The sequence below is a fragment of the Mya arenaria genome, chromosome 12 (assembly GCF_026914265.1).
Source record: "Mya arenaria isolate MELC-2E11 chromosome 12, ASM2691426v1".
Classification (NCBI taxonomy): Eukaryota; Metazoa; Mollusca; class Bivalvia; order Myida; family Myidae; genus Mya; species Mya arenaria.
In genome coordinates, this window is record NC_069133.1 from 49,479,937 (window position 1) to 49,552,025 (window position 72,089).

At 35.2% G+C, this 72,089-nt stretch overlaps 5 protein-coding genes across 7 annotated transcripts; 3 read left to right on the forward strand and 2 right to left on the reverse strand.

Annotated features, from left to right (window-relative positions):
* Positions 1-20,504: 20,504 nt before the first annotated feature.
* On the forward strand, positions 20,505-25,792 carry LOC128210263 (PWWP domain-containing protein 2A-like). Its single transcript, XM_052914488.1, has 2 exons — positions 20,505-20,653; positions 22,637-25,792. The coding sequence occupies exons 1-2, from the start codon at positions 20,505-20,507 to the stop codon at positions 24,306-24,308; spliced, it is 1,821 nt and encodes a 606-aa protein (XP_052770448.1). The 3' UTR covers positions 24,309-25,792.
* Positions 25,793-28,055: 2,263 nt separating this feature from the next.
* LOC128210254 (tetratricopeptide repeat protein 1-like) lies at positions 28,056-35,893 on the reverse strand. Its single transcript, XM_052914473.1, has 7 exons — positions 35,731-35,893; positions 33,588-34,033; positions 33,006-33,133; positions 31,619-31,792; positions 30,466-30,651; positions 29,919-29,973; positions 28,056-29,306 (listed from the first exon to the last, which is right to left on the reverse strand). Exons 2-7 carry the CDS (start codon positions 34,024-34,026, stop codon positions 29,173-29,175), a joined length of 1,116 nt encoding a protein of 371 aa, XP_052770433.1. The 5' UTR covers positions 34,027-34,033; positions 35,731-35,893; the 3' UTR covers positions 28,056-29,172.
* An 848-nt stretch (positions 35,894-36,741) lies between these two features.
* On the reverse strand, positions 36,742-48,694 carry LOC128212039 (ubiquitin thioesterase zranb1-like). Its single transcript, XM_052917271.1, has 9 exons — positions 48,454-48,694; positions 46,147-47,694; positions 45,652-45,723; positions 45,259-45,454; positions 43,023-43,141; positions 42,491-42,616; positions 41,420-41,542; positions 40,574-40,680; positions 36,742-39,776 (listed from the first exon to the last, which is right to left on the reverse strand). Exons 2-9 carry the CDS (start codon positions 47,669-47,671, stop codon positions 39,555-39,557), a joined length of 2,490 nt encoding a protein of 829 aa, XP_052773231.1. The 5' UTR covers positions 47,672-47,694; positions 48,454-48,694; the 3' UTR covers positions 36,742-39,554.
* Positions 48,695-48,744: 50 nt separating this feature from the next.
* On the forward strand, positions 48,745-56,361 carry LOC128212411 (UPF0687 protein C20orf27 homolog). Of its 3 annotated transcripts, none has more exons than XM_052917866.1 (4): positions 48,745-48,860; positions 51,459-51,701; positions 52,191-52,319; positions 53,321-56,361. In XM_052917866.1, exons 2-4 carry the CDS (start codon positions 51,461-51,463, stop codon positions 53,419-53,421), a joined length of 471 nt encoding a protein of 156 aa, XP_052773826.1. In that variant the 5' UTR covers positions 48,745-48,860; positions 51,459-51,460; the 3' UTR covers positions 53,422-56,361. The 3 variants fall into 3 exon arrangements, with proteins under 3 accessions (XP_052773826.1, XP_052773827.1, XP_052773825.1); XM_052917867.1 differs by having other exon boundaries at positions 48,746-48,807; XM_052917865.1 differs by having other exon boundaries at positions 48,746-48,762.
* Positions 56,362-63,529: 7,168 nt separating this feature from the next.
* On the forward strand, positions 63,530-66,202 carry LOC128211822 (melanocortin receptor 3-like). Its single transcript, XM_052916898.1, has one exon. It carries the CDS (start codon positions 64,008-64,010, stop codon positions 65,226-65,228), a length of 1,221 nt encoding a protein of 406 aa, XP_052772858.1. The 5' UTR covers positions 63,530-64,007; the 3' UTR covers positions 65,229-66,202.
* Positions 66,203-72,089: the final 5,887 nt, after the last annotated feature.

A 72,089-nucleotide genomic window follows, 5' to 3' on the forward strand; every position in this document is an offset into this window, starting at 1 on the left:
CCAGCGGCTTAAATAAGGAGGTCGTATACGCCACTTAAACTTGACTCAATAAATTAAAGAAATATTGTATTCGACATTGAATTGTTTTGTTAACATCTAAAATTAATTGATTTGAAAAGATGTCGAATTTGGTTGGCAGTAGGCCAATTTAACCGTTTAAAAATGTACGTAAACGTAACTATTAAATACTTTTCATGGTTTTAATTGATAAACACCTAGATTTATATTTGATGTATGAAGTCTGTTGTTTGTGAATATTTGTGTTGTTGTTCCATGTTTTTGGTTTGTATGGAGTTTTGTGTTGTTGTTGTTGTGTTCCATGTCATTGGCGTTGACACTGTGCCGAGGTTTATGTTTAAACCTTCGACTACTGTACTTGTTTCTGTAGTTTATCATATACATATAGACAAAAATTATATATATAAACACGATTGATCCCTGACTAACCAATTTCATTTAAAAATGCTTGACTATAATGTGCAACATTGTGTTATCTATTTTCGTGACAAATTGCATTAAACGTTAAACTAGTGTTTGACGCGAACACAATAATTGTATGCGATTATTATTTTGGAAAAGGTTGAACAACACTAATTTTTTTATGTTTTTGCCATTCCTGGAAATGAAAAGAAAATACCTCATTCGTATGCAAGATTTGCATATATGCCACCTTTGATTGTTTGTGGTGCTGTTCCACACTGCGGTCTTTATTTGACATCATGCAAAATTATTTGCTTTGAGCATTGAGGTTGGCCAACCCTACATCAAATGTAGAAAATTGTATGAGTAAGGATTGAAATGTCTTTTGTTTCTTTTTTTCTACAAAAGTATGTGAAAAGGGTAAGAAAATATTGATTCCAACACAAACTAGTTTATTTAAATTTGAAACAGACCAAGTGTTTGCGATCACGAATGTGGAAATAGTTGAGTAGTGAGAACCTTTGGTATAACCTTTGTATATTTTTTGCTCAATGGCATACAAACTTGGAATAAATATCAACACTGTATCACTAGGCTGCGAAATAGTCGTGACCATTACCATTGCAATGTGTTGCTGGTAATTCGACATAAAAACGTGAAGAAAAACGTATGGGAAATGACAGCTTTGAACTAGATAAAAAAGGTTAACAATGCTGATTCGAGATAGAATGTTATTACTGTTCTGTTTCCTGAAAGCTGTTGTTGTGTAATTTGTAAAACTGACATTACCCGTTAGAAATCTTGGAAACGCGCAAAAACAATTCTATGCGATCATCAATTTGAAAAAGGTTATTTCAAAAATGACATGAATCGAAATGGTTTAGGAAAGGAGCGAAACGTATATAGTGTTCACCACGTTGCTCCAGCCATCTATGATTTTGAAAAACTGACAAATCAGTTGCATGCAAGTATAAATTTGAAAACAAATGTTTAACTGTACCAAGCAACGTTTTTGTTGCTTTTGCCCTTGATATTCAAACGCAAAATTAGAACACTGTATCACCGGACTGCGGAATCACGTGGACCAAATTTGGCACAATTTAACTTACCCCAACACATGTTTGGTGTTGGTAGTTCGACTTTGAAATGTGTTTAAATCCGCATGCAGAAATATTTGCGTTAAACAATGTCTACTTCGGTTGGCCAACCCTGCATATAAAGTAGAAATATGTACTGGAAAGGATTTTAATGTGTTTTATTGGTTTCGGGTAGACTTAAAAATGTTAAAACGATAAAGCATGTTGATTTGAGATGTACTATTGTGTTTTTGTTGTTGTTTTTTCGAGGACAGATTGAAAAGGGGTGACAATATGGTAAGTGCAAACTAGCAAAACAAAGCTTAACGGAGAACTTTTGTGTGCATATGCACATGAAGTCATTTGCCGATTCTTTTTCGTTAATTGGTATTGAATCGGAATATGTCAACATGTACTGAATTAGCAAGCAGCAAAATCACAGTGGTATCATTCGCCAACATTCAACTTCACTAAGGAAATGGAATGTGTTGATGATTCAAATATTTTGTCAACAATATGCAAACATATTTGCATTGAAAATGTGTCGATTTGGTTTGATTTGTTCTAAATGAAATACAGGAAAACCTTAGCAAATTAATTAAAATGCTTTTAATTGCTGGAATAAAAGATTAACTACCACAAAACAGTGCGTTATTTTATTGATTAAAGAACAAACACTTGCGTTGTATGTGTATGCGTTTTTTTACATTGTTTGGTCTTATTCGGCGTGATGTTACTCAGCGAAGACTGGACTGAAACGTTGAAAATACGTTTGAAACGAACTTAATGTTGTCATCATATTGGAAAAGGTAAAACAGCAGAACCCTTTGTTAAACTTCAGCCTTGTTAACTAGCATTCGGACACCGTAAACGCTGCGTCACCAGGTAGCAAAATCACAGATATCACATTTGCCATCTTTAAACATGACTCAATTTGTTTGTGGCATTTGTATTTTTGTGTGTGGTGTTTGTTTTTTGTGTAAGCATTTCGTGTTTGTATTTGTGCATGTGATGTGCGCCTAAAGTTCATTATCTTTTGCCCTTGCCTTATGCCCCTAACAGGAACTATTTTCGAATTTTCGACAACTGGACTTGTCCCTGTATTTATGTTTTATCGATAATTTGAAATGTATTGTTGGAGATTCGATGTTTTGTTTTCGTTTGGCAGTAGGCCGATTTCAATTGTTATAAACTGTTCGAAAATATATGGGAAGTGAAATGATGCCTTTCGAAGTTTCGATATAAAAAACCCTTTCATGGATTTGAAAGGGGGCATACGTTCGTCATTCGTACGCAAAATCAAGATTTCCATATATGCTACCTTTAACCTTTTGAGGGGCAGTTCCACCCTGTACATCGTACGAGAAAGGATTGAAATGACTTATTTTAACCTTTTAATCAAAAGCATGTGAAAAGGATAAACATAAATGATTCCAACAAAAACTTTTTTTTATGTTTTGAACAATACAACTATATGCGATCATTAATGTGGAAATAGTTGAAAACTGATAACCTTTGGTAGATTGTTTGCGCAAAATGGCATTCAAATTAAGAATGAATATCAACACTGTACCACTAGGCCGCAACATTACCGCGAATTATGTCCCAGCCAGCAAACCATATGGGTTACTATATGGGCCCCATCTGGGTCCCACATGGGTTTGCAACAGGGCTCAATGCGGGTCCCATATGGGCTTTTTGTCCAGATTCAGCCCATATGGGTATTCGCGACCATTACTAATGGAATGTGTTGCTGGTTATTCGACATAAAAATGTTGCTATCCGCATGTAGAATTATTTGCTTTAAAAAATGCTGATTTGGTTCGCACTAAGCCACATTTAGCCCTATATACCATGTAGGAAAAGGTAATGAAAGTGTTTAAAATAGGGATGCAAACGAATATTCGAATATTCGATCGAACGTTTAGTATTCGAATGTTAAAATTGGTATTCGAATATTCGATTATTTTTTTCAAAAAATAATGATATAAACCTTGAGTCTTTAGGGCAGTTGTTGTGTTTAAAATTATATTGTCTTGTTTTTACAACAATACGCATCTTGTGCCTGAGGCGTTAACGAGATGACAATCGAGTGTGCGTCATGTGTCAATTAGGGATCGATCGTAGGGTACTATAAACAGTGTCCATAATTGTAAAATAACTGGCTATTAGGAAGTGACATCAAACAAGTTTAATTGATTTTCAATTCTTTTAAATGACCATGCCAATTAAGAATTTAAGGAAGCGGCCTTCACACCCTCTTGTCAGTTTGCCTGCCAATTAAGCTGAGCAATATTGCTCAAATCGGTGATTGATATTATACGCTGAAAGTAGATACCACTTCATTCCTTCAGAATATATGTTCGCAAAACATAAGTTAAACTTATTATTATTATTATTATTATATATTACATTTGTATTTCTTAACAACGTAAAAGATGCCAGCCACATCTGAAGTATGGACTTATTTCACGCGCTCTGTTGACAAGAAATCTGTCACGTGCAAACTATGCAGTGTGAGGTTGTCGTACATGGGCACGACGACTAATCTCTGGAATCACGTGAAGGCTAAGCATCCGAGTTCTCAAAGTGAAAGCAGTAAACAGCAATCAATGAAAAAGTTAAGCGTTTCTGGTCTTAAACATGATTTGTGTTCTGGGTGCTTTGGGCAAACACTGCAGCTGGCCATCAAGCCGGCATTTGCTCTCCCGGATGTCAACAGGGTCGTCTCCAGATGTCGTAAGCTGGTCGGGCACATCAAACACTCGACTACATTGACGGCCGAAATGCGCAAGCGCCAAGCTACTCTAAAGGTGCCCAAACACGAGCTGGTGCAGGATGTTACAACCCGATGGAACATCACGCATGCTATACTGGCCCGGCTGAACGAGCAACGCCGCGTCCTGTCCGACCTCATGCTAGACACTCGGGTTACCCGGAAGGCCGACCAGCACCTGTCGTTGAAGGACGGCGAGTGGACCGTCGTCTCCGAGCTGAGTGACGTACTCAGTCATTTGACTGAGACGACTTCGTATATGTCAACGGAGAAGAACGTGTCATGCAGTGAAGTTTATCTCATCGTAACAAGTCTTTTGGACAACACACTCCGTGCATGCGAGGCTGATTCCCATGTCGTCAAGGAAGTGAAGGGTGTTATTGCTGCTGAGCTTCGTCGCCGCTTCCGACCTTCGAACGATGCCACCGCCACATCCACCCTAGTCCTTGCCGCTCTATTGGACCCCCGCTACAAAGACCTGGACTTCCTGTCAATGGAACAGCGGCGCTACACGGAAGACGCGCTCGAGAGTAGATTGGACGATGTTCCATTTCGGTTGCCAACCCCGACGAGAGTGCGTCAACACCCTCCAAACGACCCCGTCTCAGCTTCATGGTTCCAAAGACGGCTAACGACGAGCTGCGTCGGTACCGGCACGAACCTTCCGACGAGGAGGCCACTCCACTTGCATGATGGAAAAAGAACGAGGGACGCTTTCCTCGCGTTGCACATGTTGCTCGCCAACTGCTTGGGATACCTGCGACGTCTGTGCCATCAGAAAGAATTTTCTCCTGCGCCGGACTCATTGTTAACAAACTTAGAAACAGACTGTCATGTGATCTTGTTGATAAGATAATATTTCTGAATAAGAACAAGGCCATCATATGTGATGATTTTATTGATGAGTGATTTCATTGAATTGTATGTGCTTGTTATGTGCTTGTTATGTGCTAGATATGTATTTCATATGTCGATGTAATAATATTCGACACGCTGCTATGTATTGTATTGTATTACGATAACACTAGAAACATTCGACAGATAAAGAAAAGGGTATCGTGGTTTATAACTAAAATTAATAGATAACTATAACTTTTTAAAGATTCAATTTTTATCGAATATTCGAATATTCGATCGAAAGAATTACCGAATATTCGAATATCGATTTTGCCATTCGTTTGCATCCCTAGTTTAAAATGCTTTGTTTTGGGTTTCGACTACACTAAATTATATGCAATGGATCATATATGTTGATACAAAGTAATACGATTTTTGTTTGTGTTTTTACGGAAGTGGCGCGGCCCCCTAGGCAAGTAAATTGGATAAAAAATATGCCTCACACTCGACGATTATATCTAAACGTGCCAAAACGGTACGGTTTTTAGAACAACTTTGTCCCATTGAAAGCTCTCATACTTAGAGAGAAATGACTTGTAACGATATTAAAAGATGTTGGAAACATAACAATTGTATGCGATCATGAACAAGAGGGAGGTTTTGTTGTTCGTATTTTGTAAAAATCAAAATTGCCATCAACGGGATTGGATCCGGAAAATATTTCCTCACGGCATTACCGGGCCGCAAACTAACGGTGGCCCGTTGGCCATATTCGCCCCCAATCATTTACGGAATAGTTGGCATATTTTGTTGTTGGCAATTCGGCAATGGAGCAAACTTATTTGCTGTAAATATATCGATATTGTGTTGTTATTTCCCACAATGACATTAAGCGTTAGAAATGCCATTGGAATTATGCAATATAGTTGTAAGCGATCCTCAGTTTGGAAAAGGTTTAACTGAAACGGCATTTCTTTGTTTTGCCCTCACATTCAAACAGAACATAACATTGCATCTCCGGACTGTAAACCTATGGTGCACAAACTCGCCACCATTTAACTTGACTGAATAAATGCAACGTGATGTTGGTGATTAAATTGTTCAGTTGAAACAACATGCAAAATTATTTGCTTCGAAAATGTAACGATTTTATTTGATTATAAGCTCTAAATATTATATAGAAATATGTTGAACGTTGATTACATTGCTTTATATTGCTTTCGCAAAAACTAAATTATATGGCAAGGGTATATTGTGTTATTGTATATATTGATTTTGTAACTGTCACACACGCCCACCGTGTGGTCATTTTTAGTGCGGTCTTATTTTGTGAGGAATAACATGAACCACCAAAAGATTACGTTTGAAACGAACAAAATAGCGGACATAATTTTGGAAATAGGTGAAATAACACAACTTCTGTTAAACTTTTCCCCATTATTGGGTTCGATGCTGAGAGTTCGCATTGCACCATGTTGAAATATCACAGAGGTCCTAATGGCCACCGTTTAACTTGTTTTGGTAATTTGTGATCGACATTGTGTGGTCTTATTTACAGTGCCGTAGCTACACTGAGGCATATAACAATTTCTATAGCTCTAAAAATAACTCTTTTCGACTTACTTCATTTGCCTCAATGTACACACCATCAATCGACCAAAGATACTCCAGAATGCAGGAAATCGCTTCTTGCAAAAAAACATTTTGCGGGGGGGGGGGGCATCCACCGGACCCCCATAGACCGTTCTGCCTCGGTGTTTTTATAAGTCTGTCTACGGCACTGATTTAGTGTGTTCATATGAAGAGAAATTGTACGGAAAATTAAGGGTTTCAATTTTTATTGCTTTGAAAAAGACTGAAATATATGAAAAGGGTAAACACATTGATTAAGAGTAAACATTTCAAAATTATGTGTGAAACAAAAAAAGTCTTTAGAAATGGTTTTGGATACAAGCAAAACGTATATGAAGTTTTTCACGCGGTGCTCCACGAATCTGTCGTTTAACCCATTGTGAAAAAAAAAACGTATTTCCGTTGAAAATTTCTATTTTGGTTGGCCAACCCTGCGTAATAATAGAAATATGTACGGAAAGGGATACCAATGTGTTTTATTAATTTTGAACGGAATAACTCGAGTTTGTAAAAGCGTAAGGAATGATTTTTGAAGGCAAACAAGTGTTTGTGATTGTAGGTGTATATGATCATGAGTTTCAAGGAGGTTTATCAGTGTTTTATTGCTTTCAAAAGGATTCAAGTCTTTAATAAACGCTAAGAAAATGTTTGAAGCAAAGCAGCATGTATAAAAAATAGCTTTGCAAATTTGTCTTTTTGGTTTGCAATACTACATAACATGTAGGAAAACGTACGGAACGTTATTAAAAAGCATTGTGATTGGTTTCGAATAGACCAAAAATTTTGTGGTGTTTTGTTGTTGTTGTTGTTGTTGTTGTTTTTCTTTTCGAGGACGATATAAAAAGTGTAAGCAATATGGTTCGCACTCCGACGGTACGAACAAGCAAAAACAACGCATATTGGGGCGCTTTTGGGCGCGTGCGCAAATGAAGGTATTTCCTAAATGGTATTCCTTGATAAACACACCTAGTTTTTTATATAGTATATCTGCACTATGTTGTGCGTGGAATTTTGTGCTGCTGTTCCATGTTTCTTGTTCATGATTTTTTTGTATTTGTGTTCTATGTCTTTGGCGTTTACCCTGTGCCGGGGTTTATGTTTAAACTTTTTGCTACTGAGCTTGTTTCTGTAGTTTTTAGCTTGACTATTCGAAGAATAAGGAGAGCAATACTACTCACCAAATATATCATTTATTGCATTGAAACTTTGGATATGTATTCCCAACTATCTAACCTACCAAATTAATGAAGTTAGATACCACTTATTTGAATATAATGCAAATAATGGGCCTTTATTATTTGACTTAGAAATTCTGGTTAAGGTTTTCTACACATAGGTTATTCTTGCATACCGGACGTGTGTTTCCGGTCATGTGACCAGTGCTGGAAAAACCCATCTTACATACCCCATGTATAAAGATGAGTCACGCGCAACAACGCGCCACTTCTTATTTCATTTATTGTATGGTTTATTAACAATATATTATTCCATTTCATTAATGCGCAATCATATATATCTGTTGACAAGACTTATAATTAAAATTGAACATAAATAATCGTTAAAAAACGCTATTTTTAGTTATTCAAAATTACTGCGCTTTATGACGTCAGTAAACAACATCGCACGCGCTGTTTGGTGTAATTGTACAAAAGATCGTTTTCAACGTCATTTTTTCCACAAATTGATAAATCTAGATATGCAAGAAAAAATATCAATCATGTTATTCCGGTCCGGATCGAAAAATCCGATCCTCGGGCACGCTGCGTGGCAAGCCTCGTTACTGGCTTACGTGTCCTCGGGTCGGATTTTTCTATCCGTACCGGAAACACATGATAGATAGATATATCTCAGCAACAACATATTACTATGAATTGCATTGAGACTTTATACAATGGTAGTCAACCATCCAATCTACTTAAATAACCAAGTAAGATGATTCTAGTTTGCATTAAATTCAAATAATGGCATCTAATTTTAAAGTGATCCATGCATGTTTCGCCAAAACTTTCCAATCTTTACACTGAAAAGCGGCGGAATAGTTAAGCGCGCTGTCTCTGTGACAGCTCTTGTTCATAAAATATTGAATCGGACAATTTCACCACACACTGAATTACCAGCAGCAAAATAACGATGGCAATTAACATTCGCCGACATTAAACTAAGAAGAATAATTGGAAGGTGTTGATGATGATTCGAATATTTTGTCAACCATTTGTAAATTATTTGCATTGGAAACGTGTCGATTCTATTTGATTAGCTCGAAATAAAATATAGAAAAACCTTTGCAAAATGATTTAAATGTACATTTTTGTTAGCTCGAAAAAGACTCAATATTATACGAAAAAAATGTTGTTTTTAATATTGATTCCAGGACAGGCACTTGTTATTGTATGTATTTTGATATTTGTCCCCTAGTGTGGCCCTATCCAGAATCGTCATATTTAGAGAGGAATGGCTCGTAACGCAAACAAAATACGTTTGAAACGAACTTTAGTTGTACGTTGATGATATGGCAACAGGTTTAACAAAAATGCCCTTTCTTTTACTTTCCTCCCTAATAAACTGGCATTGAAACCGAAAACGTCAACGCTGCATGACCATGCAGGCGGCAAAATAACATAGATCATATTTGCCACTTTTAAACTTGACTCAATATATTTAGAATTCAATGGTAGGGGTTCGTCATTTAAATGTTTATTTATCGGTTGGCAGGAGGCCAAATTCAATCGTTTATAAAATAACGAAAACCTATGTAAAGTGTTAAAATGCTTTTCTTGGTTTCGATATAGACTTGATTTATATATCAACCAGGTTAAAAATGTTGTTTTTAATATTGATTCCAGAACAGGCACTTGTTATTGTATTTATTTTGTAATTTTACTAAACAATGCGTGGCTATAATTTGCTACGTTTCCTAGTCTATTTTCGTGACAAATGACACTAAGCGCTAAACTAGTACGTGCTTGGTATGAACAAAAAAGTGTATGCGATTATCTTTTTGGAAAAGGTTGAACAGCACTTACCTTTTTATGTTTTGGCCGTTCCGGGAAATGAAAGAAAAATACCTCATTCGTATGCAAGAGTTGCATATGGAAGAAGAAGAAAAAGAAGAAGAAGAAGAAGAAACAACACACTACATATTTGAAATAGACCAATATGAGCCTTGATCGAATCAATGTAATATATATGCCACCTTTGATTGTTGCGGTGCAGTTGCACACTCGAACTCTTTCCTTAATATTTGAAACAGTACCATTTTTTGCGATCACGACTGTTGAAAGTTTAACAGTGAGAACCTTTGGTATATTGTGTTGTGTTAAATGACATTCAACCTTGAAAAATTATGAACACTCTATCATTATTCTGCAACATATTTGCGACCATTGCCATTGGAATGTGTTGCCGGTAATTGGACATAAAAATGGTCCTAACCGCATGTAGAATTATTTCTTTGAAAAGATGACGATTTAGTTTGCAGTAAGGCCACATATTAAGCCCTTTATAATAAGTATTAGTTCTTTGATTTTTTGTTGTTTGCCGATATTTGACATAACCTGAAGAAAAACGTGGGGGAATGACAGTTTTTTAAGTATATAAAAAGGTTTAAAAATGCTGAATCGAGATAGAATGTTATTACTGTTCTGTTTTCTGAAAACTGTTGTTGTGTAATTTGTGAAAATGACATTACCCGTTAGAAATCTTGGAAACCAGCAAAACAGTTGGATGCGATCATTAATTTGGAAAAGTTTTTTTCAAAAATTACATGAATCGAAATGGTTTAGGAAACGAGCAAAACTTATATAAAGTGTTCACCGTGGTGCTCCACGAATCCATGATGGCGTTTAATCCATTTTGAAAAACTGACAAACCAGTTGTATGCAAGTATATATTTGAAAACAAATGTTTAACCGTACCAACGTGTGTTACGTTTGCCCTTGATACACAAACGCAAAACTAGAACACTGCATCACCGGACTGCGGAATCACGTGGACCAAATTTGGCACAATTCAACTTACCCCAACATATGTGATTTGATGTTGGTAGTTCGACTTTGGAATGTGTTTAAATCCGCATGCAGAAATGTTTGCGTTGAAAATGTATATTTGGGTTGGCCAACCCTGCATATAGAGTAGAAATATGTACGGAAAAGGATTATATTGTGGTATATTGCTTTCAAGTATGTGAAAAGGGTAAAGAATTATGTTTGAGGCAAATGTTTGTGATCATGAATTAGACCAAACCTTTTCTGGAGTTTTTATTTGCCCTAAATGACATTCAAACGGGGGGAACATATCAACACTGTATCACCAGGCTGCATAATTATGATGACCATATTCGCATCAATTTCACACGTAATTTGTATCTGGTGATTTCGTTTTAGTTTAAAACGCATCATGACATGAAACAAAACGTTATTAAATGGCCTTGAAACCGAAAACGTCAACGCTGCTTCACTAGGCGGTAAAGTCACATGGGTCATATTCACCACATTTAAACTTGACACAAAAAATGTTGTTTGAGATTCGACATTGAAATGTTTCGATAACATCTTAAATAAATTGCTTTGAAAAAAAGTCGATTTAGGTTGGCAGGAAGTCGAATTCAACCGTTTATAAAATGTACGAAAACGTATTGTAAGTGATAAATGCTTTTCGTGGTTTCGATTGATAAACACACCTTGTTTTATATTCAATATATGTAGTGTGTTGATTGTTGAATTTTGACTTCTTGTTCCATGGTTTGTGATTATGTATCTTGTGTTCTATGTCATTGGTGTTGACACTGCCACTGGACGGGGTTTATGTTTAAACCTTTGACTACTGGACTTATTTCTGTAGTTTTTCATATACATGTAATTATAGACCAAAATTCTATATAAATAAACTAGGTTGATCCCTGACTAACCAATTTTATTTAAAATGCTTGACTATAATGTGTAACTTTGTGTAGTCAATTGTCGTGACAAATGACATTAAACGCTAAACTAGTGTTTAATACGAACAAAATAATTGTATACGATTATTATTTTGGAATGGTTGAACCGCACTAACTTTTTTCCGTTATTGCCGTTCCTGGTGTTGAAAGGTGAAATGCGTCGATCGTCTGAAAAATCAAAATTCCGAACATGCACAATTGATTTTATTCAAAAAAAATTAGGAGTATTTCTTTAACCGTATGCAAAATTAAATGACGAATAATACATCAAATGTGGAAAACGCACGTGAAAGGATTAAAATATGAATGAGTGTGTGGTCAAAGTAGCTAACATTCCTTGACAAACCCCTAGCTTTTTATATAGTATAAATTTACTGTGTTGTTTGTAGCGTTTTGTGCTATTGTTTCATGGTTTGGGTCTGTGATTGCTTGTTGTTTTGTGTTCTATGTCTTTGGCGTTGACCCTGTGCCATTAAACGGGGCTTATGTTTACACTGACGACTACTTTGCAGTTTCTGTAGTTTTTTTTTATAAAAGTTATAAAAAAAATAGTACGGAAAAGGTTTTATTTTTTTATTGCTTTTAAAAAGACTGAAGTATGTGAAAAGGCTAAACACATTAATTCTAGAGTAAACATAAAAAATGATGTGTGAAACAAAAATATATCTAGAGATGGAGAGGAATAGGTATTAATTGTTTGATTGTTCGTTGTTTGCCGACATTTGGCATAACATGAATAAAAACGTATGGGAATATTATTACTGCTCCGTTTTTCTGAAAAAAGTTGATTAATTTGTAAAATATGACATTACTCATTTAAAAAAATAATGTCGAAATGTTGGAAACCAGCAAACAGTTGTATGCGATCATCAATTTGGAAAAGGTTATTTCAAAATGACATAAATCGTTAGGAATGGTTTAGGAAACGAGCAAAACTGATATAAATTGTTCAGCGTGGTGCTCCACGCATCCATGATGGCGTTAAACCCATTTTGAAAAAAAAACCTAACAAACAGTTGTATGCAAGTATAAATTTGAAAACAAATGTTTAACTGTACTAACCAACGTTTTTGTTGCTTTTGTCTTTGATATTCAAACGCAAAATTAGAACATTGTATCACCGAACTGTGGAATCACGTGGAGCAAATTTGGCACCATTCAACTTACCCCAACACATGTGATTTGATGTTGGTAGTTCGACTTTGGAGTGTGTTTATATCCGTATGCAAAAGTATGTCCGTTGAAAATGTCTATTTGGGTTAGCCAACCCTGCATATAAAGTAGAAATATGTACGGAAAAGGATTATAATGTGTTTTATTGCTTTCAAACTGACTTAAGTTTGTGAAAAGCGTAAAGAATGATGTTTGAGGCAAACAAATATGTGTGATCATAAATTAGAACAAACCATTGCTGGGTTTTTTATTTTCCCTAAATAACATTCAAACGGGGGGAACATATCAGCGCTGTATCGCCAGACTGAATAATTATGATGCCCATATTCGCACCAATTTCACACGTAAGTTGTACCTGGTGATTCGACATTAAAATATTTTACTTTTGGTTTGCAACGTTGAAGCAAAACGTATGAAAAGTTATTAAAAAGTATTATTGGTTTGGAAAAGACTAAAATATGTGCCGACGATAAAAATGTTGATCCAAAGTGTAGTTTTGTGTTTTGTTTTGTTTTCAAGAGGAATTGAAAAATGATGGCAATACACATCGTACTCCGATGGTACGAACAGGAAAAAACAACGCATAACGTAGCGCTATTGGGCGCAGGTGCACATTAAATCATTTGTCTATTTTTTCGCCTAATTGGTGTTGCATCTGAAAATAAACAAGTACTTAATTACCAGGAAGCAAAATCACGGCGGTAAAATCACGGTGTTCGTCGACATTAAATTAAACTGAATAAATGAAATGTGTTGTTGGTGATTCATATATTTCGTCAAACATATGCAAAATAATCTGCTGTGGAAATGTGTCGATGTTGTTTGATTAGCTCGGAATTAATTTAAATGCTTTTTATTGCTTAACAAAGACTAAATTATACGAAGAAGTGTATTCTTTTATTGATTCCAGATAAATTTCTTGTTATTCCTGTGTGTGTGTGTGTGTGTGTGCGTGCGTGCGTGCGTGCGTGCGTGCGTGTGTGTGATTGTGTTTTACGTGTCCCATTGCATGGTTTTTTCGGTGTGGTCTTATTTAGCGAGGAATAATATGAAACGCTAAAAATACGTTTGAAACAAACTAAATAATTTATGATGTCATGATTTTGGAAAAGGTTTAAATACACCAACTTTTTTACTTTAATTTTCCTCCTTATTAACTGGCATTGAAACCGAAACCGTCAACGCTGCATCACCAGGTGGCAATGTCACATAGGTCATATTCACCACATTTAAACTTGACACAATAAACTTATTATTTGAGATTCGACATTGAAATGTTTCGATAACATCTTATATAAATTACTTTGAACAAATGTCGATTTTGGTTGGCAGGAAGTCGAATTCAACCGTTTATAAAATGTACGAAAACGTATGGTAAGTGATAAATGCTTTTCGTGGTTTCGATTGATATACACCCCTAGTTTTATATTCAGTATATATATAGTGTTTTGTTTGTTGAATTTTGACTTGTTTTTCCATGTTTCTGGTTTGTGAATGTGTGTCTTGTGTTTGTCATTGGCGTTGACACTGTCAAAGAACGGGGTTTGTGTTGAATTGTTTTACTACTGGACTTGTTTCTGTAGTTTTTCATAAAATTACATACTAAATTTATATTTCAACCAGGTTATGACAAACCAATTTTATATAAAAATGTTTTACTTTATAAAATTTGCAACTTTGTGTAGTCAATTTTCCTGACAAATGACGTTAAACGCTTAACTAGTGTTTGATACGAACAAAATAATTTTATGCGATTATTATTTTGGAAATGGTTGAACACCAGTTACCATTGTCTGTAATTGCCGTTCCTAGGTCTGAAAAGTGAAATTCTACGAACGTCTGTAATATCAAGATACCAAACATGCAGATGAACTCTTTTTTATTAAAATCGCACCGTCCGTCCGTCCGTGTGTCCGGCTCAATAACTCGTGTCCGGGCTGTAACTTTCTCTTGTAAGGACAGATTTTAAAATAACTTGCCACATGTGTTTGACATACCAAGACGACGTGTCGCATGCAAGACCCGTGTCCCTACCTCTTAGGTCAAGGTCACACTTAGTGTTTATTCACAATGGAATGCTGCATATAAGGACATAGAGTATAGGGTGTCGTGTCCGGGCTGTAACTTTCCCTTGTATCGTTAAATTTTGAAACTTGCCACATGTGTTCGACATACCAAGACGACGTGTCGCGTGCAAGACCCGTGTCCCTACCTCTAAGGTCAAGGTCAAACTTAGGTGTCTATTCACAATGGAATGCTGCATATAAGGACATAGAGTATAGGTTGTTGTGTCCGGGCTGTAACTTTCTATTGTATGGACATATTTTGAAATAACTTGCCACATGTGTTTGACATACCAAGACGACGTGTCGCGTGCAAGACCCGTGTCCCTCTCTTTAAGGTCAAGGTCACCCTTAGGTGTTATTTACAATGGAATGCTGCATATAAGGACATAGAGTATAGGGTGTCTTCTCCGGGCTGTAACTTTCCCTTGTATCGTTATATTAAAAAAAAACTTGCCACATGTGTTCGACATACCAAGACGACGTGTCGCATGCAAGACCCGTGTCCCTCCCTCTAAGGTCAAGGTCAAACTTAGGTATCTATTCACAATGGAATGCTGCATATAAGGACATAGAGTATAAGTTGTTGTGTCCGGGCTGTAACTTTCTCTTGTATGGACATATTTTAAAATAACTTGCCACATGTGTTTGACATACTAAGACGACGTGTAGCGTGCAAGACCCGTGTCCCTCCCTTTAAGGTCAATGTCACACTTAGGTGTTTCTTCACAATGGAATGCTGCATATAAGGACATAGAGTATAGGTTGTTGTGTCCGGGCTGTAACTTTCTCTTGTATTGACATATTTTAAAATGACTTGCCACATGTGTTCGACATACCAAGACATCGTGTCGCATGCAAGACCCGTGTCCCTCCCTCTAAGGTCAAGGTCACACTTAGGCGTCTATTCACAATGGAAGGTGTCTATTCACAATGGAATGCTGCATATAAGGACATAGAGTATAGTTTGCCGTGTCCGGGCGGTAACCTCTCCTTGTATGGACCGATTTTAAAATAACTTGCCACATGTGTTTGACATACCAAGGCGACGTGTAACGTGCAAGACCCATGTCTCTACCTCAAAGTTGAAAGATACACTTAGGTGTTTATTCACAATGGCATACTGAATATGAGGACATAAGAGTGTAGGTTGTCAAGTATGGGTGGTATTTTTTTATGTTCAGAGGCAATTTAAAATAACTTGACATGTGTATTTGACACGTAAAGGCAAGATCAACTTTTCATGTACTGACCTTGTTCATAGGTTTATGTCACATTCGGGGGCATTCGTCACATACTGTGACAGCTCTTGTTTTTATTTATTATTATTATTTATTTTATTTTTTATTATTTATTTTATTTTATTTTATTTTTTTATTTTTTTTGTTTTTTTGGGGGGGGGGCGGGGAAGTTCCACACAGGAATCTTTCTTGAACCGCATGCAAATTCTTTAGATTTAAAAATGATGAATTGGGTTGGCCAACCCTACATTCAATTTGGAAAATGTACGGGAAAGGATTGATCGAAATGTGAATCATCGTGTGGTCATAGTACCTTACATTCCTTCATAAAACCCTAGTTTTTTATATAGTATAAATGTACTGTGTTGTTTGTGGAGCTTTGTGCTGTTGTTTCATTTTTTTTTTGGTTTGTGAGTGTTTGTTTTTTGTGTTCTATTGTCTTTGGCGTTGACCCTGTGTTATTTAGTTTGATCTAATTTAGCGAAGAAGAACATGAATCGCTGAAACATTACGTACCAACCTATGTTTAGGTTTTCCCCATAACTGGCATTGGAACTGAAAGTGTGAACATTGCACGATCACGTTGACCCTATTCGCAACCATTAAACTTAAATTAGTATATGGTTATTCGACATTGTGTGGTCTTATTAACGGTTTTTGAAAATACTTAATTGCGTTTAAACGCTAAAAATATATGGTTTAAAAATAACTTACGTGTGAGATCATGAATTTGGGGTAGGATTGGTGGTTGTGTGTGTCTGTGTGTGTGTGTGGGGGGGGGGGGGGGGGGGGCTGGGGTCTATTTTAAACTGTATTATCTAACAGGGTTACCATGATGCACAATATAACGGTAGTAGACCGGAGGCTTTATTCGCCACCTTTAATGGACAAAATATTTTTAAATGGTCATTCGGCATAATGTTTTATTTACCGCATGCAAAATTATTTGTTTTTTTTTATAAAAAAGAATTTCATTGTTTAGGCAAAAGTCAACTGCAACCCAACATGTATATATGAAGAAGAAGGTTTTGAAAGTGTGTAAATGTGAATGTGTGTTTTATTGGTTTCTCATATAGGCTTAGATATATAAAAAATAAACATATAATGACTCCAGAATTAGTATATTTTTCTAAAGTACAATTATTATACGTTTTCTTTAAAGCGGAAATATTTGACATTTGAGTGGTCTCACTTCGCGATAAACGAGATGAGACGCTGAAATTGCGATCGCGGTGTCGGGAAAAGGTTCAGCCGCTCAAGACGTTTTTTTTTTTTATTTCGCGCTTTACTGAGCAAAATATTGCAACTGGGGGGTTATTCCGGATACATTTGTTCAATCCCACCTGGCGACCGGTATTTTGAAGAAAGACCCACTTTCGAAATTGAAGAAAGCGATTGTTTTTCCCACGGTGAGTGACTTTAGTTGGGTGTCTATTTTTTGTGATGATAATGGCATTACATTTATTGACCCTTAAATTCCTTTCTAAATACTGCGCCATGTTAGGACTTTTCAAGTCATTTGGTTTTACATTAGTTTGCCTTGATAAGCATAACCTGTAGGAAAACGTATAGAATTTTATAACTATGACGTATTATTTTATTGGTCGGAATTCATGTCTGCATGAATATGGGTCACCTCTGGTCCAGAACTAGGTCACTGGGTCAATCTAAGAGAGATAAAAATCCCCTCATAAATTCAATAGTTTCTATTTACTTCTTCTGAAACTTGGTCAAAATACTTGTCTGCATGTTATCATAAACATAATAAATGTGGATCCCATCTGGTTAACAGAAAGGTCACGAGGTCAAATATAAGAAAATACCAAGCTCCCCGTCATAAATAGTTTTTTTTCAATTGTTATGAAGCTTGGAAAGAAAACTTCCGAGTTGTTATTGGTTTCAATTAAGATAAAAAAAACTTGGCTACGTTTGCTTGTTATAAGTTACTGCCCCTGACCATTTTATTTCTTGGTTAGTTTTATAGCCACATTTCTCTTGATTCAAACATGTCTATCATTTTCTTCTCGAGTGTCAAATAAGTACCTGAACATTTAACAGTTATCGCCCTAGGTATATAGAAGAGATCCAAGTCATCAACACGGAAATAGGTATCTGAGAACACAGTTACACTTTCCTTCTCGTTTGATAAGGGAGAACCCAAACCTTTATATAAATATTTACCTCTTGGCTCAAAACGAACAGTTACCTCTTGACTCAGAGGAGGTCTGCTCAAAACGAACAGTTACCTCTTGACTCAGAGGAGGTCTGCTCAAAACGAACAGTTACCTCTTGACTCAGAGGAGGTGTGTTCAAAACGAACAGTTACTTCTTGACTCAGAGGTGTGTTTAAAACGAACAGTTACCTCTTGACTCAGAGGAGGTGTGTTAAAAACGAACAGTTACCTCTTGACTCAGAGGAGGTGTGTTAAAAACGAACAGTTACCTCTTGACTCAGAGGAGGTCTGCTCAAAACGAACCGTTACCTCTTGACTCAGAGGAGGTGTGTTCAAAACGAACCGTTACCTCTTGACTCAGAGGAGGTCTGCTCAAAACGAACAGTTACCTCTTGACTCAGAGGAGGTCTGCTCAAAACGAACAGTTACCTCTTGACTCAGAGGAGGTCTGCTCAAAACGAACAGTTACCTCTTGACTCAGAGGAGGTCTGCTCAAAACGAACAGTTACCTCTTGACTCAGAGGAGGTCTGCTCAAAACGAACAGTTACCTCTTGACTCAGAGGTGTGTTTAAAACGAACAGTTACCTCTTGACTCAGGGGAGTTCTGTTCAAAACGAACAGTTACCTCTTGACTCAGAGGAGGTTTGTTTAAAACGAACAGTTACCTCTTGACTCAGAGGAGGTACGTTCAAAACGAACTGTAGGAGGTCTGCTCAAAACGAACAGTTACCTCTTGACTCAGAAGAGGTCTGTTTAAGACAAACAGTTACCTCTTGGCTCAGAGGAGGTGTGTTTGTATACGTGTCGCCTTCTCTTGGTGCATGTGAGATGTATGTTCTATAAGTTTCTGACCAAAAAAGCCAGTGTCGCCCCGTTTGAATGTCCGAGAGGCCCAGCACTCCTCGCAAGGCTTCATACAGTCTTACGGGTGCTGGCTTAAACTGGTGTGTAACACTTGAAAGAGGAAAATGTATCTGCGAACATGTTTACCATTCCTTAACGCTTTAAAAGTGGCACGCCTAAAGCTTTATCTCTTGGCTCAGAGGAGATCCGTTTAAAACAAACGGTTCGTTTGTCAGTAGCCTTTGTGCATATGAAATGTAAGTCTACTGAAAGGAAATTGGTACCTGCGAACATATTTGTCATTTCCTACCTATGTGCAATGTGGGTAACCTGACCAAAGCCAGTCACAAGTCTGGGTGAAAAACAGGGAGCGACCACTTACCCATGTCCGATACCCATTATTTGATCTCATTTCTTTAATGTATTACAAATTCTCCTTTCAATCGTGCTAAATTTGTTTTAAATTTTATTTCTGAATAGGCGTTAGGCTGACCCACCATCGATGAGAATGTTTCTTCCATATTAACGGGAGGAATATTTATTTTGCGTTGTCCGTCCGGTGCCATAACTATATAAGTGTCAGACATAAGCGTGTTACTAAATGCTGCACTCTCACAGATTAAACGTTTTGACACCTTTTTTTATTTTTGGTCTTGGGACGAGCCATTTTTTGCGAAAATCCATGGAAACCAGTGATAAAAGAATGCTAACAAAAAATTAGATCGCAGATTTTTATATTTAAGTTAAAACAAATCATGTTTTATGTCTTCTTAAACCGTTAGTAACGGTTTAAGCCATAAATCATTAATTTTTGAACGGAAATATGCAAATCTGCGCTCTGATCTTTTGTCAGCAATCTTTTATCATTGGTTTGCAGATTTTTACGTAAAAATTGCTCTTTCCAAGACAACAAATAAAAAAGTTGTAAAAATGTTAAATCTGTGAGAGTGCAGCTTTAATTAAAGGGACTCGTTCATGTTTTGTTTAATGCACTTTTCTACGAAAAAAGGTCAAGCAAAACATTAGCCTAGGGGTGTAAATACTAAGATACTGACAGCAGGAACCCTATTTTTGGTATGTCCCAGCTTGAATATTGAAAACCGTCGAAACTTGGAGTGCGGAGCCTTCCAATGACTGTTAAACTGGTATTTCCAGTTATCTTACTATATTGCTGCTAACGTACTGAAAATAATTAAGTGCATCGTTTGGTGATTCGATAAAGAAATAATAATGTCATTGAGGAAAGGCTGAGAATAATTAATTAATTGATACTGCTGAGAGCCGTTTTGACTAAATTTTAAAACGCATGCGCATTGTCAATAAAAAAGAAATATGGCTGACAACAAGAAAAAATCTGGTCATATTGAAAAGGGAATGCAATTAGCTATTATAATCGAAGAAGTCGTAAATGATATACTCGTGGTTATGTTGGAACATGATAAGCAAATATTCAGAGGCATTCTATTAGATGCAAACAAAAGGTACAATTGTGATTTTAACCAACAAAAGATCAGCTGTTCTATTTGTTAATCCCAGTAAAGGCCAGTTTGAGTTTCAGTTTAACTCATTTGTTCCATTTTGTCTAAAATACGATTGGACAATGTAAATGGTTTGCCTCTATCATTTATGAGGAGAAAAAGATTTTTTCCTGCTCCCTGTCCCAAGCATTTAATGCATATATATTTGGTAACATTTGCAACTCGAAAAAAAATGTAACGGTCCGCTTTAGGCGGCTGATTAGTGTTACGGTCCGCTGTAGGCGGGGGATGTGCGTTCATAACAACGTTTCGTTAAAAAAACCCCCGGAAGTGTGTTCATACCGGATGTAAACTTGGTTGGTAATATTCAAATTAGCAAAGCCCGGGATCTGTGAGAATAGAGAAGTTAGTGTATATAAAGACCAATGGACCCCTTCAGGGTCGAGCATGCTGTTCCCTGAAGGGATCTGTTGATGTTTGTTTCATTAGGTCAAAAAGCTCGGCTATCTGGTGTTTGTTTGTTTGTTTCACTGTCGCACGTTACAAATGGTGGCAGCGGTGGGATAATGACAACTGCCAGGCGGAGTTGCCTTACCCTTAAGATTCCCAGTCTAAGACTCAGGACAAGTCTTTTGGAGGGGAAAGTAATGTAACAGTCCGCTGTAGGTGGCTGATTAGTGTAACGGTCCGCTGTAGGCGGCGGATGTGCGTTCATAATAACGTTCCGTTTCACGGTCGCACGTTACAGAAACAACAAATGCTCCTTTCTTATTTAATACTTGTAATTAAAATCCTTTGATAAAGTACAGAAAATGTTTTTCAATTGGGAGCAGGACTTTTCAAACCCAAGACTTCAACCTCTTATAAAAACAAAGACTTTTTAACCCTTGGACTTTTCAACCCCTATTTTAAACACTTCAACCCCTACCTGTTTGGACGCCTATATCAAAGACTTTTCAACACCACATTTCTATTGATTCATACAGCTACAAATACAAACATATGGTCTAAAATCACACTCCTTCTTTGGATTACCCAACTCTACCAACAAAAACGTTCAGTAAACTCCTCATGGAACTACCACTTTCAGTATTCCTTGGCAGATTTTTGTCATCACGGACACAAAATCCAATTTATCGATAATATGCTTTCCTCTGCGTTTTCAGTTGATCACCCTCCATAGCTGATCAGTGGACATTACAATTGCCGTGTTACTCAGAGTGAAAACACTGCAAAACGCCAAGGAAACCAAAATGAATCTCCTTACTGTACATGTATCTAATTTTGTTTAATTTATTTGATTTATTTTCTTTTTTGTTTTATTTCAATATTTTTCAGACTCACATGCACACAAAATGACTTGTAATCCTTTATGGCACACAAATTCAATATAATTTTATGTTGATGTCCATTTTTAATCCAGTTCTAATGCATTATTATATCTAACTTATTTGACTTAGATACAGTTGGAGATTCTTATCTGTTTCCTCAGTGTTTCGCGGTGTTAACACCTCCGAGTAACTTGGGGATGGTAATTCTTTGGTCCACTGAATAGCCTTGGCTGGTGAAAGATTGAAAACGCAAGAAGTGTACTGTATAGTAAAATTTGTGCCTCAGTGACCATTCAAATCATATTTTTTTCTTATCACAGTGCAGTCTCATTTAACATATATATAATTATGCTTAGGCCTGTATTGAGCCTGCACAAGTATGAATCCACTATATATATCAATCCAATAAGGAACAAAGTGACCAGCAGTAGGATACAAAGTGAGTGACTGAAAGGTACAAAATGACAGAAAATCAAATGACTAGATTCTGTGAATAGTATTTTGTACAACAGAATAATTGAGACAATCTCAGTTTTCCCTTTCAAAAAACTGACATGCTAGAAACCATGTACAGTATAATAGTCGCTATTGAGTTACTTCATTGTAACATAATCATATTTTAAGTTTCTTAATTCTAACTGATTACTTTTTCCAGAAACATTCCCCCTGGTATTTGCAGTCCCTTTGGCCTGACAGGCCAGGCTTCAATGAAAGATGAGAGCACAGAAACGGATTGTGGAGAGATTGAAAGAGACATCAAACCCATTGATGTTCCAGCTTCAGTTTTTAGACACACATACTTCCAGCATAATTCACCAGTCAAAAATGAATTCTCATCATTACCAAATGGACCATTTCCGAGGATTGGTGGTAACAAGCCTACAAGAATAAGATTGCGTCCAAGGCAGACACTTTGTAGTAATTGTAAATCTGCATGCTTAGACTCAAAAAAGGGACCAATTCCTTTATCCGCTGCTGTTGCCTCGCACTCACAATCTCAAAATTTAAGGCATGGAACAGCTCTACCTCATAATATATCAAAAACATCTGCAGGAAAATCAGAATCTAAACATATCAGAAAACGACAGAAAGAAGCAGACAATATACCAAAACCTGCCAAACTTGTGAAAGTGATGAATGAACCACCTAAGTTGTCAAAAACTAGTCCCTTTATCAAAATTTCAATAGGTGAAACCAATGTGATGAATATACCACCAAGATTGCATAAGCCTGGGAAAGGCGAGTTGTCACCGGAGTTGGAAGACAATATAACACACATAAAGTCTCCTGTAGATGAGGACAGCGAAGAAGTTGATGAGGAAGTTATCTTCAACTTCAAGCCTAGTTTAATGAGGAAGAAGCAAGAAGCTATTGAAATGAAAAAGAAAAGGTTAAATGTTAATGCTGACAGGAAAAGCAAGAAAATCAGACATAAGAACAAAGCTGATAAAAATGACTTTGAAATTACTCAAAATATCATCATCACAGAAAATGTTGACAGTGAAGAAGAAAAGGGTGAAGATGATGGTAAATCTAAACGACCAAGGTTGGTGTATACAATACACCACAATAAAGCTATTTCAGGTTCTGATAGTTATTCAAACAGTGGTGACGAGAATCTTCCTTTGTCATCGAATGATCATTCTAGTCAAATTCAAAACTTGGACGGCACTTCTCTTCAAGAGCAAAATGGTTGTCATGTGACAGACAAATCTGGTGCTTGTAAAGAGTATCAGCTACGCCAAAGATCTAAGTCAGTTGAATCCAATACAGACAAAGAAATCAACAAGCATTTAACAAGTGTTCTGAGTGAAGAGACAAAGTCAGTGTCAGATAGAAGTGAAGCCGGATCAGCTGGTGCCGATTCAAGTTCTGATGCTGACAGTAGCGAATACGGTGATGGTCCCCCGGGGGATGACAACAACGATTCTCTTAAACCACTCATGATGAAAATTCACACAAACAGTGTTGAAAAGTGCTGTACTCCTGAAGGAAGAACTTTTCAAGTTGAAGACATTGTTTGGGGGAAAGTTAAGGGCTTTCCCTGGTGGCCAGGAAGAGTGATGTCAATCAATGTCAGTCAAAAAGATAATGGTGTTGTCATAAGACAGGTAGCTCAAGTGGCGTGGTTTGGCTCGTCAACTATGTCGCATATCCAGTGCTCAGACCTGTACCAGTTCTTGGAGGACTTTAAACTGAGGTTTGATAGGAAGAAGAAAAGTAGGCCATACAGAAGAGCTATTCAGCAAGCAACGATTGCAGCCCAAAGTTATGAGTCAAAAGAACTGGTTGAATTGAAAGATCTTGATTTTTCATGTATTACTTAGTTGTTCAATGCTATTTCTACGCAGTGTTTAAAATGATAATGATATTGAACCATTTCAAATTAAGTCCCATGATTCAAGTCTAAATGAAACTTATTAAGTAGTACCGGGGTACAATGTACTTTATTGCAGGACAGACCTCGGGGTTGTTGTTTTTTCAAGGATTTTTATTGTTGATGCAGTATTTGGTTACGTTCCCAATGCCAAAAAGAATAGGCTTGATTTTAAAAATATTGGATAATAAATCCAAATCAGATTCTTAAACAAAATAGTAATAATAATAAATTGAAGTTCTATTTGAAAAACTGAAGTTTATTTAAGGTTAAGTGATAAAATCCACCAGTTTATTTAAAGAGCCTTTGAATGTATTCACTGTCTACATTGTTATTTTCAAGTTTGATCAACTTTGTAAAAACGACTCCAACATAACCAATCCCAGGTGTCAAGGTTATTTTCCCAAACTGTTTTTTTTCACCATCTTATTCAATAACATAAAAATTGGATGGAAAGTATAATTTTAATTATTGTACTTATATACACATTATTAACTTAACATGTTTTGCTCTGAATCATTTGAACATGTAACAATTACACAGCGATATTAAAAAGGCAAATATTTCATGCTTTTGTAAGTTTAATGTGCAGCTTTTATTTATTAATAATTCTGTAACAACTATTTATGAGCATAATTGAATTTTGAATGTACGAAATGTGTTCAGCTGAAAGGTTTTTTGGAGGGGTGGGGGAGGGCCTGGGGTGGGGGTGCTTTTTTGTACTTGACTGTTATGTATATTATAGAAATATGTTTAATTAAAGTAGTTCTTAAGGTTTCAACTGCCAGATGTATTAATTTGTATGTATTAATACTGGTTTCAATCTAAACCAATGATATATTTTACAGTCTTAAGCATTTAATGCTATGTAAACAGATGGCACAAATGCAGGTCTCCACAAGGGCAGAAGGGTGCCATAAAAAAAGGATGCTGCTGTCGTTGCAGCATGCATCCATAACTCTTAGCTAAAACCCTTTTAATAGCTATTATATATAATACATTTGAAAGATACTAGGTAATGTAAACTAATATCAATGAATTATCGTCGCATTAAATTTAATTATTGAAATTTATTGCAATAGAAGATTTCACTATTACTGGAACATGCAATTTTGGAGGGAGTTGTTTAGTTTTTCAATTTTTTATCAAGAATTACGGAGAATACAATGTCATGTAGTGTTAAAACAATCAATTATAAATTTTTTATATATATTTATACATTGTAACGATTCTCTGGTGCCCAGTTACATAAAGATATATTTATTACATGTTCATTTATATACAAAGCATTTTTAAAAAATGTTTCTGATGTATTTTGTCGTTGTGGTTGTACATGTAAGTCTGGTAATGAACTTTGATGTATTTATTTAATTTTTAAAAAAAGCCCAGCTACAATACTGTATCATAAAAAGGAAATAAATAGAAATACCTTTACCTGTTGTTCATCCTGTATTCCATCTATTTATTAAGCAGTAAAGTGATACTGATTCATGTATTGTATAAAATGGTCATTTATAAACAACTGGTTGACTGCCAATCAGGTATCTTTGCTTCCAGATTAGTGTCCAATTACTAGTATTTCACGAAGTCGGATTACAAAATTTGGGCATACTACTTATAAGTGTACATTTAAATGTTTTTTTTATTAATCACTTATTACATATCTGACGCAACACGGGGACAGTTGCGGTACCAATACCAGACAATTAACGAAAAGATATGCCAAAACATGGCCAATATCAACCAAACTCGGCCAATATGAGTTTCCTCCGTTCTGATTGGCTACAAATCTTGCCAAATATAAGATTTGAGAAATGGACCATTTTCATTGGCTGTTGAAACTCTTAATATGAGAAAGATGCTGGAAATTACTTTAAAAGGTTGCCATTTTGTTTTGTGTTTTTCTGACTGATTTGAAAGTTTGTGTTTCTTTAACCTATTTGGAATTACTAGCCTAATAGATACTTGAACCACTTTGTACAGTTGATATTACAGTTGTATTTAACCCGTTGGTGGATTTTTGGACTATTATGTTTTTGTACACCGACAAAATGGTTGACAAGGATGAAAAATTGGACGTTTTGGCAAGCGTTTAACAAAATTAAGATGAAAAGACATACTTCCTTGCACTGCACAGTGCGCTATATATAAGTATGTGCAATGACACTAAAAGGATGTACGTCAAAATCAGCAAAGATATGTCTAGAAAAGTAGACACCATGAATGAATAAGAGATAAATACGGCTTCAATATAAACAAAGGCAAATACATCTGCCCTCAGACAAATAACTGGACCAATATGAAATCACCTAATTGATAACATTATAATATAAGATTTGACCTTAAACATAAGTGACCTTGACCTTTTAAATAAATGATGAAACAAGGTCTTGAGCTTGACACCATGTCTTATGAAGTAAAATTTGTGCAAGTCAAATGAAACAGAAAAATACAGTTCAGACCTATCATGGCACCAGTTAAATTAGTAAATAAATGTACATAATTTTTATTCATCTCTCCGAGATGCATCGTATACCCCTGATACACACTATGCTATGCTTCGTCGTCGGGCAATTTGGCTAAGAAAATTTGTAGTCTGGAATAATTAATGATGCAGTTTCGTTGGTTCCACAAAGTACTAGATGCTCTACAGTTGAAAAATATTCTGCCGATTTCTAGAGTTGAACCGTGTCTGCCTTCTCAGTATAATACTATTTTGTTGTAGTCACGACCACACAGCCATGGAGGCTACTGACATTGTAAAGTTATTGAATAATATTTAAGTGTAAATTCATTGGAAGAAGAGTAGTCTCTCCTGCCTCATGATTATTATTAAAATGAGATTTTGTTCGTCAACTGTCCCACGGTATGTAAGAAGTGTACCGTTGTTGCCGACGATGACCTAGATGCTGCAAGGAGACATTATAATATGCAGTTGTTGGTTCGTCAATCCATCTTCATCAATATTACTGCAGAGCTCTTTTTGATCTCCAATGTGGCCATAACGTTGAGTTACAGACTATGTTTTGCTTGCAATACCTCAATGAGATTCACATATATTTTTAAGATGGCAACTTTTAAATCAACACCAGAATAGTAACAATTTGGACACAAACTTAGTGTATCAATAGGTTGCCTTGAAGTGTGACTTTATCATTTTGACAAGACTAATTTAACAACAATGCATCAGTTGAACATGGTAAAAATACTTATTTAATTTATTTTTTAAACAATCTATTACTGGTAAATGCACAACCGACTTATTGGGCATGTTGAGGAATGTGTATCCCACCACTTCCATGCATTCACCTGGTACCTTGAAGTTAGTTAGAATCTTGGTTAAGTGAGGACATTCACGATGTTCCTTGACTTTTGAGTATAAACTTGGTTAAATGAGGACATTTGTCATTTCAATGTGTTCAACATTTGTGCCAACTTTCATAATTTGTTCCGACAGTATTTTTTTACCTTTAAATTTGAGCATGGAAATCGTGTCATGCATGTAGCAAGCCAGCACATTGTAGTGAATATTGGTAACTTATTTGTTTTAAATACTTACACTTAAAAGGATAAAACCTATTGGGCTGTTATATGACAATGTGATGCCAGCATCATAACCACTACCACAACATTGTACAAATAGATACCCCTGAACCAGCGTATAGTGTACAGAAGACGTAAATAAAAAAAAGTGTAATTATTAAAAAATCTTTATTTTTACATAATATATGATCACAAAAATGATTGCACATTGCATCACACATAGTACTTTATTCAACATTTAATACAAAGTTACATGTGCCTTCTATCTATAAGCACTCAAATCATTTTATAGAAACATGCACTTTGAAAATCTTTCACTAATATAAAACCTTTCACTAATATAATTTTTTAAAGAATCTCAAAAAATTAAAAGTCATATGCAGTGGTTGAAATAGGAAGAAGCCTGCAAGCCCTGTCCTGGTAAAATGCTTTCAAGGCTTGCTAAGATTTTTATATAGCAGAGCTTGTTAATTTTTTTTATCCCTAGCAATTGCGTACAATCTTAGTCCCGTTCATCCAAAGCCCTTAAGATAAAAAACTGCATATCATATGTCCCGTAATGAAGACATTTGTTTAAGTAAAACATTTTTATTGATTAATCACAGCGGTTTGATGATGTAAAGTAAGTTGCCATGCATCAATATTGGAAGAAAGAGAGCAGCAGATTAGTGTTTGTCAGTTTTCACATTTAAGCGATCGCAAATAATCATTATAAAATGCAATGATTATGGGACTAACACTTTTTCATAGCCAAGGTTTTTGCATGATTCCAATATCACCAAGGCTATGACAAAACAATACAAGAGACAAGCAAAAAGAACATTGAACGCTATTCAAAATCCTGAAGATTGACAGAGTAGACCCTTTGTGTATCTTATAATTGTGGGTAGTCTGAAATTTGTACCAAGTTTACAGAGAAGGTCCGTGGTGTATTGTACTGTATCACCGTGACTGGTTACTGGTTTATACAAGGTTAACTGAGTAGACCCCTTTTTCATAAAACTTCTTAAGTCATTTCTTAACTTAAGACTATTTGCTAAGATTTTTGAAGCCATTTTACAAGAAAACAAAATAAATGACATTAAAATATGTCAGATAGTATTAGGCTGTTAAATAGAATATGACAAGTGGGATATTTAAATTAAGAAATTGACTTAAGATAGGAAAAGGCATAATATGTTTTATGAACAAAGACCCAGGTTTACTTTAGTTTACTGTGGCTGGTCTGTATTTTATACAACGTTGACAGAGTAGACCCCTGGCATACTTTATCACTGTGGCTGGTCCGCATTTTGTACAAAGTTTACAGAGTATCCCCCTGTGTTTGGATCTTGGTTCAACTTGAAGTTGTTTGTTGACAGTCCAAATGGTTTCAGTACAAGGTTTCCCAGATCCTTCAGTTTGCCTGACAAGAAAACAAGGGCACAATAAAACCTATAAAGTCAGTCATTTCTTTTGTCATTTAACAACAAAAGATAATAAGCTTACATCATAAGAATTATATAAAAAGAAACCCTGCAATGCAACTGAACCAGGTTTTCAATGATTGACTGAAGAACTCCAGCCTTCGTTGTGAGATTCAGTTTGGACTGTTTTCTTATTTTAAGTAATCCATAAAATCTTGCTATATTCAAAGTTTGGTCACAATATGCCAACCATACTTACTAAATTTACTCAGTACCAACTGTTCTTCTTTTTATAGAAACAGTGACCTTGACCCTTGGGGCCCCCAATGCAATACAATGAAAGGTCTTCATAAACTCGTTCTAAATACCATGTTTGGTCACTGCATGTCAAACGTATCTATAATTATTAGATACCAAAAGTGAGTTTGAAAAGAGGTTAAAATAGGTGTCAAAGATTCTATAAAGGCCAGTTACTTCAGGTATGGATGAATTTAGAAGTTACATGTATAGTGGTTGATAAACTCTGCAAATAGCACAAAATTGAGTGAGATATGCCATGGTGGTATGTTACGAGTTTCAACCATCCTATAAATTAAACAAAAAAATCATACCCATCATTTCATCCTTCAACTTCTCATTACGCTCTTTTATCTGGTCCGGAAGTCGCTGTAGAATACATATCAGTTTAATGCACATAACAATGTAGCTACCAAGGACACCACAAATTTCTAAGTTGATAAAGAGGCTTTATATAACTTGAAAACTACTTTAGCCAAAGTTTGGGGACTTGCTATACATACTACCGGTACAAGTAATGGAAATTATATATTTTGTTGTTGTGAACATGTCCTGTACACTAACAATGAGTTACACTGTTCAACTGTTTTGTAGCCATGTCCACGGGCTAAATAAATTGAACAACACTGCCACTGACACAAATGCCTTGACAAGCTTATAGTACATTTTACACAATGATGACAACACCTGTAGCCCTAGAAAGGTCTGCAATTATCTTCAGTGATATATGGTAGTGTTTAACAATAAATCCCTTTCCATTCAACTCAGTCGGAATTAAGAAGTGTGAGCTTTCAAAGGGTCCTTTTTATGAAATAAAATCAAGCTTGATTAATCATTAAATCGGTAACATTCAAGACTTACAACACAAGCAGCCCTTGCAGAGTGCTGGGATGGATCGAGTTCCAGTATTTTCTGGTAGTCTGCCAGGGCCTCGTCCAGTTTTTCTGTCTTCTCATACATCTCAGCCCGCCTCATAAAGGCCTTCAGGTACTGGGGATGGAGGTCTACAGCCTTCGTACAGTCCCGGATACACTCGTCATACATCTCCTGGTTATGGAGAGTGGAAATGGTTTTTAATGGAACTAGCATTCAATTATTGGCATGCAATTCCCACTTAGCATCCTCCTCCTATAAGTATTTAGTCCATGCGAAATATACATGTATACATATATCTTAAATTGGCAAGAGTAATGTTCATGAAGCAGGCCTGTTTTGGGGTATTTTGGAAACAATTAAATATTTGCACCTCAACTTGACAAATTTATCTCTCAAGTTATTGAATTGGGACTGATAATTCTGGTAGAAAGATGTCAAAATGGCCATTCTACATTATTGTTAAAAAAAATTACCATTGTGAGCAGCATGGGACAGAATATCTGAAGTGGTGGATGCCTAGAAAATGGCCTGTGTAGTGAACTACAGCAAACTCCTGATGGGACTTATTCCTGAATACAGGGTCTATATTATTTGTTGTAGAACCAATGCATTTTTTGTATCCCTACAATCCCAAAGTTTTGATTTAGCACTTGATAAACATTTGGAATACAGTTCAGATTTGGTTTAGTTCATGGCAACAATAAATGTTCTTTATTGATAACATAAGATCTTCACCATCACTTTTCAATAATTGAAGCACAGAATTATTTAATCCAGTTTCCCCCAGCTTATTCTCTGGCAAAAAAACAAAATTGTACAGTTTTAATAGACATACAAATTTTCATATTAAAATAATAGAATCATTGATCTGTTCCAGGAATTTCAAGAGTCTTAATATAACTTTTTATTTGTACGAGCAAGGGAAAATCCATTTATGTGAATTCAGAGTTACAGCTATTGTACCGTAACAAGAATTTAACAATTTAACCTGCATGAGCCATGTAAATAAAATGAATTTCATGTATGTCCTATGCAGAGCAAGGCAAAGTATACAATATACATGTAAAAGATTTTCAACATACCTGTTACACTCAGTATATACTCAGTGTTTAATATTAGGTTTTTCTACAGTACCTACCAGTTTCATTTTACATGCTGCCCTGTTTGAATACAGTATTGCTCTGTCCTTTGCAAACTTGATCGGACAGACACGCAGTGCCCTGGAGTAGACACGCAGGGCAGACTTGTAGCTGCCGTCTCGGAACAACTGGTTACCATTATCCTTCAACACTTGAGACTCTTCTTTCCTCTCCTGCAAGATAAACAAAATACATGAGGGGACAAAATATTTATAAATATTATTAAGTATATCGCAAACAATTTCCAAAAAACTTTTTGCTGCAATGTATGTGTAACAGACTGCACCAATTGCTATGTGCACCTGTCGAGGTTCGAACACACGACCTCTTGCTCTGCAGGCGGTCACTCAATCGTGTTGCTATAAAAGCTAGCTCTATAGTGAGACAGTATAAGTGCTGCTATATACACATCGTATACCCAGTTACACATTCCCCCTCCATTTTGAAATTTGTCCTCAAATTTCAGAGACAAAGGTCAATTTGCAATGACCTTAAGGCATATCGTATAACACGGGTCACCAAATGTAACAGACTGCACAAATTGCTGTGTGCACCTGTTGCATATGCATAATGAGCCCTGATTTATCATGAACTGCTGTATTGCTGCTTTGGAGACTTGGTATCCCATAATCTGTAAGCTTATATTCCCCCTTGTTAGCAAACACTTACCGTATTCCCCCTTGTTAGCAAACACTTACCGTATTCCCCCTTGTTAGCAAACACTTACCGTATTCCCCCTTGTTAGCAAACACTTACCGGACTCCAACTTTAGACCCTTTATTTACAATTAAATTAACTGGAAAAGAACTACTGTATTATACATGTGAGGCTGTCTTCCACTTGTTATAAACCCTAACTATCCCCAGGCTGGTCACCTCCTTTCTGCTTACTCATTCTCCCATACATGTGACATTAAGTTTTGGACTGCCTTATTGGATAGACTCTAGTTTAGAAGTCCACATAAGTAACATATCAATGAAAAAACTACTTTTATGTAGGAATAAGCGAAACTGTGCTGGCAACGGCTCCCAATATTATTATATTTTATCCATTTTTTTCTAAAAAACTAACAACTCTCTATTTTGTTTGTTTGAATTTAGCTACCAAGACTATCAGTTACCGAAGCAACTCGTTAATTGTTGTTGAGGGGACTGCTAAACTGTAATTTCTACCCCAACAATCCAAACCCCTCTATGTATCATGTGCTTCTGTAACCCCTGTTCCTTGTTGTCTGTGAAGCCATCCTCCATCTTGCATCCCTGGGCTTCCCCTCTACCTTATCAGTGTACTTAATAATCCTATATTTAAGACCCTTTATTTTAACATTATATAAATACATTACATTTACCGCTAAACTCTTTGAATAATCATAAATTGCCATTTCACCTGTTTCTGTTCATCAGTGAGGTTGTCTTCCATCTGTCGAAGACTCTCTGTATCCCCCGGTTGGTCCTCTCCCTCTTCAGCAGACTCATACTCATCATCTGAACATGATTCATCACTGTCTCGGCTCTCTGTTGTAGAAATTAGCATTCATTTGATAATCTGGTTACATCACCAAGTATTTTTAATAGTAAAACATTTCATTTAAAAATCAGCAAGTTCATTGATATCAACTAATCAGTAAAGAAAATGTTAATTATTAATCATTAATTTGTTAGTTAAATTATAGTCCCTTGGAATTAAAACACTGAAATAATTTCCTAGTCTTTAATATGGATTTTGGTCATCTTGCATTACCTGCATATGCCTCAATGTGTTTATATATCTCTATGTCTTAACTCTCAATTAAATATCGAACACCATTTACACTACTGTCATGATTGAACATGTGCAAATATATAGTCTTACTATACAAAGAAAAAGTCAGATTGCTTGTAATCACTAATGTGATAATAATAATAATAATAATAATAATAATAATAATAAAATAATCTATCTTGAAACTAAAGACAATAATAAACCAACCTCCTGCCAGGGCTTGTTCCACAATGTCTTCATAAGCTTCCTTGAACCCTTCAGCACCTTCAGCAGAGTCTTCATTCACAATCCTGGAATTACTCTCACTTGAAGTTGTATGATTTATATGTTCAGTGCATGTGTTATTATCTACATTTTTACCTGGATCACTGCTAGAATCGGAGTTAAAAGAATGTTTGTATAGTACATTATCTGTATTACTAGCAGAAGGTTTTGAATCACTGTTGTTTTCTTGATCAGTTTCTTGCAAATCTATACTATTGTTGATGTTTGCGTCGTGTACTCTAATATCACAGCCTTTCTCACTTAAATGTTCTTCTCCTAAATTATCTTTACTCCCACTTTGAGCCTCTTCTCCCAAGGTGGAGTCCAAGTTTAACCTCTCATGGAGAGGCTGATATTGCCTGTGTTCGGACTTTTCTTCCATACTGATCCTGTAATTTATAAATCAATAATCATATACCGGTAGTAAGTCATTGTAATTGAGATTTTCAAAATTTAACAATAAGGCCTTACAAATATGATGTTGTGGTACAGTACACTCAACGAGTTAGACCCACTTTTCTCGCTAACTCCGAGGGATAAAGTCGATGATTGCGGACTTCCTCCGAGGGTATAACTGTTGCCCTCGCTAAAATCCCTCCGAGTTCGTCCGAGTGGCTGGTTTTCCGCCGAGTTTAACATGAACGATAGCGTTGAAAATCGTCCGATTTTATGACCCCTCGGCGGAACTCCGTGTCTAATCAGATAAGCAAGAAATCACTCTTGTTTAGAAGTTATTTTTTATGCTTATGTACATTATTAATCGTACAAGATTCTTACCAGCATTTAATTTGTTTTGTGTCCGAAAACGCCAATTGAATATAGTCTTGACTTGTTTATAGTAAACATTGAATCATTGATAAATTGCCACCAATTGCATTGCATCATAAAACAGCCAACATTTTACACGATTCTGAACCATGACCTCTGACGTCACGCGTGTGAACAATACATTATATAGAATATACTTTTTATTATTGGTGGTTAAAAATAGCTATGACGTATACGAAATTTTTCCACAGAAAACGAGGCAAGGCTTCAACGTGCGCTGTGAACTTTGAACTCGTGTTTGACCTCTTGATTTTCCGAAAATGTGTAATAAGTAACCTAGCCTTTTTCGGTGAAATGTGTTTATCAATGTATTCAGTCATTAGTAAAATATACGTTTATAAGATGCATGTGCAAATAGTGAAATACGACTGCATTCTTGTGGTAAGCTAACTTCATGTAAAACGGGCAGAGGAAAAAGAATAATAGAAATTTACTGAAGCCGTCATTATTGATGGAAATTTTTAATAAAAAAATAACTTTAGCGTAGATTCTTATCAAATGTCCGCAGAGTTTCGCGGAGGTTACCCCTCCGAGGAACGCCGCGTTCGTCATTCTTCGGCCGACGGATCACCCTCCGTGGGCCTTAAATTCCAACTCCGAGGAACGCGGACAGACGATAAATTCATTGCGTTGGCCGCGATAGCGAAAATCCGCGGAGGAAAACGGAAAGTGGGTCTAACTCGTTGAGTGTACTGTACCTGAGTAACATGCTAACAAAATCAGTTATGTTTAGGTAGGGAAATACCATTTCAAAATCAAAATCAAAATCAAATTCTATTTTCAGTTGGTATGACATAACAGAGAAAACATTAGCTATGAATAGCTATTGACCAACTACTGTACCATTAATTTGGTAATTTATTTTGTTGCGCTTTTATTACATTTTGTAATTTAGAAAAAGCAGTTTGTATATACAGATTAAACTAATTTAAAAAAAAATATGGTCAGTCTGTTAAGGGAACCACAATGTGATTATCATGAATGTTGATACGACTTAAAGAAAAGAAATTAATGGCAACTTTAATCTGGTCTTGCCATTCTCTAGTGTTTTCTTTATTAACTCTTTTAAATAATACTGATACTGAGTTATGGAAGCATAATATTCCGAGCTTCTAAGACTCCCATTTGTTTATAGTGATTCATTTAATCGAAGAACAACTGAATAAAGGAGAAAAAAGCGAGTCATGGAAGCCACGACTGCAGTAGTCTCTACTACATGTATCCGTTCATTGTAGGACGTATTTATAATAATCAATACCTTATTCCTTGTTGTCTTGGATAACTTGACGGTCGAAACAGCAGATCAACGATTCAAAGCCTTGTTTTTCTGTATAATCAATAAAGAAAGAGTTGAAATTTGCTTACTCATGTGTTAGGGACCTTAGTAAAACAGAAAATAGAATTTTGCAAATGACAATTTTACATATAAGGGAAGCAACTTTGTCTAAAATTTAGTTGGTCAAAACGTCTTTTATAAATTGGTTTTTAAGTTTTGTTAATAATATTATCAAATTTAACGTATGTATCAAGTTGATGGACTATTTAATTGAAGTCATAACCTTAACAACGAGTAAGATAAGATTGACATGAGTCTTAATTGGTTCCACAAAACAGTTCAAATAAACCACATACGCTTTGCACGATGTTAAAGGGAGTATTCATGTGCGGCTCCAGCAGTGGGGGTGGGGGCAGAAAGGCACCCCTCCCCCTATCGTCCAAGTATATATTTTTTTTATTTCAAATGAGAAATAATGTAATAAAATAGGCGCCCCAAAACGCATTTCGAACTAGAAGTTGTTAAAAAAATTCTTGGGGGAGTAACGTGGCCACAAACCAGCAAACCCTGAAACCACTCATATGCAGATTACCAGCACTGTTAAGCCACACAGAAATTGAGCTACATGTGTAGTGGTTGCATGAAATGAGCATAAAGGTTTTTGAAAAAAAAATGCCTTTTCTAAAATATACAAGCTGCATGTATGACATTTGTCTTGACAAGTTTTATATGCCTGTCATATCATGCTCACAGATTTTCTTATCAACATTTTATAGGTCTGCTCCATACTGTATGATTGTACATGAAATTAAATTGATCAGTAAACATATGGCAGTGAGTCTTGGATTGAAATCGAGGGTTTCGACATTGGGCCAATGCCCCATGATGCATAAGATTCATAGGAAGTCTCTATGATATGACAGCAACACAGGTTTAATATCATACTAGTTATCGGAAAATTCAGCAAGGAATGAAGAATAAGCAGTTTTCATATACAATTTTATTTCATCACTAACAAACATATGATAGAGTGAACAACATTTTTTGTTATCAATACTGATAAAGGTAGCCAGGTTAACTGCAAAGTACAAACATCTATCATATATAATTAATTAAAACAATCCAGTGATATACAAACAACAGCAAACTTTCTTATACATATTATGGGAAACAATTTAAATATTATAACTATTTTGTGATAGCAAACTTGTACATATCTGCCTGCTATATTGGAGACAGTAGGATTATATAAAATCTTACAAACAAACAAGCTCTATTTCTTTATGATAAAGCTTCATCTTCATATTATAACATTTATTTATTATTCAGTTTTAACAAGAACAACTTTTAATTATTTCAAATATACAAGAAAGCTCTTAATTTTTTTATTTGATTTTAATAAACTTAGAATGTTATCTCAATTACACCATAAGATTGTGATCAAAACAGACTATTTCTTATCAAAATTATTCAAATCAATAAAAGTTATGTGTACTAAACATACCATTCCTAAAACTTTCCATAAATTTGTGTTAATAGTGTTTTTTTTTACATACATACTAACCATGTTTTCATTGTTCAGAATAATTTAAGCAAAAAGAAATGTATTGCACAAACAACTAAATCAGTAAATAATGCCTAGTTGCCTTAATAATAAATACAAGTATTTACATGACAACATCTGAAAAACTGAAAAATATTTTGACATAAAAGGAACATCTTGTGCGAGTGTTTGCTAGTGAACTTGACAGTACTACTTTGATTTAAAAAAATAATGTAATAATTAAAAGTCAATGCTTTTATGTCATTTTGATATCCCATCTAACACTCATTTTACTGGATTGAAACCCTCAAAAGAGAATTTCAATTATCTACTAACATTGTTTAACTGCCTGACCTTAGTATGTTAAAAAAATAGTGCAAGTAAAATGAGAAATCAACTATAATATGGAAAATCTGTATTAAACAAACAAATCGAATAGAACATACATGTACCTCCTACATATTAGAGATTACTCGTTGAAATATATTGCCATCTTACAATGAAATAAACAATGATCCTGAATTTATCTGAAATACTCAAACTAAATATTCACATTTGTTCAGTCTTTTATATAGAGAAAACAAGACTTTCATATTTAATAAAACGCAAGGGGGTATTTTGATATTGCACTCTGATTGGATTAGCGCCATGTCATTTAACCAATGATACAGGCGTTACAATTATAGGCTACCATTTTATACAAACATATGTTGGCGATAAACTTTCTGTATCAATATATTCTCACTTTCAGAATATTCTACTAATATTTTGATTGTGTTAAACAGAGCTTCCATTATAAGAAGTTTGAAAGTATTTAAGTCCTTAGAAATAGGCTAAAACTTCCAATACTGAGTCCTTTGAAGTGCAAAAACTTCCAACATTTCACATGAAACTTCCAACATTTCACATGAAACTTCCAACATTTCACATGAAACTTCCAAAGTAGAAAAATTAAACGTTCATAGCACGATAATCTGGTGTTGATGTTATATTAAAAACCACATTTTCAACAAGCTTTGAAATTAATTGTTTGTGGACTCTGTTGTGTTTTTGGCCTATCATTACAATATTGGTCGGATTGCTATACACAAGTGGAGAAGTTGTTAGACAAATTTCCATGCTTGGGAGACAAAACTTCCAACAATGATGCCCAGGAAGTTCAAGCTTCAATTTCTTATAAGAAGCCCTGGATGAAATATTATTAAAATTAAAGGATTGATCCTATCTTTTCATATGATTATGATAGATTATGATGCAGGAGCAAACGTATGCAAATTCCATGAAGCACTGCTAGCAATAAGCTTGCAAAGCAACTAAAGAATATAGGGCCTTACATTGGATAATACATGAACAAACATATACATCATATGTCCAATTATTCATAATTTATAAACTTTACATGGGTTAGGGCAGTTTATGTTCATTCTAAGCTGTGTTTAAATTCTTTGTAACCTGTGTTCATTCTAAGCTATGTCTTAATTCTTTGTAACCCACAAGTGAACAGTAGGTGTTCATTCTAAGCTATGTCTTATTTCTTTGTAACCCACAAATGAACAGTTTGTTTTCAATCTAAGCTGTGTCTTTATTCTTTGTTACCCACAACAATTGAACAGTTTGTGTTCATCCTAAGCTGTGCCTTAATTCTTTGTAACCCACAACATGTGAACAAGACTAAGAATGTGCACACCACACCATTTCTGATGATAAAAGAATGGCATTAAAAGAGCCTAGAAATCAAAATGAGCACAATGCAATAGGACTAGTGAATGGTTAATTTACCTGCTTAAACATATTTCAGAATTTAATTTTGCGTTTTATCAGGTCTGCTTTTAAAACTAGATATTGGAATTAAGTTGGTTTCAACACATTTAGTAAACAAGACACAAGAACTGGTAAAAACTAAAATTTAAATAAATGATTTGAAAAATAAGACAAAACTATTTTAAATTAAGAATGATATCAGAAAACTAGAGCACAAGTTTAAGATTAGGGCAGTAAAAACACTCAGTACTTCTTGATTTTTAAACCAAAACACAATTGCACCTACAGAATAACTAAATTCATATGTCTGATGGAAAATCTCAAGGTCTCAATCCCTGGGAACCATTTATGTAGAGCACAGTGCCAACACAATAAAAGCTTGTTGGGTCTATAGCACACAATATATTTTTTATCAGCCGGCAAGAGATTTACCAGCCTCAGATCTGAGGCACTTCCAGTTTTGTGTGGAGTCTGACTGAATTTAAACCATTCAAATAGTTTTTCACTCATCCTGGTCACTCTCCCCGTCAGTCGAGTAGCCTTGTGCAATAATGGTGTTCTCATTCCCCGGCACAGCCTGTTGCCGATAGTGATCGACCCACATTTCAAGCATCTGTTTAACAAGGACGGGACTCTGTCCTACTTTCTGCATGGCAACAAAATGGCCGTCTGGGGTCACGTAGCAGTCAAACCAGCGACGGAATAGCATTTCCTCTTGGCTGGACTGTAAATACAATTAAATGTGATTAAGATTTTTTTGTGGTTGAAACTGAAAGATGAACAATAAATGGGCTGTAATGCAAGATTTTGTGTCTTCCCACAAAATATGAACATATATTTAATGCATGTTTATCATTTTTTCAGGAATCACTCCTAACTGTCTGAAGCTGTATCATTATATTTAGATATGATAAATTTAAAGCATGCTAGACTGATGTTAAAACTGAATGGATGTTTTGAAGTCCAGAACGAGACAATAAATTATACCTGCTCGAAGATAATTATTTGCATGTATTAAAATCCTTTGTATTTTAAGTTGTTGGCGTGCATAGAATTGATTTGAAAGTAGGTCTTTATGTAAAACAAAACTGAGAAATATGAAAGCATGTTTTGTTTTAATTTTTATAAATTTATACATATTTCTTTTATTACCCGGTAGTTGGTTTGAAATTTCAGCATACCGGTAATAATGAATAACTGACAGCATGCTACGGAAAAAATTCAATTATCATTAAAAAAATTTAAATGAAAAGTATTTAATTCATAACAAAAATGGTTCAGAAAAAAAGTTCTAGCATTGCAGGCCAAATCATCAAAGAGCATTGTGTTCCAGTAGCTATTCTGTGTTTGTCCCTGAACACAAACTGGGCTTTTTAAATGTATTATTCTACAAGTTTAAAAGTTGCAAGAAAATTAATTATTTGTGACATTCGTTTCCAGCTTTTACATGTGCCAAATCTTAAATCTAGACTTAATGTCTAGAAAGAGAGAGATACTCAAAGTGAGCTAATAAGACCATACCTCTGCAGTGCAGACAAAGTGTACAGGCAGAAAGGCCCCTTCATGGTCCATCAGTGGCAGATAGAACAGCTGCTCATCCACCGCATTGTCAATGTGGGCACCAGCACCTGGAGATATCAGAAATAAGGAATTATAAATATAATAAAATAATAGTTAACTTACATACAATGTATCTCCCCGTCCAACAACAGTCGCGTTAAGACAAAGTGCTCTTTAAATCCATTAGAGGAAACCCTTTTGCTTGCTTCAGTTCCTAGTTATGTGTCAAACACTGCTGGTTATTTTGTTTCAAGAATAATAAAACTGTACCCCCCTGGCCCCTCCCCTGAAGAAATGTTTCATTTTGAACCAAATGAATGCATTTTCCATCATTTCCAGGCTTTAACACATTTTTTTTTTCAAATTTTGAAGGGTGCCTAAATGTTAATATTAAAAAAAAAAAATCAAAATTAATGTGACAACTACTGTGCCTTTCTAAGGCATACCATCATTCAATTTATTCTTAAGTTGCTCAAGGTCTATTAATAAAATTTGATACTCATATTATAATATATTACGAGTATAAAAATTTATTTATAGAAACTTTGAGCGATTCGTGGGATAAAAACAAGTTAACATATATGCGTTATATATGTTTAATTGATTTTACCCCATAAATCACTGCAAATATGTTTGTTTTAAATCTTTGCATTGAAAAAAAAACAACATAAAAATAAGAAAAAGAAATCAGAATAGTAAGTCAAGATTTTTTACTAACTTAAAATTTCAAAACAAGAAAACCTATAAGTATTAGAACAATTCCAACGGATTTCAATCAGCCTATAACAGAGTTATCCTAGTATCCACCTAATGGCACATCGGTATCCATTTCCATGGGAACCAGGGCGGAGAAGTGACCTCGGGTGTAACCAAGGGCGATGGGCACCTTGGAGCAAAAGCTGCGCTCCCACAGGAATGGAAGGTATACACCTGTAAAGTATGCATAATATTACATATTGTTATAGGACCACCTGTCAATGATAAATGTGAATAGGTACTTAATTACATTACTACATACTATAGCTTGTTTTGAATGTAATACAACCATTGCACATTTTCTACTATAATGAACGAGATATTATTCTAGTGTAATATAAATTGACATTGAAATCATCCTTCTAATTCAGCATCTAACTTTCGCTGAAAATTGAATAAAATCCTAATTTGGGTCGATGAATACATGTATGTCAAGTGATCAAGATCATCTTACATTTGTTGCCATTTAATACTTAAAGTAACAAAACTTGTAAGAAGGGTTATAAAGCTTGCCCTAGGCATACGCTCATTTTCCTTTCCTTTCCTGAATTAGTTCTATCTTTAATTTTGTTGTATTAAGATGGCAACTCAATTTTTATAGTTAACGTAAAAGGGTTTGTTTCAGCTGCATTTGAAATTATATATCACTTCTTGAGGAACTCAGTAAATGGTCATCTTTTCAATAATAGCCACTAAACCTGCACTTGGGGTACCTAATCTCAGTAATCTGGTATCTGAGACTTTTCTCTCACCATTTTGTGAACGGGGCTGGGACCCTTTGAATGCTGAACATAGTGATTCGATACTCAAAGAATTTTGAAAACAATGTAATGAATATTATTCATTGGGAACGCTAGATATGTGGCTTTTAACACTGCTTACTTTAAATTCTTGTACAAATGATGCCGAATATTAAATAGAATTATTCAGATTTGTCAATTTTAACATTAATACATGTACATTGTGAAAAATAGTTTTGGTTTGAATAGTGAATGGGGCCTACTTTTGACTTTGAAAACCCCCCACTGGATATTAAAATATGATTTTTAAATGCCAAGTGACAGTTGCTTACTAGTGTCATATCAAGACTTCATTCACTAACAGTCTTTGTATTGGTAATACCTTGAAAGCGGGCAAAGTCGATACTCTCTCCCCTGAAGCTCTTCACAACCTTCACGCCATACACGATGATGGGACGGCGCAAAATGTGGGCCAGTGCAAATATGTGCAGCTTCTCCAAACTGGCTCCTGCAACAGACAACCTCTAGTATTATTTCTATATCAATAACTCAGAAGAAATAATTACCACTTGAAATAAATGTGTTGGGTGCTGAAAGTGGAAATGTTTTTGAAATTGTTATAAAATATGTACAAATAAGAATAATTACCATGAAATTCCATCGAAAAAACACACACACTGACTAGCTGAGCTTTCAACTTGTCATAATGTTATTGTAAGAATATAGTAAAAAATGATGAGCATAATTTTTTATCAACGGATAATGTAGCATAAGATACATAATCGTTATCAATAATTAATTGTTCATAAACTTAATGATGATTATATACAGATGACATGACATTTTATTGCCTATGATTTTCAATGTGCACCCTGTTGTAAAGTATCTACTAATGTATGGTAGCATGCAAGTACCTGGTTGACTGGCAAGACTCAGTAGCACGGTCCAATCCCTCTGCCACTGGCTCTCATCAAGGGAAAAGTTTAGTAGGTCCGCTTGTCTCGATTCGTACTCCTTCCATTGTGGGTAGAAACTGAAATACATGTGCCAAATTAAAATATCAAGTAAATTCATGTACATTTATACATAATATGAAGTGATCGAATGCACAGTTGTATCTACTATGTATGAATAATGCACCAGTCAATTGTAGCCACGCCCCACCCCCCCAGGTCCGGGGGTATACCGGGGATAGTAGGGAAATGGGCCGTGTTTTTACCTTTCAGGTGGCCCCGCAGTGCCGGGTGAATGTGGTGGTTTTGTCTTCGCTTTAAATATAGCGGGGAATGGGCCTTACCTAGGAACCCTGGGGTGCGGGGGCATTTGGCTGGAATTTTACCATCTGTTTGTCCCTGCAGGGCGGGAATTTTAGCCGGGGTTGGCTGGACCGCAAGTCAAAATCGCCGCTATTACCCGGACCTGGGGGGGGGGGCCTGGTTACAATTGACTGGTGCATAAGGCGTGTCCATAAAGTTTGTGAACATTTGAAAGATATGAAATATTAAATAATCCACTAAACTAAATCTGAGTATCATATATCAGGGCATATTAGGATTATTCCTGTTGATTCTCATTGAGTTAGTTCAACACAGGTAAAATTCTGACAAATATTTCATATGCGTACATCAGCACTTCCATTAAAGGATGTTTGGAAGAATACGACTCAAAAAAAATAAGCCACCGTAAAACTTCCAATATTGAGTCCTTGAAAGTGCAAAACTTCTTACATTTCAGATAAAACTTCTGAAGAGAACAATTGTAAGTTAAAATTATCATATTAATCTGGTGTTATATTTTCAATAAGTTTTGAAATAAATTAATAGTTTGAGTTCACTGTTGTGGATTTGGCATAACTTTGAGGGATGGGCGGGTTTTAATTTTGATATTTGACTGTCTAATATGCAATTGGTTGAGTGTTAATTTCAAAGTGACAATACACACAATTTTAAAAGTACTACATTATATAAATAAGAAAAAACTTAATTAAAGGATCATATATTGTATTAATAGAAAAATAATTATACATGTAGTATAGTTATTTCTAGTCACATTCTAGTGCACTAACTAGTGTGAAATTCAAGAGTTATATACTTTTAATTTTCAAGTTCACTTAAGCAAGTTATAACCTTTGTGACCATATTTTGACCGTAAATACAATTATTATCCCGTTGTTTCAGCTTTCTTATGTAGACCGCAATGACAACTTGACAACAGACGAGTAAAACAAATTAATTAAATGGCCATAAACTTGTAAACACAATGACCTCTGTAAAGAACGACTATGCCGTATGGTAAATCACAAATGTTAACATAATATATGAGAAGAAGTATTTTTAGAATGCAATGTGACTGGTTATCATTCAAATATTAATTTTGTTTCTCTATTTTGTAGTTTACACATTTGTTATGTCACATAAATACATCAACATTTTTTGGTATAAATAAGACTATTACTACGGTATATGTATTTCTGTCACTATTATTAGATTATAATTTTGCTATAAATCACATAATTACAATAAAGGGTCCATGTTACCATGATGGTTACTTGCTACGCAATGTCATTATTGATCAGTTCAATTAAGAATCAGTAGGCTCTCTTTCAATGTCAACAGCATCACATATTCATTAACAGTACCCATATCGGATTCCATACTTATTTGATGCCTCAGTGAGTAAGTTAGCTAGTTCCTTCCCCAAGGTGATGTACAAACCTATTGGAAGCTTTATAGGGTTATAGCTCTGTATGATAAACATCATGCACATTTAATATGTTTGCTTCATAAATATAAGATTGTTCCTCTATGAAGATGTCTCTTATGAACATTTTCAAATGATTTCACAGTATTTTTCCCACCAATTTGGCAGTATAGGGCTGGAGGCCTTTCTTTTTGTGGAAAAAGTGTCTTATTGATTAAGATTGGGAACTCCTCTAATATAATCACTGAAATTGTACAATTGCTTTTGTATGCTTTTCAAAAGTATACATAAGCAATTGAACAATTTCAGTAATAAAAAGTCTTTTGTAAAACCAATAAAAATAAAAATTGTTCTTTGTAAGTTAAAAGGGTTTTTCGGAGTCTGTATGAGAGTTTGTGATCATGGCCCCAAAACTTTATCGTCCCTGTCATATTTTGTCTCAGTTTATACCTATTTGCGCCCTCTAGTAGAGAATCAGCCAGTGCCCTCCTCAGGGTGTTGTCAATATCCAGGATCCCCCAGGTAGCCTGTAATACAGAGTCTAGAAGACAATCCCCTGCTGTTCGGTTCCACAGGGCATACAGACGACTCCCATATTTCTCTGTTATCTCAACGCTCCAGTTGATAACTAATTCATCTGTGAGTTCTGGAATATAATCTCATAAAAATCAATACATGCCAGATCCCCCAGCAGGGGACAAATACCACCAGAATTCAAATAAATAAAAAAATATTATATATTTTTTATGCAAATTTTATCACAGGGTTTAATTTTATCAGCATGTAAATACACTCCCTGCTCTGAGGTTAAGTTTATATGGTAAAAACTGTATACGGTAATACCTTTTTCCACATCATTGTCAAGAATTTCATCAAACAGCTGGCTCTGTATTTGTCTGGGAAGGTCTTCTATATCTGAAACATTTGAATTTAAAAATAACACTAAATATATGAAATATATATTTACATTGGTCCAGCCAGGGGGTAAAAGATTAGCTGGGAGAGGTTGGGATGGGTTGGGGGGTTGCAAGCCTGCAGGAAGGGGGGGGAATTCACACAAGAAAATCAGTTCTTCTTAAATCCAAATTAATTATGCATTAATTATTTCCTGGCTTAAACACAGTGTTGCCATTGTTTTGCATTTTGAAGGAAGGCTACCGTATATTTCAAATTAATTGTGACAATATCTTTACCTTAACTGGTGCACACTATCATTCATTTTAATTTCACGTTCATTTTTAAATTCTATTTCTGTATATTTAAAAAAAATATATATATACATAATTATATATATAAGTATAAAATATAAATACTAAATATTGTTCTCAAGGCATTTACCTGCTGGCAAGGTAAATGTTGAAAACTCAGTGAGGAAGAAGCATGGGAAGGTTCCTTTCTTTTTCTGCTGCATCATCATTGATATTTCTCGTCTTATATCGGCAGAGAGATCAGGACAAACATAGGAAGGCAAACGCTTAAACCCCTTAGAGGCTATATCAGTAGCTGCCAGTAATACAGCAACCATATCGTCCCTCCGAAACCGTAGGGCAAGATGAACCAATGTGTAACCCACTTCAAAAGCACTTGGGCGATCAAGTAGTAAACCTTCATCTTTCGTAAGTTGCCTCGTTGGATCCCCCCCTGAGGTTAAATAATGTTCAATTCCTGCTAGATCACCTGTAACGACACACTCACAGGCATTCAACCAAAGAATGTCTTCTGTTGTGAGTCGTTTACGTAATTTTTGCAATTTTTTTTCTCGTTTATCTTCCTCAACTCGATAGCCACCTATTGCGCCAGCACTGTCTTGTATAAGTAAAGTATGATCACCCCGAACGCGAGCTTGATTCAAGTTTCTATTACTCTTTGAAGCCCTTGCTACCAATGGTGAACCTCTCTTATTATTTATTGGTGAGATTTGACCTGATAATTGCTCCTGAGGTGATGAATGTCCTGATCTGTTGTTCTTTGGCGAGGCTTGATTTGGGGATCTCTGACCTGAGCCACTGTTGTATGGAATAATGGAATCTTGGTTGATGTTTGTGTTATTTGTTGGTGAAGACCTGTTACTTTGGGGTGAACTTTGTCCCACTGGTGATTGCTTTGGCGAGTTTTCATTGGAACTCTGCTTTGACCCTGGGCTAAATCTGTTGTTATCTGATTTCTTGGGTTGATTCGGAGAGTTTTGTTGACTTTGATTACTAGTTACACTGTGTGGGGAATTCTCATCAGAGCGTTTATTCTCCTGATTTTTCGTGTTAACATCTATTTCCAACTGTAAATTACTGGATATGTTCCCACTACTTGTGGGGCATATTATCTGGCATCCAGACTGTTTTGAATGATGTTTGTCTTTAGGGGTTTTACACATATTACAATGTGAGGCTTTGGGCTGATTTTCAAATGTACACATTTGGCAAGCCCATTTAAATATGTTTGGCAGACCACAGGCCACTGCACTTGATAATTTTAAAGGCTTTTTTACAACAGCAGATTTCGATGACTTATCAAACAAACCACCTTGTTTATCTACAATTTCATCACTGTGTGGAACAGTTGGAAAAGCCTTATGCATTTTGCATTCAGCACATTTTTTCACCCAAGCCTTGTTGATAAACGTGCAATGTTTACAACTCCACTGATGATCAGCAGAACTAGAAGACTTAATCAATGCTGAACTTGCAGCACTTTGATTATTTCTGGTAGCATCAAGCTCAGCGACTTTGTATATGTCTTGTTCAGCATTATCCAGGTCTTGACTAACAATGCTAGGTCTCACGGCCCCACACATCACACACTTCCTTGATGCAAGGAAGTTGCGGTACGTGCATGTGAGACAGTCCCATTTTACTTCTTCTGACATGATGGTTGCTGATCAAATGCTTCCTGAAATGTATGCAAACAATGCATGAATAGAAGATTTTTTTATATTAAAACTTCAATACTTTGGTGGCCATGGCGGATTGGCTATAATAACTAATATCATACTCTGTATAAGTGGGTCTCAAGTTTAATTCCCCTCGTAACATTTTTTCCAAATCTGTCCTAAAAATTCCCTTTTATTTTTTTTTGACAACAAGTTCACTGTTTCTTAACATTAACCTTACACTTGCTTATGATAAGAGACAGAAAGTCGTGTTACTGTAACGATAAAATTCCCTAATTTTTGGCTCGGTCGCAGCAATCAATTTTGTTCCAAAATGGAGACATTTTACGACGTACATGTACATTTTCCCAAATTATCAAGGGTCTTTTTCCGAAAATAGAAAACGAAAGCTTTCACTAATACACAGATTAAAAAAATGTAGAGCAAAACAAATATTCTGGAGCCGCTGTTTGTATGGACTAGCCAAGTGCAAATTCCAAAACATTATATTTTCACTTCAGAGTTTATCAAGTATGTAAGAGCTGATGTGAATACTTTCTGGATCAGGTCTTTCTGGACCCCGGCCTTTCTGGTACTTTACCCTTTTGACCCGACACCTACAATATATATCATAATTATATATATTACAATATATATTATATATATATATATATATATATAAAAACCGGGCCTTCCTGGTACTTTGCCCTTTTGACCCAACACCTACAATATATATTTATACATATAACTTTTTTTACTGTTTTTGTAAAATGACCTACCTTGGAAAACTAGGTCATTTAACCACTGTCATGCATACAGTATATACTGTGCCACCTGCTACTCGAATTATTTGTCAATATCACCTCATTTTTCACAAATTTAACACTATCTTCTACACAATAACGTTCTAGAGATTTAATTGCACTCTTTTAGAAGTACTTGGTTCTTTTGCGAATTCGTTTACGACGTTAAAATGACTCATTTTATTGGATAAAGATTCGCTTCAGGATTCTGACCTCTTCCTTTTTGTTGACAATGACGTCACGATGTAAACATAGTAGGTTGCTTCCCTTTAAATAAGATGGCCGGTGCGTAAAGTGCTTAAGAAATCAGAGTTTATTTTCGCAGAAATTGTACAGCCTTTGTATTTTGACACTTATTAAAATAAGCATTTTGAACAGAAAAAGTATATCTATATGAACTATATTTATGGATTACCTAAGATGGTTTTAATTTCTTAAAGAAGCAGACTTTTTCTGTTTGGTACTTTTTTGCTCGGGTGAATGATCCTACTTGTCTCGAAGAAATCTGCGTTCATGTTTATTGTATGGAACACTTGTAGCCTCTTCCCTAAATGGTGGAGGATCAGATAGGGGAGAACCATTATCTCCAGATATAAAAAATACAAATGGAAACTACTAGGACAAGCCCAGTATTTAAGAATTTTAAAAAAGACCACAAGTAGGCTTTATGCACCAGTCAAACGTAGCCATGGCCCCCCCCCCCCCCCTGGTCCGGGGAATAGCAGGGACTTTGACTTTCACTCCAGCCAAGCCCGGGTAAGATTCTCGCCCTTAGGGGACGAACTGCTGGTCAAATCCCTCCCAAATGCCCCCGCACTCCAGGGACCAAAGGTAAGGCCCATTCCCCGCTATTTTTGGCGTGAAGACAAAACCACAGCATTCACCCGGCACTGCCGGTGAAAGGTAAAAACATGGCCCATTTCCCCAGCTATCCCCGTTATACCCCTGGATCGGGGGGGGGGGGGGGGGGGGGGGGGGGGGGGCGTGGTTACAATTGACTGGTGCATAATGGACCAGTCAATTGTTACCACGGCCCTCCCAGGGGCGGGTGCATTAGGCGGGGATTTGACCATCAGTTCATCCCCACAGGGCGGAGGTTTTTACACAGGGTTGGCTGGATCGAAAGTCAAAGTCCCCGCTATTCCTCGGACCTGGGGGGGCCTTGGTTACAATTGACTGGTGCATTACCAACAGACCATATCATACATGCCATATTTCTGAGATGCTTTTCATGGGATTTTGGTCTGAATTCCAGGGAATTTGATATAACACCAGGGGATTTTTATGCAGCGAAATTAAGCGCAATATCTACATTTATGATAAAAAATTAAATACAGAAACACACTCTTCTTACAATTTTTTGACTAAATGTCATCATGCTCCTTCATGGAATTTCACTCTCATAATTTTATGGATGCTTCCACTGTCAACCTTGAGTTTATAAAATAAATGGGTTTTTTTTTTAGCTCACCTGAGCACCAAGTGTTCAAGTGAGCTATTGTGATCGCCCTGTGTCCGTCGTCCGTCGACGTCGTCCGTCATCAACAATTTGACTGTTGACACTCTAGAGGTCACAATTTGGGCAGTATCTTAGTGAAACTTGGTCAGAATGTTACCCTCAATAAAATCTTGGATGAGTTCGATATTGGGTCATCTGGGGTTAAAAACTAGGTCACCAGGTCAGATTAAAGGAAAAGCTTGTTTACACTCTAGAGGTCACATTAATAAAGGTTTCTTCATGAAAGTTGGTCAGATTGTTTACATTGATTATCTCTAAGTCAAGTTTAAAACTGGGTCATGTGCGGTCAAAAACTAAGTCATAAGGTCAAATCATAGGAAAAGCTTGTCAGCACTATAGAGGTCACATTTATGACTGTATCATCGGGAATCTTGGCCAGAATGTTTATATTGATTACCTCTAGGCCAAGATCGAATATGGGTCATGTGCAGTCAAAAACTAGGTCAACAGGTCAAATTTAAGAAAAAGCTTGTTAACACTCTAGAGGTCACATTTATAACTGTATCTTAATGACAGTTGGTCAGAATGTTTATATTAGTAATCTCTTAGTCAAGTTTAAATCTAAGTCAATTGTGGTCAAAAACTAGGTCATTAGGTGAAATCATAGGAAAAGCTTGTTAGCACTCTAGAGGTGACATTTATGATGTTTATATTAATAATTTCAAAGTTTACTTTAAATCTGGGTCTTGTGCGGTCAAAATCTAGGTCATTAGGTTAAATCATAGGAAAAGCTTGTTAGTACTCTAGAGGTGACATTTATGACTGTATGTCCATGAAACTTAGTCAGAATGTTTATATTGATTAGCTTTAGGCCAAGTTTGAATCTGGGTCATGTGCGGTCAAAAACTAGGTCATCAGGTCAAATAATAGGAAAAGTATTTTAATACTCTAGAGGCCACATTTATGACCATATGTTCATGGAACTTGATCAGAATGTTATTGTTGATGATCTTTATTGGATCAGGTGAGCGATTCAGGGCCTTCAGGGCCCTCTTGTTTTAAATTCCTGTAGATATGGATTCCCCAGCGGGGTACCAGGGGATAAGTAGGAATTCTGGGGGATTTTTCCCCCTGCCGGGGGATATGGCATGAATTCATTTATGCAACAAAACATTTTTATTATTTAATGTTAGGGTTATAGCCTTGGAATAAAGAAATAAACTAGTTAATGTGCCAAACATCACCCTTTTGCAGACATTGATCAACAATACTAAAAACGCAATATAAGAGTATCAAGGGTCCATCTGAGTGTGCCCCGCCATATGCTCCCACAATCGGGGATGTTTCGTCTTTAAGTCTGAGCTGTATCCTCCATCAATCTGGAATTCATTACAAAATTGTTTTAGTAAGGGGTCTTACCAGTATGGCTTTGAAATGATTTAAATCATAATTTGTCTTAATTCCATGAACTTAACCATGAGCACAAACATGAATGAATATTTCTGTACATGTATTATTTCAGCAATGTCAAATTCATCGAGTGAACACAAGGTGCACTTTCAGCCTGTAGAAGTGCAGGCCCATGATTCAGAGATAACACTCAAGTATAGTGAAAAAAGAATAGACGTACATTTAGGGTTCCTGCAGATAAACAGACACTACACAGTTACATTTGTGATGCAAGATGACCTTGGGGAGGATCTCACATTTGACCCGTTGCAGAATCTCCATGCTAGAGTTACAAAATATGAACCTACAGAGGATGGTATGGAAATATTAAAGAAAGGCTCAGTTTAATATAATGTTGTTTCAAACCTTTAACAATATGTTAATCAGAAGCACTGGATCAGATCTCTAGATTTAAGGTTGAAAACAAGTTGACTAGACCTTAATTATATATATTGTATGTAGATGATGATTCCAAACTGCATCTTTTTGGTATTTAATGTAGGAACAGTACAATGTGAAAGTGAACATCGCTTTTCTAGATAAAATGTCGTTTTCTAATTTCACATAATACAGTGTTACATTAATTTATTGATATGAATGCTGTTGAGCTTCACCATCTTTTTAACATCAGTTTGTATCTTTCATCTGTAGTTTAGGGGTTTTAAGAGGAATCAACTTATTTAACATCCTAGGGATAAAGATATTTTGTCGTAAAAGTACATATTATTTTTATAAATTTTGTTCAATCAAAAATGTCAAAGTATATTAAAAACTAATTAAATGACCACATACCTAACTGATTCAGGACTTGGTCATCAACTAGAGATGGACTTCCATGCCCACAGAGAAAAGCTCATTCAGGAACGGGTTTCTGTGAAGAGTATAACAGGAAACGGAAACTACAGGGATATTGTTCTCCATGCAAGGGTGTTGGGTATGTAAACCTTTAGTCCTGAGGAACAAGTAGCAGCACATGATCTATATTAACCATTGATTGCAAAATGGGCCTGGAAGTCTGAAATAAGGCTTAAACAATCAGAGGTTCCATTTTATTTATATTATTATATAATTTTTTATCATTAAGGCCTTTTATAAAGTCGAAATAGTGATAATATGGCAATGCAATATTATAATTATCTTAGAGTATAACCCCAAATGAACCTTTTAATTCCCAAATAGTCAGATTTGTTTGCATAGTACGATCATAACATACATGCCATATTTCTGAGAGGCTTCTCAGGGGATTATGGTCTGAATTCCTGGAGATTTTGATACTACACCAGGGGATTTTGATATTACACGCAGCAAAATTTTGCTAATATTATCCTAGTTTAAAAAAATAAAAATAAAATAAAAGGGGATATGGATCCCCCAGTGGGGAACCAGGGGATGGGATGGAATTTCGGGGATATAATGCCATATTTTATTACTGGGAACTGTATGCAAATAAAAGGTCTGAAGGGCTATTATTAACTATCCAATCAGATCAATGTGAAGGACACCTTTGGATAAAATCATTTTGGATGGGTGATATAGATAACTTCCTTCTTATTATTTTGAAGCACACTTCATCCCTTTTCTTAGGGTCATTGTCAGTCATCGAAATTAGTCTTTTGGATGAACAACCCTGAATTCATAAAGTTCAGCTTGGCATAACATTTTTTAACAAGCCCTGCGGTATAAAACCCAGAATTTGAGCAAGCCTGGAAAGCATTTAACTAGTGCAGGACTTGCGGGCTTGTGCTAATTTTGACCACTGCATTGAGTCCATTGAAAATATTCTCAAGTTCTTTATAGTTTTAAAATCCAAGTCTGGCAAAACAAAAGTTATATTGTTGTTTGTTGTTAAATATATGGTACCAATATCCATTCCTCTTAAAAGCTCTTTGTTTAAACACAGTACAGAGATGTAAAGGTTGTGTTTTTGTTTTTCAGGTAAGGGAAAGGGCACCCCAGCTCTCCGCAATGGAATCAAGTGTAGCCAGGTGGATGATGACAATGACTCAGATGTCACAGATTGGCAAGGCTTTGACTGATGAACAGTGCCATTATAGATGGGAAAATGTCTCATGATTGCTGTATTATGATAGTATTGGAATCTGAGAGGATGTAAATCGTAGAATTGATCTAGAAGTCTTTTGTCCATGACTCTAACATAGGAAGTGTTTTATAACCGGTATTATACATGCACATTGTGTATGATGAGTATGCAGCTGTTTGCCTGGAATGAACATTAACTTTTTATCACAAATGGACACTGCCTGCATTAAAATGTAAAACATACAAGATTATAATAGTGCTATTAAATATGTTTTATTGGAAATAGTCTAATAATCCTTATAACGTGGTATGTTTAATTTAAAACCATGTGTCAGGTACATTATGGATACGATAATGAAGATAATAATAGTTTAAGTAAGCAAAGGTGCTGGGGGCTATTTCATTAAGAACCCTTACAGTGATTTCATACCGAGGAAATATTTTCAACAAATGCAATGATACTGCTGAAAATATATGTATATATATAGGTTCAAAATTGCTCCAAGGAATATTACTGACATGGCCACCTTGTCGTGAACACGGTGGTGTAATCGGTGGTGATTTCTAGGGGACTACATCTTGTAACACTATACCTTAAACTGGCTAAATACGTTATCCATACAAGGATCATATCACTTTGTAAAGAAGGTATTAGTGCCTTTATTGTTGGTTGTGAGTGATTTATAAGAAAAGACATATTCCTGCCTTTTTTGTTATAACAGTATCATGCAAGTTACCAATAATATCATCATTCATTTAGAAAGCCATTGTAAACTACAATGTCATTGATATTATTTATACTTATTTGGTAAGTACATGCATTTAACTTTTTTGATCAGTGATATTTTTGACCTAATACATATTTTTTCAAACATCAAAGAAGGCTTTTTTAGGCCTGGGAGACGAGACTGCTTTTGATTTATTTGCTAAATGCTATAATTTGTAACATTTTATGAGTTTCCAACAGATAAAGATTGTATAATATTTAACATAGTTTTAAGGGTAGCCATGGTTTAATAAATGTCATTCCCGATTTTAATGTTAATGTATATTTTTGCTCGACTGAACCATAAATGTGTCACAAGCCAGGCACTGCCCAGCTGCCAAATGAATGATTTAGTAAAGCAAAAAATAAGTAGATCGTATCATTTGGCATTAATGGCTTTACAATTGGCAGGGCGCGGATCATTTTACAAAATAGCACACTTAATAATAAACACTAATGAATAATTAAGTGGAAAGTAGGCATTTGTTTTAGACAAAGGCTTTCTAAATGATTAAATGATGATCTGTCTGGTTGTCCCATTGACAGAGACATGGGCGAAAACACTATGTGCATAGATTGGTTTGTTTCATATTCTGTCAGATATTATAAAACACTGAATCAATGTATTTTTTATGACTGATTATTTGGAACATGTTGAGTATATTTAGTTTTTCTAACCCTGAAGATTTTAAGGCAGTTTTTCTTCATGGACTGGTTTATACATATATCTAAAGTAAATTATGCATGTACATGTAGAATATGAAAAGAATATGGTTGATATGGTAGGCATAGAAAAACTATATCAGGTTATATCAATATTGTAGAAATTTTTAAAAATATAATTGTCAAATATTAGCATGTTCACTGAAATTAAGGCATATTTTTAGGAAATTCGGAAAAAACCCACACTACATCAAGAAAAGTGTAGAGTCGGGAGAATAAAAAGTAGGATAGGTATAGTAAATGGAAACATACAATTTATTTTTTAACGCCTATGCTTCTAATTAAATATTAGAACTCTGGGAAAGGAATTTAACAAAATAAAAAGCAAGTGAATTATCATTTTCTTCGTATATGGTTTATATTTTTACCCCTGTCTTCATTGTTTTGTGTAAATGTTAGATTTTACTTTTATTAATACTGCTGATATTTTTCTGAATCAGGTTCATACATTTGTAAAATAGATAGAACGAAATTGGTTAAAACATACTTTTTTATTATTATGTAGTGTAATCATTTCTAATTCATTAAGTACATGTATTTTGAAGGTACTGTTTTAAAAGACTTGTTTAATATTTATTTAAGAACAATTTGAATTAAAAAAGATTTTTTTTTTCTTTGTTTTTTGTTTTAAAATTAATTAAAAAACAATTGAGATTTGTAAAATTCAGTCATTTGAAAAAAAACCAGGTTATTACTCACATTAAATAAACAGGTGAAACACATTCAACATATTCTTAAGGAAAATTAAACAAGCTCATATTCATTGCAAGAAAAAGTATTTTATGAGTATATTGATCATAAATTTATTTATAATAGCTATGCTGGTAAATGCAATTAAACTCCTTAAAAGGAAATAAAATTAAAAATATTTTAACAGTGTAATCATTATGGTATAGTTGTTCCATGTACGGCGGGATTGGTTCCCAAAGTGGGAAATTGGTTCCCAAAGGCAGGATTGGTTTCTGGTTTCCAAAGGCAGGATTGGTGCTTAATATTTTTTGAAAGTTCAAAAACGAAATCAGATTTGCTTTGATTTGTATTGACTTAAGCTTTGTTTCATAGTTTGCTGTTTGTATTTTCCAATTCCTTTATTTCTTTCATATTGTATTTTATTTGTTAGAAATCCAAGTGTTTATAGGTAAACCCTAATTTAACTTTATATGCATATCATCTTTTGTTCCATTTATCTATAAAGTTGATTTAACATCAATTATTGTTAAACTTTTGTCTGAATAGTTGTGAAGAACAAGTAAAACACTTAACAGCTGTTACATAATAAAGTACTCATGCAGTTTTTAACTGTCACTATTAGTTTGATATTCATTAGAAAAGTGGTATGTGCATTGTTGAGAATTGTTATGCAAGTTTAGCTACGATAGCTATTTATTGATTTATGTGGTAGAAATTTTATATCTAATTTTTTTATAAAAATAAAGTTTGAATAAGTGTCAAGTGTTATTTCAAAGTATTTTTTTTATAAGGATTGGTGGGCTTCTGTTGTATGTTCACACATATTCTAGGGTCCACATTTACTACCAAATCAAACTGGTCCATGGTCAGAAAAGTGTCTTACATTCATGTTTTCAAGATTAAACATTGAAATGTCAAACATATCACTAGGTCAAGTATAAGCAAAGGTTCGACTTTATTATCCATTAAGTTTTGTCAAATGTTTTTCTCTTTAAAAATTCAAAGAGAATATTTTACTAGAAATGTTGTTTTCAAAGCGCTGCCCTCGAAAACTGAGGAAGCTTAGTTGAAAATGAATGCCCCAGATTTATCATTGTAGCAGGATGCACAACTTCACATTACTCTCTATCTATGTACCATGTTTCAATTTATTGCTTCAAGCAGTTTTTAGTAAGTGTCTTGACAAAGTTTGCATTACAAGAAATGAACAAGGGGAGGTAACTTTGCAGTTTTACGCTCCAAAAGATATAAATCGGGCAATGTGACACCATTACGTGACACCATTACATCACTACATATCTTAGTTCAAAGTTACAATGCATTTCTTCAAGTAGAGTTAGTGCCTTGACAAAGTTGCATAATAAAAAAAATGAACAAGGGTTGGTAACTTTGCAATAAAGAGCCCCATTGTTGCATTATTTTTGCAAGGTGCACAACTTATATCGATATCTATTTATGTTTGAAGTTTAAATCAATTCCAAGATAATACACTGGGCAACTATAAGAAAAAGAAAATGCTAACTCTCAAGGCAGTATTTTATATCCATTCTTTATGAAATATGGATCGACTTTTTTCCTTAATACATTTTATGAACAGCGTGAGTTATGTTGATTTTTGTCAAATTGATCATACAAATTTAACATTCAAAGTTTCAAATATTGTTGTACTCTCTACACGTACGAGTTATACAACACATAAACAAAACATAGATAAATAGGTCAAGCTGTGTAACTACCATGAATAAGAAAAGTATCATCTAACTTCAAGTAAAGAACTAAGTATGTAACTTTAAACACATGAGAAATAGTAAAGGTCACATTATATAGCGAACCTTTTATTCAACTTGGCTGTGTGCACTTGAAACAGTTATAAAATAAGAATTAGGCATCACAATTTTGAAGAGCTGGAACATCCAAATCAAGATGTAAGCAAACCTACTGTGCTTAAAGGGGGCAATACAAAGACTGTAACATAATCTCAATAGTTTACGTTCTTGCTCTTTCGTTGTAGCTCGTCATAAGGACAGCCATTGCATTAACCAAGTGCACAGCATGATCACATACGAATACGTGAAATAAAACAAAGCTGTCGTGGGAAATGATTTAAAGCAACTGTGCACCAGATGACCAATTTGCAAGAAAAAAAGAAAATTGTCGAAAACTGACAAAAACTTGGTATTTATGTGTACAATGCATTGAAACTTACTAACTGAAGTACCACATAGTTTACAATTTATTTAAGTTTAGCAGTTATTTCGTATTTTTCCATTAAAAAAGTTTACTGGGTATGTCTACCTAGTAGAATTCATACCCTATGCGTGATTGGCTAGTCGATGTTATCAAGTGATATTACCAAGTTAGGTATATAGCTTAAATATACCACTCGTTTAGAGTAATCCTTCATAGCTCAGTGGATACAGCGCTCCACTGCAATTTTGGCGACACGGGTTCGAACACGGTCTCCGACACATTTTTTTTTACATTTGGGTACTTTTTTTCAATTATGATATCAAAGCGTAACACATTCTATTAAAGAATTGTCCTGAGATTCATTACAGAAAAAAACTCTTTTGGTGCCAATCTGGTGTACCAGTCCCTTTAAGCTCTCTAACAGGCGACACACGCAAATTGGAAAATATTACTTGTCAGTTTTTGACCTTTAAGTACCAGTTATAAATATGGCAAACGGGTTGACGGATTAATATATTTAAGAGCAGACACAATACATGCAATTTGGACAAGAAGAAGTTATATCTGATTTTTATATTTCTCGCGTCGAAATAAACACAGAATAATCTTAAGCGTTTGACGGAATAGTATGCTCTAGACAAAATCATCAGTATAAAAACAAAGTACTATTAGTGTTGAAATACTATACGCAGAGTTTTAGTTCTTTTGAACTGCATTCCACCTCGTGTATGAGATTTGAAGTCCTTATCCCAAAGACTTCTGGAGTTATGCTCTGGACAAAAATGAAGTATAGAAATGAGTAAAGGGCAATAACTCCAAATACCAAAGACAGCTGTATGATTCCTTTGCACGCACTTTATATTCAATAAGATATATCTATTCTATTTATTTTCAGATGGTTTTAATAGTTTTATCAGTAATTTAAAACTGATATCTCAATGTCTCAAACAGCGAACTAGTATTTTGATATTTTTCCTTGTTTTGAAACGCTAGCATTTACACTGCCGTGACACGATTCCTGAAATAACGGTAGGTTCGCATACAATGTACATGTTGCAATTTTATATACTATTTATCTCTTCATTGAGATATATCTGCATGTGAGGTCTGAAGTCAATACCACAAAGACGTTTGGAGTTGCACTATACTTCTCTTTAATTAGATCTTTCAGTATATGAAGTTTGAAGTCAATACATCAAAGACTTTATAAAGTTTAAAACACATAGTAAAGGGAAGATAATTTAGTTATTGTGGAAGGTACTATTAAAGCTCTAATGCCTAGCACTGCCTTCTCCTTATCTATCTTTATTTCAAGTTTCAGTACCTTTTGAGTTGGACTGCAGTTTTTTCAGTTGAGATATTTACGTTCGGTCCCTAAATTGATCTCTTGGTCTGAGAATTATAAAAAAAATGTTCTCTATGATGCAAACAATAAATCTATTATTATTTGTTTGTTTTTACGTATTAGATTTTTTAATATTTCATACAACTCTTAAAAATTAGAAGAGTTGTATGAACTATTAAAAAAACTAATATGTAAACATATTCGAAAAATATGTAAAACGAGGAACTCATTTTTTATAATCCAAACCAAGAGATCAACCGTTGGACCGAATCACTCGATTCGGATATCTAGACTAGGCAACACTGAGTGGAAGCATTATAATCCTGAACATCAAATTACACCGATACTTACATTCAACTCTCTGATCCTTTCAAAACTTTCTGCAAAGACACCTTATCAAATTATGAGCGTGTTAAGGAAGTTCAGAAGAGATCATGATAAACAATATAAATAAGTTTCAAGCTGCGGAACACCCCAGTTGACAGTTACCTTTGTGGATGACTCACAAATGTGCTTTTCCTACGGTCAATGGCTTTATATTCTCTACATCAATTATTTTCTTTTTAGAAAAATTATCTTTCACGTAGACAGTTTACGAAGTCGATGTCCTAATAAAGGGACTGTTTTTCAAATATTTACACGTAGGCGAAACATTTTTCAAACGGCTCAAATTCCGTAATAGCAAACACGTTTGTAATGAAGTATGAGATACTTCAAGTTTCATCTTTTTTGCCCTATAAAACATGACAAATACCATTTGACCAGCAAATAACGTATCGCATTTCGTACGTATACTCTTACTGCAATGTGAACAATTCGACCATGTGAATCACATACGATGGTTTTGGAAATTGTACCTATGTTGAGGGTTTTTTTTTGTGGGCCAATGACAATTGAGGATTTTTTAATTTTCTGTTATTAATTACACGTAGCTCAATTCTGACAAATGCACTAAAACAACAAATAAGTTATAAATCGAGTCTAATTTTGAAGATCTACAGTTAACAGAGGGGCTTCCTCAAGTTGCGCCTGCGGCCGAGGCAAGCCCGTACTTTTTCTGTAGGTCGCCAAAATTGAACTCTACCATATGCAATGGCTTATTAAAACCTATTTTGGATATAAAGGTCACTTGTTTTCTATATACAACTTGCTAACTTTATTTACGCAGGCAAAAACTGAGATAGAGGCAACATATTAATAATGTTACAATAAGTTTGAAACTTACATAATAATTATTGCGATTCAAGACCTCCGTTGCAAAGTGAAATTAAAATAGAAAATGTGCAATGACAATGACACAAATTATGCTTATACTAGTTTGCATGTCGGTACAATTTATGTTAATAATGTACATAATACAACTGATGTTTGTTATTCAAGTTCATTTTTTGACATTGGTATCTGCAGCCATCAGTCTCGCATGCATTCATTTCGAATAATTGGCTTATAAATATAATTTGCATTTTCTGTTGCCATACTATCTATATAGTATATTTTGCCTCATACTTCCAAGACTGGTGATCCCTAATGATATTGAATTGGTATCATATTTATTAGTATTGATAGATTGGAATATGCATTGTGATGTTATGTACGTTAATAACAACGTGTTTGTGACCCAACTTTTACTATTATTATTTGTATATATTCTAAAAATGAAAGTGTAGTGTTTTTAGGTTTTTTGACAACAAAATAGTTCGAATGGATATCTACTGTTATTGTTTGATGTATTTTCATCAAAGTAAAATAACTCAATGTGAAAACAACGTCGCTTACATAAAATGTGTGTACGAGTTAAGCCTAATATAGCAATTTATTGCGTTGCTATATAGCAGTTTAAGATATAAAAGCATTAATACATCAAGTGTATAATAGTCAGACAACTGTATGCACTACCCTGACTGTTTGTATATTCTTAATAAAACATTTATAAGGTCAACTTTGTAGACATATTAAATTTTGAAATAACAGGAAAGGCTTCATTTCGAAATTATAATGCGATACATGTTTTCCTCTTAAAAGGCAACATTTAGTATATAATACCAATTTATTCGGTAATCTAGAGTTATTTTCAGTTAAATATTGTAGTAAAATTATTTAATTATATTGTATAATATTATATTTGGTTTACTTATTATAATAGTTTCACTCAAAATAGGCTACTAATCACACATTAAGATTTTATAGGACAGCTTTACAGTTATTAAGACATAGGGAATGTTTAGCTGACAATAAAAGGCAGTGAAGTTCAAACGCCTATATACGGACCTAATTTTATTCAAATTAGTGATACCGTTCTTGAACTGTATATTTGCTAACATTTAATAACAAACTGAAACTGAAACCCACACCCATTTCTTAACTTTTTTTTGGTGGAATTTGGCCGATTTAGAATTTTGTGTTCTGTAATTTGGTGACTATACTCCATATACATGTCTCAGTCGCATTCGTATATTTTTGATATTATTTATACCTTTAAAATAAATCATGGTCCCACTACACTCTAAATACTCCTCTTCCGCCTACACAGCCCCACAAAGTCCGGAATTGCATCATTTTTGTTTGAAGGCCATGTTACAATTTTATACGTGAATTTAACGGATTTTTTAAATGCATATTTTGACCCCAATCCAATATAACCAATAACATTGAACACTTCATCTCCAAGAAAAGTTTTAATTTTCCATGCATTTCGGAATATATATTTCGTACAAATAGTCTCTTTTTATTTTGTTTAGCAGAACTTGTCTTTAAAGTAAAGCGTGGTCTGATACGGTTTGGTAATTAGGGTCATATGGATGGCACCATCTATATGTATTTAAAGAAAATTGGCAGACGGCACATGTCTGACAATCACCAGCCACCTAGTTCCACGCCGCAAAGTGCACAATACGATACTGAAATGAACCATAGATGTAAGAACATGAAATTGAAGATGCATTTTCTTTGTCTGTATACAGCTTGTCAGGTTTCACGATTCCCATCTTTGTACCTCATTACATATACAGCTTTCAATATTCGCACGATACAAACTCTCATGGTAAGCGTTACAATATGACACAAAACAGTAAATACACTAAACCCTTGTGATTAAAATTATACATAACTCACAAGCTTCTCGTACGTTTTTTTTTTAATAATTTGGCGAGATAATGTAATATAAATATTACTTGAAATAGTCATTTGACGGAATTAATGCAGCGACTTTTCAATGCTCCAACACCTTAAATCGCTCAATTTTAATGGTTGGGCCGTTTTAAAGAAATATTTGTAATAAGACCCACACAATCATCTGAGTCCATGTGCAGTTGAAAATTATACTCGAAAAATCCAGATTTCTTTGAAAATCCGTTTGTAAAACATACCTGAAACATGCCTGTTTGATCTAGAAATGAAATACGTGCATGTTTATTCAACAGTATTAAAGATTAAGAAATAATGTGTGTATATTAACAGATATCACTCATATAAAACATGGATCTTAAAGGAAAACTAGTAACTGAAAACGTCTTGCAGAACTGGTTATGACCTTATGGAACTATATGGCATTCCACTTTTTGTAATAAAAGAGATTACAGGGAAGGGACCTCGGAAATATCATACAGAATTAATAGAATTAATTCATTGCGGTTTTCTCCCTTCTGCACTGCTGACGGTAGCAGTGAATTCAGCTAAATGGACGAAGTATACCACGTAGAGTTGTATGTTAGATGTCATATATCCTATATCATTAGCCATTAATATAAACATCAGAATTTCCAAACGTGAGTGAGTGAGTGAGTGAGTGAGTGAGTGAGTGAGTGAGTGAGTGAGTGAGTGGGTGGGTGAGTGAGTGAGTGAGTGAATGAGTGAGCGATCAAGTTCCATGCTAACATTCATATGAATTGTTTTGAATATCCAATAGAAGGAATCATCGCTCAAGCCGTTCAGCCAATCAGTGCTTTAATTACACCTTCAGATTCATAGAAATGTTCAGGGAAAATATTCAATAGTCCAAAATAATATAAAAAAAGAATATTTTAAATACACACAGTTTTCGTCATTTTTTTCCAATTTTTTACCGTTATTCAACGTTAAAAGAAAAACACCTTTCAAGAAGTTGGAATTGTTCCCTATTAATAGATGCTTTATGAATACGGCACAGGTGCAGCGATTTTGTGATCTATTTTTTGTTAATGCTTTATTCATTATCTGACACAACCTTGAAGTTAATTGCACTTTTATTATATAATATCAAAACTTCACAGCCATACCGTGGGCGAGGTTTATTACTTTAAGGAAATTGAAGTTTTCTATTGTGCAATATCGAAATAGCGGAAAATAATCGTTTCAAGTAAACACGGCGTTAAATCATGTATGTGGTATGCCACAATAAGCCAGATACCTCTGCTGCATTATCTTCCTACTCGCGGACTCAATCATCTTCATTTTCACAATAATTTTCAGCAACAGTAAACGTATTCTCCACGTTTGACAGTATATAATAGTTTGTTGTCAAGAGAAAAACTGTGTGCAGTTAGGTAACCAGATATACTAGTTAAGGTTATACTGTCTGATGGTCATTCGGTTGAAAACATAGAGAGGATATATAGTGTCTAAACGTCAACTAGAGCGTGATTGTATGAACGTTTTACCTGTTATCAAATTAAGATAGATCGCCGGTGCATTAAAAAAAACTTTGGAGTAACTGCGGTGACTGAAATTAAGGCTTGGAATTAAATTCATTTTTTACAAGGAAACATTATGTGAGATAGATTTGGGAACTTATAAATAAACAAAGTGTGGACTATTATGTAAGGAATATTAATATAACGATTCAGTGATACTCGGTTGAGCAAAAAGACTAAAGAAAAAGAAGTACAGCCAAGATGCCTGTTGAACAATTTATTGCCTCTATAGGCGCGAATGTGTCGTACGATCAGTATAGCAATATGACTCTTGACTTTCTAACAGAAATCATGTGGCCTTTTACAAAGCCATACAGCCCACTAGCAGAAAAGGCTTTAGTGAAGCCGATCTATATTGTAATCATAGTGTTGTGTTCGCTAGCAACGATAACCAATTGTGTTGCTATAGTTTCAACGTGCAGAGTAAAATACTACCAAACGCTCCATCTAAAACTGATAGTAAGTCTTTGTGCGTCGAATGTTTTAATTGTCATCGCAATTCTTGCAATGGTCGTCAACAAAATTGCCAACAGCAAACATGTGGTAGGGATGAGCAGTCCCGAGAACCGAGCAACAAACGCATGCGCGTTTGCAACAGTTAATTCTCTGAAAATTATGGGATTTCTGACATCGTTGCTCAATCTTCTTGCAATGGCCTTGGACCACTACATTGCCGTGATAGTTCCGCTAAGATACCCGAAAATCATGACCAAACCGCTTGGCATCGTCTTGATTTGCATCATTTGGGTAGTCTCCGCCATCGGCGGCTTCTCGAATATTGTTCTTGGCCTTTTGCAGAACGACAAGTCACGTACCGAGGTTTTCCACTTTTGTGAATTAGTTATGTATGATCGTTATAATGCTGAGATTTTGGTTTGCATTATCACAGCCATTTTTGTGATTGCAGTTACTTTTATTTACATTCAACTGTGTTGCAAATTTAGAGCGCTTAAGAAGGAAACACAAATGACACCCGGCGCCAACTACTCTCTCCATAAATACACAGCAATAATGACAACGATAATCATTATTGTGTGTTTCATTCTTTGTCTGGTTCCTTACATCGTCTTCCAAATGATCATGATCGGACTCGTTAATTTCAACAAGGACGTTGTGTATACTCTCTTCAACAGCCTCTTGGTCGCCAGCAAATATCTACACGTACTCTTGATCACCAATTGCTTGGCTCATCCGTTTATTTACGCCGTACGTTCAAAGATCATGAAGGGAGGCTACAAAAGTTTGTTCATGGCGATGAATAGAGAGAAAAAAATCACGGGTGGTAACGAACTCGGAGTGTTTGATGGAACACCTGGACACAGCTCGAAGGCGATTGGACCGTCGTGTGAAAGAGTAGATGAACAGAATGAAGAAGAAAGGGATGGAGAATCAGACGCATTTGTACCTGCTCTTACTAAATAAAAAGTGGAAAGGAACACTGTTTTGTAATAATTGTGTACAGTGGTTGTCACATTATTGGCCACGAGTGACAATGACTTACGCTGATTAAGGTTATATTTATGACAGCAGATAATAAATTTCAATGCTGTTGAAAACTGTCTAGACTTTCCCCCAGCTTGTGGATGTAATCAAAGTTTCACGCTGACATTCTTTTTTTTTTCATTAAATAAGATTGTTAGATTCAGAAAATGTATAGAAATTTAGATTAACATGCATGCATACATTGTCTTAGCATATATTGTTTACACTTGATATTATTTCTTGTACGTTTTTAAAACGTGCAATTCTCTGCAAATAGCACTATTTTATATATATTTCTTATGTGAATACTTTTTATACAATTGCAAACAAAACTCATTGTGCTACAAAAACAAATTAATACGTTTATTCATTTGTTCGCAATTGTTTTATTCCTACACATATATTATAGTATCACTATAAATAAACTTTAGCAGCTATTGGAAACTAATCAATTCTGGTAAAATACTAACTGGTTAAAAAAATGAAACCCAATTTGGATTTCTTAAATCAAATTCCTATAACATGCACGAACAATGCTGCGAAATGGTAGACTAGTTTATTTAAAACCTTGCCAGTAATTACCATACCGCCGATAGGTGAAACCGAGTTCGGAGCTTTTATAGAAAACGCTCAAATTCGACATAATGCCAAGTTTTAAGTGGCTATCATATCGATATGACACACACACATTACTCGAAGCATTTTCAAGGAAAGCAATTTTGATGAGGGTATTATAGTTGTGGTGTTTGTATTTGTGTATGTGATGTTGTTATGTTTGTATCTGTAGTTCATTGTCGATTGGGACTCTTTCTTGTGCCACTAAACAGTGACTAATCATTAATGTTCGACTACTGGGCTTGTCCCTTTTTTGTATTATTGCAAGATATAGTCGATTCTGAAGGTGGCGTTGGTATAATAACGATTCTTAAAGTGGTATTCGTGTGCTAATAAGTCTGCAAGTTATTCTTTATTTTATACCCATCATCAATCCACATGCAATACATATCACAAAATACTTTAACCTATATTCCGCTCCAGTGCAATACGGCCATATACCACTCTTGTGACGTCGGTACGCCGCTCTTCTATCTGCTGTTGTAGAACCGAGCGTTCACGACGTAAAGCATCCAGAGAGTCGTAAGAGGTCTCCTTCTTCGGAGTCAAATTCACAAGCTCCTCTTGTATTTCCTTGTTCTCCTCCATTAGAGAATCAATGGCCTCTTGAACTTTTCGCGAAGCCTTTGTCTTCGGTCGAGCGCCATTTTCTGATGCCGCCATTTTTTTAAGTCAAATACTGGACGTCTGGACGGGACGAAATTAAACTGAACAATGACCAGATCGGATTAACACCTAAGCGACTATGGGTTACTGCGCATAAAAGTAGTTCCCATAATTATAACATTTTAGGCTAAAATGTGGTAACTGCGTTTTGATCCGGATATGGCGGAATGTCATATTTGATTCTGGTAGTTTTTTGTAGATTTTGATTTTACTCGGCTTGTGCCTTGTTGGTGTCCGAATCTGCAAAAATCTACTTGAGTCGAGTACAACCTCCTGGATCAAAACGCAGTACTTATAACCCTATTATGTGCAAAACCTGTTACCCCGTGGACAGAGCATCTTTAACCCACAGGGCCATTGTAACTTTGAACAATCATTGTAAAAGACAACTACATACATGTACAAGATGCTTAAGGAAGTAGTGTGGAAAAATTTAGAATTATTTTCTCCGTCTTAATTTGTATGCATTAGATAACTGCATTTTTTTTTCAGTTGGCCATTCTTATATTGTCCTCTGTCACTGTCCTGATAGCTCCCTATCTCAATAGATGCAAAAGGTTGTAGGTTCATGATTCCCTGGTCCAATATGTCATACAGAAAGAAGATTTTGAATGTAGAATCAAGAAGCTTTCTTTTCAGGCACTTCAAATTGAATAGTACTGTAACATTTGGAGTGTCAAGAATTTGTTGGATTCCTAGGCAACAGGTATCAGGTGTTGCAGTACATTTGGAAAATACTTTTCACCCGTCCTTGTAAATCTAAAAAAGCTTTCATTTCGCAAAAGAAGTTCATATAACTAAATTAAGGTTGCTAAATCAGAGTTTGAATAATTCTGAAAACTAGATGTGCCTATAATTGCAGCAATTTGAACTCTAACTCATAATGTCAATTAAGCTGATTATGCAATACCGCAGTTCCTTGGTGTTGGGATTGCTTTATTTACTTGAATAAATAAACAGTTCTTGTGTTGGAAAGTACAATGTATTAACATGCATTTTTCTTGCCCAGACTCCATCCAAGCCTTAAATCTTAGATCAACATGTACTTGGGGCTATGTGTAATATCAATGAGAACTATAAATTATGTTCAATTTAGTGCCACTTATGATGTTTCATTCCACATAGAGAAACACTAACATGTTCAAACCAATATCCTATGTTATGATAAAACCATTGCCAAGTTGGTAATTTGAAAAGACAAGAAATTATATCTGGTCAGGGTTTGACATAGTCTTTCTAGACAGCTGGACTTGTTTTGCAGTTACTTTGAAAATCTTCAAAAGCTAAACTGAACAAGACTTGAACAAAAAACTCACAATACCAAAAAGGGTTTTAAAGACTTATGAGATCATTCTCACATCACCTATACCATTAGTTATTATCTACAAACTTAAGTCAACATAATAATTGATGTTTTACATAAATATTGCAATGAATAAAACATATTGCAATAAGTGCCAATAACATAGCAATCAAGTATGATCACTATAGGCCTAAACATGAGATTTCAACATTTTCCTGATAAACAATAAATAATTTTACTTAACAATTTTCTTATTTTTTACACAAGCTGAAAAAATGGTCTCTTTTTGAATACTTCACATATTTCATGGCTTTCATCATTCAGACTAACATTTCGCTTGTTATTTCAATATTCAATGATTGTGTAAACATTCGTAAATGATGGTTAAAATTAACATTAATGCTAATCATTCCTACCAAAAGCACCTAACTGACCAATCAGTATCCAAAATTTGGCAGGGCTTATTGGTGGTTCATTGAAATCAACCATGACCTCCCACAATCTGCACTGATCAACAGTAGTTAATGAATTGTTTCAATTGTTCTTATTTTCATAAACTTAGAAAACACAACTGCAGTGAATAAAATTTATTCCTCATCACTGAGAGAAAGTTTAGAAAAATGAACGAAGCCGAGTTACATCTAGTAGGATATCAAATCCTACAAAGGTATTCATCATTTTTTATAACCGTATTTAGTAAATGTTAAATTTTTGAATGTCTAAAAAGTTTCATTTTTTGGTATATCATAGAACATTTGTGTGTATAAATTTGACGATATTTTGTGATTCATTTAATTTCAATCCTGTTTCATTTAGTGTTCAATCCAAAGCTTTCTTGTTCACATTTAAGAGCAAGAAAAGTCACTGATCTGAATAAATTCATTATAATGTAAGGTCACATAAAAGATATATTGTGCTTTTTAAAAATATTTTTTTTTCATCTGTTTAAAATTATGTCAAGTGAAGTGCATTGACATTTTATTATGAGTTTAAAGCTGCACTCTCATTTTGACAACTTTTTAAATTTTTGTCTTTGAACGACAATACCTAGTAATCTTTTTGAATGGAAAAACACGAAATAACTGCTATTAATAAATCATTTGTAAATTATGGGGATCATCAGTAGTAAGTTTCAATGCATTAATTGTACACATCGATACCAAGTTTATGTCAATTTTCTACAATTTTCTTTAAATTCTTGCTTTTTCATCATTAACATAGTACAGCCCCTTTAAACTGTACCTTATAATGTCTGTGACTTATCAAATATTTAATAGTAATGGTCTACAACCAAGATTTGTTTTAATTATTCAGGTTTCAAACTGCATTGTGTATGCGATTGGAAAGGTAATCTTGAAAGCTCACCTAGTATAATTTTTTAAAATAACATTCACCCTGCAATGTACTCATATTTGGATGATACAAAAAGATTTGCACAGTCATTTATGTATATTTGCATTTATTGATAAAGGACACCTTTTTCAAATCTTTGAATTAGATTACAAAGTATAAGTTATATAAATAGATATTTATTCTTAACTTTATCTGAATACACAAGCTAATGCATCAGTCAATTGTAACCATGCCCCCGCCCCCGGTCCCGGTATAGCAGGGACTTTTACTTTCGGTCCAGCCAAACCCAGCTAAAGTCCCCGACCTGCGGAGATAATCTGATGGTAAAGTCCCCACCAAATGCACCGCACCCAAGGGACATTAGGTGAAGCCCCATCCACACTGTATTTTCCGGGAAGACCTGGCACTGCGGGGCCACCTGAAAGGTAAAAACATGGCCCATTTCGCCGGCTATCCCCGGTATACCCCCGGATGTGAGAGCCGTGGTTACAATTGACTGGTGGATAATGATACATAGTGATCCAAGCTCATGCCAAGATGATTTCTGGTCTGACATCGCGAGGTTAGATATTCCAAGCATAAAAAGCCTTGACAGCATTTGAGAAAGACTGTTGTGAGATTAAATCTTCATTACTTTACTATTTCACAACATAAGGGATTTTTATTGAATATTTTGATTTTGTTCCCCAAACGCCACAAGTCAACTGATTAATTAATACAAATTCAATTATATCTCCACCATTTTCGGCACTGCATTGTTAAATAAAACTCAAAAGTTACACTTGTAAATTATTTAACCAAATACCTTTCCCTCAAATACTTCACAAATTTATATTGATCTATCAACAACAATGCATCACCATACTGTATCTCTGACGGATTTTTGATTTTCATTCTTGGCTAGAAAACAAAAAGTGAGCACAAAGCGTCTTCAGAAAAAGAACTTTTAAAGTATGCACCAGACAATTGTAACCACGCCCCCCCCCCCCGGATTTTCATCCAGCCAATCCCCGGTAAAATCCCTGCCCTGCGAGAACGAACTGGTGGTAAAATCCCGTGAATAACCCCACACCCCGGGGATCTAAGGTAAGAGCAATTTCCTGATATATTTTGAGGGAAGATAAAACCACCGCAATCACCCAGCATTGCGAGGACACTAGTTCTGGCTTCCATAACTGTTATGTTGATATTTATTTTTTTGATGTTTACAACACGTCCAAAAAGGTAATATATAATGTGTTCGCTGAAGTTCTTTAGCTACGAGGGCACCTGAAAGGTAAAAACACAGCCCTTTTCCCTGGTATAACCTCGAGGGGGCCGTGGTAACAATTGACTGGTGCATTATGTAAGAGAGGAAATCAAAATTGAGCATGCAAGATTGTTTTATCAATGCCATGGCGATGGTTTATCACAATGTCACGTACTTACACTGAGAGTGGCTCCAAGATTTTTCTATGCACATAGGTAAACAATCATCTTATTCACAGATGCTGTGCACATATCCATATATTTGGCTTCATTTAGAATGAAACTTCATAAATAAGTATGCGCATATTTGATATTTTTTATCTCCATTTTGCAAAATTGAAATCATATGAGTTTTTCAAACGAACTTGTATTGCTTGAAAATGAACGTGTCAAATTAAAAATGCTACCCTCGGTAAGATGAAAATAAATCCGTTTGATGGTGGTAAGCATTCAATGGCGGCTTTATTGATAAATTTCCTCAATAAAACACTATGAAATTCACATCATCAGCATCCGGAAGTAGTGATAACATACATGTCTGAATCATTCGGCTGCTCTGATCAGAGTAAATTTTGAGGTCAATAAGTAGACTGGTACCCTGATTTACTTTTCCTCAAAAATATAAAGTTATACAGGTACGCGGCATATGGGTTTTAGTTAACATTAATAGTATTTGAACAATAAATACCAAAAATAATGTTGTATTTAAAAAATTGCTAAGTGCCATGCGATGAGTAGTTAAAAAAACTTTGTATCGAAAAGAAAAAAATCACGGAAACATGCAAATTATGTCGAAAAAAAGATCAGGGACCGACTTCGGAATACCAACATTGTATACAAAAGATAACACTACTTTTTTAAACCAACTTTCCTGGTTGTTTTCTACTTAGACCGCACGCTTTATTCGCTTTTAATACGTATGAATTCACAAGAGATTTCGAATGCGCGACGGGCACCACGGTTAGCTGATACTAATTTCTTTCCGGATAAAAGCGAAAGAGGGTACCAGTATATCAATACAGAGCATTGAACGGAAAAACCTCGATGCGTACTTTTCCAATATGTTCATATTCTTATTGCATATAATCTGACCGTATGCAAGAACATTCATGTGGTTAACCCGATTAACTCACTCGCTACGTATGCATTTATTGTGCTTCATTAAAAGAACATACAGTTAGCTTGAATTGTTAGGAGAACTAATTTTATTGGATGTTGTGATTGTAATCAGTTCTGGTACTACTTTGATTATTCAAATTCGCTAACGGCAATCCAATCAAAATACAGCGTATGAATGCATTACGTCAGTGAACCCTCAGATGCGGCTTGAAAATGCAGACATCGCGGTTATGGCTATGAACTAGGCCACAAGTGCCCTAGTCCAAAAACTGTAATACCATACTGTAATTTTCTGATTCCGTATCTTGCTAGTGCGGTGTGTAGTATAGGAACTACTATTGAGTCGCTGAAAATAGCCTGAAAAAAATACTTAAAAAGCCTATCCAAATTTCAGATACATACCATTACCTAATGTTATTCATGCCACCAGCAGCATGTAACTAATCTGGAACACGGTATTCAAAAAACACATGAGGATAAGCACGAAGCAGAGAACA

Bases quoted from the DNA above. Each gene is read 5' to 3' on its own strand.
- LOC128210263 (XM_052914488.1), top strand. From the start codon at position 20,505: ATGGCTGACAACAAGAAAAAATCTGGTCATATTGAAAAGGGAATGCAA. The intron at 20,654-22,636 runs GTACAATTGTGA...TACTTTTTCCAG, and splicing joins CTATTAGATGCAAACAAAAG to AAACATTCCCCCTGGTATTT.
- LOC128211822 (XM_052916898.1), top strand. From the start codon at position 64,008: ATGCCTGTTGAACAATTTATTGCCTCTATAGGCGCGAATGTGTCGTAC.
- LOC128212411 (XM_052917865.1), top strand. The intron at 51,702-52,190 runs GTATGGAAATAT...TAACTGATTCAG, and splicing joins ATATGAACCTACAGAGGATG to GACTTGGTCATCAACTAGAG. The intron at 52,320-53,320 runs GTATGTAAACCT...TTTGTTTTTCAG, and splicing joins TCTCCATGCAAGGGTGTTGG to GTAAGGGAAAGGGCACCCCA.
- LOC128212039 (XM_052917271.1), bottom strand. From the start codon at position 47,671: ATGTCAGAAGAAGTAAAATGGGACTGTCTCACATGCACGTACCGCAAC. The intron at 43,142-45,258 runs GTATAAACTGAG...CATGTATTTCAG, and splicing joins CTACTAGAGGGCGCAAATAG to TTTCTACCCACAATGGAAGG. The intron at 42,617-43,022 runs GTACTTGCATGC...TGTCTGTTGCAG, and splicing joins GAGTCTTGCCAGTCAACCAG to GAGCCAGTTTGGAGAAGCTG.
- LOC128210254 (XM_052914473.1), bottom strand. From the start codon at position 34,026: ATGGAAGAAAAGTCCGAACACAGGCAATATCAGCCTCTCCATGAGAGG. The intron at 30,652-31,618 runs GTAGGTACTGTA...CTCCATAACCAG, and splicing joins CAGCATGTAAAATGAAACTG to GAGATGTATGACGAGTGTAT. The intron at 29,307-29,918 runs GTATGATTTTTT...TTTTCTTGTCAG, and splicing joins GTTGAAGGATGAAATGATGG to GCAAACTGAAGGATCTGGGA.